This window comes from Macaca nemestrina, chromosome Y (assembly GCF_043159975.1).
Source record: "Macaca nemestrina isolate mMacNem1 chromosome Y, mMacNem.hap1, whole genome shotgun sequence".
Lineage (NCBI taxonomy): Eukaryota > Metazoa > Chordata > Mammalia > Primates > Cercopithecidae > Macaca > Macaca nemestrina.
The window spans coordinates 10,972,156-11,044,244 of NC_092146.1; the positions used below are offsets into that span (position 1 = coordinate 10,972,156).

Genomic DNA, 72,089 nt, shown 5'->3' on the forward strand with positions numbered 1-72,089 from the left:
ATTAAGATAGCACAGGATAATGGAAATGTTAACGTTATCTTTCGTGTCGAATTCACAGCTTATTTTTCTTTAAAGGCGAATGCGTAATCTTTTTCTGGGACAATCAGCCTCTCAGGACTTCTCACACACCAACGTGAGAAGAAATGAGCACATAAGGTATATGGAAGCCTTATGGGAAAGGTTTCAGAGGCATATGAGAAGACATTCAGGATACGCACTTTTTTTTTTTTTTTTTTCTGGCGTAGGTGACTAAGGCAAAACACAAACATGCAGAAGTGAGGGGAAAGGTGGTGGATTTGTGGAATATAAGATTGCCTGAGGATCCATGCCTGGACTGTCTGTCACTTGATGACCCAGAATATGGACGATGTTGTTGATGTTTACATCTTTAGCTGGGTTAAGCTTTTCTCCAAGATGCTTCTTTAGGTGAGGAGGCGAAAATGTACGTAGCTAACACCAATGCGAGTGCATTTTGTGCATTTTTTTCTTTACGATTTTCCTTAAAGTTTTATTAAAGCAATGACCTGGTCTATTAAATATAATACTATAATGTACAAATCAAACCTGGACACTTACCATAACTCTGATATGTAAGAAATTCCTCTTGGATGGTCAGAATGATCTCTACCACGTCCCCCAACGTTGCCGTCACGGTCACTACATTTACGACAGGTTTGCTACGGTCAGCAGGAACATCTTCAGAAAACTATTTGACAGAACCGGAAACTATTATAGTACCTATATCCTCCAGAGGAATGTTCATCCCGACTAGAATAACCATAATCATGGTATCCATAACCTCTAGGTGGTGGACCATCATCCCTGGTGTCTCAGGAACTCGTATGAATTCTGCTTCCGTAAGTTAAAGCAACAAATTCTAAATTATCAACTTCTCGTATCCCAAACATAACTAACTTACAACTTAAACACAATAAAGGACCAAACACACGAATAGTTGTTTCTCCAAATACTATATGCAAATGCTCAAAAGGCACATGGAAGAAATCATCATAATTAGTTATTCAGAAAATGCATTTCAAAACCAAAATGAGATAGCATACTTCACACACACTGGAATGGGAATACATTTTAAAAAGCAGGAAATATCAAGTGTTTGAGAGGACGTAGATAATTTGGAACCCTGACACAATGCTAGCTGGAATGGAAAATGATGCAGCTACTATGAAGAAATGTGGTGGTTCCCCAAGAAAATAAACACAATTATCACAGGACCAAGCAATTCCATTCGCACATACTGAGAAATGAATAAGGGTGCCCAGACAAATAGGTATGTAGAAATACAGTGGTGGAAACAACCCAAATAAAATAATGGGTCAGCAGCTTGTGTAAGGAAAGAAGTGCTACAATGTAAACGATCCCTCAGGGCATCGTGCAAAGGAAAGGAGACAGTTATAAAAAGTCCTGTATTGTTTGAGCCCACCAACATGAAATACCCGGAACAGGTACCTTCAGAGGCAGAAAACAGATTGCTGTTTGTTAGGGGCTGAGGGAAGGGAGAAAACGAAAGGAACTGCTTAACTGGTAGTAGTTAAGGGTTGTAGTTTGGAGTGATGAAAATGTTCTGGAACTAGATGGAGGTGGCTGTTGCACAACACGGCTTGTATTAAACGCCACTTAACTATTTACCTTAAAATGTTTAATTTTGTTTTGTGAATTTCATCACCACAACAAAAGTCAACAATTTTTCCATTTTTCCTTTGCCTATCCTTTGTTGCGTGTAACCCTCATCTCTTGGTGACACATGGTCGTTCTCTGGGAAGAGCCTGGCTCTCTGCGTGAAGGACCTCCGTAATTCTCTCATCCACATGACGTGGGACATTTAATGTTAAAATGATTTCATATTATGTAAAGAACACAGATTCTGAAACACAATATTTTTCTTGTCTAAAACCACTTTTTACAATTATTTCTTGTATGACTCTGTCCTTCTTTCCCTAAATTCCTAGACTTCCGTGACAACTAAAACATTTCTCCCGGCTTTGGATAATCCCATGGCTCCACAAGGCCTGTTCTACCAACGAGCTGAAGGCAGACATTAATTCTTAAGTCAAAGTTCATTTTTAATTGTTAGTAACCAGTTAGTTATTATTTTTCTCAGATTACTATACATAAGATTTTTTCCATACCTACAAGACCAAGCAACTTTCAGTTTCCACTAAAACTTAAAATATAAAAGTATAACCGTGAACAAAAAATGGACTTTCTGCTATGTACCAGGAAGTGTGCTAGACGTAAGAGAAATAAAAGCAACAAGGAAAACTTAAATATGTACTTAAGTCAATTTAACGATCAACACATTAATACATGGTACAGTGAGGACAAAACACCCACAATTTACAGTGAAGGAAAACATGTAAAATGTAAGCTGTTTTTGAAGCATAAATGGCTATTTGTGAGACACACGCTGGGAAGATCAACTCTCAAGAAGTCCAGCAAAGCACGTTGGTGATAGCATAAAGAGTAACGGGAACTAACAGGAGATTGGGGTGATGCTGTAAAACAGAACAACTTGAAAGTGTCCAGAATGCAATGATTTTGATGGTAATGTAACGGGATTCCGTACGTAATAGAAGGACACAACTCTTTAAAGCTGCGATAAACACACAATCCCCAGAATTTAAGATTCAATAAGACAGAGACCATTGGTTGGATCAAAATAAGTCCTCAAACACACTGGGAAAAAGGAGTCATTAGGTATTCATGTTACAACAAATCACTGCGTTAACAGGATAACAATATTTGTAGGAGAGAAAGAGCAAGGATGGGGCAAAAATGCCAGTTAGTCATTCTGTTACCCAATTTCAATCTTCTCATGTTCGTTTCTACTTTCAAGTACTTAACACTTCCTTAAATGTAAAAATCTGGTTGAAATATACTTTCTCAAGAATGTATTTTCAGAAAATGTGAAAGAATCTTTTCTTCTTGTGAGTCTGTCTTGGTGTCTCTCTGTAGACATTTTCCACCTTGTAAGTTTGTCTAGCTGTCTATCCATAGCTTGTCTATGCTATAGATGTATTTCCATGAATTGGAACTAAATCCATTAATAGCTTTTAGGAAATACTGACTGATTTCTCTCCTTTCTGTGAGAGTTCCTTCTAAGTTTTAATGCTGCTTGAAAGCTTTGAAGATCTATTTACACTTGTAGTGGAATACTAACATACAAACAGGACTGCCATACGTTCATTTACGTAACGTTTATTCCAATATCCTTCCAACTACACTTGCACTTCCTCAGGCAAAAAGAAGAGGATATCTAAAGCATTTCAGATCACATGACATTACGCCACCTTCAAAAGTTTAGTAATACCAAAAAGATCCTGAAATGCTGTTAAGTGAAAAGCAGTTTGGAGATTAAGAATAAGGGACGGTTACATCTCCATTCATATCCTCGACAGCATTTTTAGCATCTGCAGCGTTCTCAAAATACATGCAAAGCATTTGAGCTTGCTGATTTCCCCTTCATTTCACAGAAGAACTAAATTATGTGAAAATATCTTACATTTATATAATGGACTCAACGGAGTACTAAGAAACCAAAAACGAAATTGCATTTCACATCATTACTGTGATTCTTACTACTATGTCATCTCAATCGTCAGCCTATTTTATTCCAATTTGCTCTCCACCTCCACAACACACTTACTTTTGCTCATTTTCCTTTCTCAGCAACAGGTGACCTTTACCACAGACCCTTCACCTGCTGCCATGAGAATTTTCCCAATATGAAATATAAACTTGAAAATTACAGTTTAATAACAAATAACTATTTCAACTTATGTCTTCAGTAAACATATTAACTATACATTTACTTTGGAAAAGTAGAGATAAATAGCACCGACATATTAATGTGTATGTATATGCATATATACACACGTATACATACATACACACATATATACACACACACATACATACAACACACATAAACACACACACACACACACACACACACACATAAACAAACATATGTATAACAGTTGCCTGCCAATATGGGAACATATTTCCCAAATATTGCCTTAAGCGTCTTTTCATTGGTTTCTAAATGGAGGCCACCAATGTTAAGCTTGGCAGGCCGATCTGCTTCCGTCAGTTTGCTGTAAATGGTAAAAAAAAAAAAAAAAAAAGTCTATATTTAGGTAATCATAAATAAGCCAAAAAGATAAAATTTTGTTACACACTCTGTTGAAAACTCAAGTGAGATTCCCTTACAGAGGCTGACAGCTTTCTAGTAATTCTTCTTTTTTTTTTTTCATGAAATGATCGTGACTTTTACAATGCAAAACTGGAGATGTTTACTGAGCACATGCATTAAGGGATCAAACACGAATTCCATTATTCAAATTCTGTGAAAAGTTTTCCAGGATTAAAAATAACACCTCAGAATAAATTAACCCACCACACACTCTGTAGGATAATGTAGCCCAGCTCTGTCTTACAATTTATAGCCCTTTTCATCTTTGTATTCACATCATTCATTTATTTGTTTCAGTGTCCCAAGTTATATGAAAGAATGTGTCATCTAAAAAAATAACATTCTTTGTTCAAAGTGACCTGCCACATCACTTGTTATGAATTGTTTCTTGCTTGTTCTGCTAACACTTACATAAAACGTCCAAGCTACTTGGGAGGCTCAGGCAAGAAAATCACTTGTATCTGGCGGGGGGTAGAGATTGTACTGACTGAGATTGCACTACTGTACTCCAGCCAGGATGATAAAAACTCCATCACCATCATCGTCATCCTCGTCGTCATCCAATAAAATATAAAATAAAATAAATCCTTATGGAGCAAATTAACCCGTCACATTTCTACCCTACAGTGCATTGTACTGGTGTTCTCTATTATGCCCTGAACACATAAATCATTCTCTTGTAAAGTCACATTCGCACTTACGTTTACCGAGGCATTGTTCACAATAGCAAAGACATGGAACCAACTCACATGCCTACCAGTGATACCCTGGAAAAAGACAATGAGGCACATACACACCATGGAATAGTAAGCATAACCATACAAACGATGCGTTTCTGTCCTTTGCAGGGACATGGGTGATGCTGGAAAGCATCATTCTCAGCAAAATAACACCAGAACAAAAAGGAAAACACTGCATGTTCTCGCTCTTAAGTTGGGTGTGAACAATGAAAACACATGGATACAGGAAGGGGAACATCACACACTGGGGCCTGTCGGTTGGTGGAGGGCTAGTGGAGGGATAGCATTAGGAGAAATACCTAATGTATGTGACGGTTGATGGGTGCAGCAAACCACCATAGCACGTGTATACCTAGGTAACAGAACTGCACATTCTGCACGTGTACCCCAGAGCTTAAAGTATTTTAAAAAAAGAAATACATATAGACAGACATATACTCTACGTGTATTAAAATATAAACAATGCATAAATTTCATCTCTATGCAAATACATATATAAATACAGATACATGTATTGTATATGTTTACGAATACTTATATTTTTAAATCCATCATATAGATTACATGGTTTATACATACATTAAATTATAAGATATGAACTTCAAAGTGTAAGTTATACTTTTCTATGACATGTAAATTCCATATTACTTGATGGACAGTAAAACATTTTACATGGCATATATTTCATGAGTTCCATGTAACACTGAGGCATAAATAATGGGAACTCTGGTGAAAAGAGTGAAATCAAATAGTAGAGGGAATTTAGAGGAAAGCTCTAAACAAAAACCGCCTACATACTCAGGATCATTACCTGAATATTCCTTATGCCCTCAACCAAGTAACTTTAGGCAAGCACGACTTATACAGTCACATGAAAGGAGTGAGTGTATCGTCTCCTCTGCCATTCCGTTTGTTGAAGCGTCATCATTTGTTTGGTCTCTCTGCTTGATTCTGATACTCACTTGCAGCTTACAGTTTGTTCTCCCAGTAGCCAGAATTACACTCAGAGTAAAACCAAAAGGATAGGTCTTTGATCTCACTCAAGCATTTTCCTTCATTCTTGTCTTGCCACATGATGGGAGTATGACTCCTTGCTTCATTCTAGTCTCAGAATTATTTCAGTGGTTATTATCTCTGCCTAGAATTATCTTCCCCCATCTATGTTCCTAGATTACTTCCCTAATAATAATTACTGCCGCCCTGAGACTTTGGTAGCCTAGTGACTCTAACTAGTGATACTACCGTCTTGGCAGGCTATGATAAAACACCAGAGGAAAAGAAAAACAAAAATTTTGGCTTCAGCCTTCTCAAATATCTCTGAATATACTTTCAGCCTTCTCAAATATCTCTGAATATACCTCCAATAAATACAGTTTTTCTACATAACAACCGCTTTCTACTTAATTCCTGAAGTAATTCTTGGTGTTGGATTCATTTCATTCTTCACATTGATTCAAAGCGTATATGTAACGTGAAGGCGAATTCAGAATTTCATGTGTCAGCAAATAAAATGTTCAAAATGATGCAAAATACAAATGTGAAATTGTATTTGTGAACTTCACTATTCTTTCAAATTATATTTAAATACCTACCCACTCAGACAATTTTTTTTAACTATCTGCATGTTCTCCTCAGGTGGGAAAAAAGGTATCAGAGTTCTTGAATAATTTATGAAAGACAAAATGACAATACTATACAAGGTTTAACCTATTCACAATACTGTATTCAGCAAATGGGAAGTAAACAAAATATATGATTTTAGTAATTCTAAAATATGTGTACAGGAAGAACATAGAAGAGGCCTTAACATACATAAACGAACAATTGAGGCTAGGCACGATGGCTCGCCCCTGGAAGCCCAGCATTTTGGGAGGCCAATGCGTTTGGATCGCTTGAGGTCAGGAGTGCAAGGCCAGCCTGAAGAGCAGGGTGAAACCCAGTCTTGACTAAAAATACAAAAATTAGCTGGACATTGTGGCGTGTGCCTACAATACCAGCTCCTCGGAAGGCTGAGGCAAGGGAATCGCTTAAAGCTGGGAGGCAGCGGTTGCAGCGGGCCAAGATCGTGCCACTTCACTCCGGCCTGGGTGAGAGAAGGAGACTCCATCTCAAAAGAAACACACACACACACACACACACACACACACACACACACATCCCAAAAACTAATGAAGCAAATAAAGTGTGTTTTAGAAAAAATGCTCACAGGAAACTCACATATCCAACAGAAAAAAAAAAAAAAAAAAATCCTTTAAAACAAAAGTTCCAGGAGGGGCACATAAGAAAAAAAATTTAACACTTTGCATATACAGTGCAAATAGCAACCTGAAAAGAACCACGGGGGAAGAAACTCAAAATTTACAACTAAGTGCTCTAAAAGAAGTTGAAAGTCCCTCTCCACGTCCATGTATTGCAAACTTGATCCTAAAAACTGACAGGAGCAGAACAATAAAAATATATCTGAAAAGTGGTAAAACACTTCGGGTCTCATATAAGAATTGTAATGGAAAATGCATCAGTCTGCAGTTTTTCCATACATTTATGAACAAATTACATGTTTTCATACGTAAATTTGCTTTTCAGTATTCCAGGAAATTAAGTTTTATATTAATAGTAAGCAATGTTAACTAAGCAGGTGTTTACGAAGGTAACTGACACTGGGTGTCCACAACATCATTCAGGTGGGCCTTAATTCCCAGCCAGTTTCCCTCCCTGGTCACATATTGAGGTTTCCCAGCCATTCTGCAATCTCTAATTGCAAAATGAAAGGAGGCAGTTACAAAACGTCCTGCAGTGCTTCAGCCCATTAACATGAAATACCCAGGACGGGTAAGGTGGGAGGCAGAAACCAGATTGCTGTTTGCTAGGTGCTGAGAGAAGGGAGAAAATGAAAGGAACTGCTTAACTGGTAGTGCAGTTGTAGTGTGGAGTGATGAAAATGTTCTGGAAGTAGATGGAGAGAGTTGTTGCACAGCACAGATTGTGTTACGTGCCAGGTAACGATTTCCATTAAAATGTTTAATTTTGTTACGTGAAATTCATCACCACAACAAAAGTCAACTATTTTTCCATTTTTCCTCTACCTATCCTTCGTGGCGTAACCCTCATCTCTTGGTGACACACGGTCATTTCTCTGGGAAGAGCCTGGCTCTCTGCGTGAAGGACCTCCTTCCTTTTAATTTTCTCATCCAGGTGACATGGGACATGTAACGTTAAAATGATTTAATATTGTGTAAAGATCTCAAAATCTGAAACACAATTTTTTCTTGTCTAAAACAACTTTTCCAAAATTATTTCTGGTATGATTCTGTCCTTCTTTCCCTTAATTGCTAGACATTCATGACAACTTAAATATTTCTTCCGGCTTTGGATAATCCCATGGCTCCACAAGGCCAGTTCTACTAATGAAGCTGAAGGCAGACATTAATTCGTAAGAAAAAGTTCATTTTTAATTGTTATTTATTAGTTACTTAAGGTTTTTCTTTTCATATGAATTACTGATGACTACTAATGATGTAGGGAAAACAGGTAAAACCATGAAAGTCTTCGCTGAATATAAAGTTTACATACGTCGTCCTTTCTCAGCTGAAGAAGGTAAATTTTCCCATGTTCTTCAATCCGTCTCACACACACAAAGATTGCTGCCTTTGAATGACTGCACGCTAAAATTTTACATGAAAGCGCTCCCTCATCTCTAAGCGATTGGCTCTAGCTTAAATGTTGGCAAATTAACATGTACTAGTGCAGCTCTTCTCATGGTGACCAATATTTATTTTTACTGCAATTAGCAATACACTTAAAGGGGTCATTACAATGATGTACCTGTTTCAAAAATAGAAAACCTCCTCCTTTAACATACTCTTCACACGCTAATTCCTAGAGGTCAGTCTTTCACCTATGATGTGATCGCTGGCTAGTCTTCTGATGGAAATGTGCTAGCTTGTGTATTCTGAAATCAATAAATATTTAACTTCATCGATACTCTACACGTGAAGTGTAAAATCGAAAATGTCAGGCTTCAGTTTCCTCCATATGATGATGGAGTCCTTGGTGAGAATTTTAATTTGTTCTGTTTAAATTTCTTTGCTTAGAACTGTTACTTTATTGTCTTACATTCTTCTGTTGAGGCGGCAATCTTACCCTTGGCATTCTCAGCAATGTGACTTCTTTTTCAATTCTGCGTTTCACCTCGTGCTGCTTAGAACTAAATTCCCTCCTCAAATAATTTCAAATTCTACACTAAGGATGTAGTGTTAAGATTTCAACATCCCTGTACAATCTGAATGATCGCACACATCCCATATATTTACACCCCCCACATATTTCTATACACCATATCTTACTTTACACCCCCCATATGTTTCACAACTCTGCACTTTTGTGGGATGCACTTAACTTAAAAATGCTGGCCTCCTTCAAGTCTACCTTTCAAGCATTAATTTTATTAATCAATATTATTTAATATCAGGGATTGCTTATTCGCAAAATGCTCTTTTACTTCTTAGTATCCTCGCATAACCAATGAGAATGCCTTGCACGCAAGTATTACTGAGGTCTCAGAAACTGGATGGCCAGGCACAGTGGCTCACACTGTGAGTCAGTGTGGAAGACTGAGGCAGCTGGACTGCGTGAGCCCAGGGCTTTAATGGCGGCTATGGCAATGTAATGAGATCCTGTCTCTACAAAAATAAGAAACAAGAAAAACAGATTTAGCTATGTGTGGTGGTGCATGCCTGCAGTCACAGCAACGCAGCAAGAGCTTGAACCCAGGAATTTGAGAGCGTAGGGAGCTATCATTGCACCAGCGCACTCTGGGCTGGTGAGAGCAAGACTCCAACCCACAAAGAAACGGAACCAACAATTTTTAGATTGGTATGCCGGGGGAACACTACCAAGGGACCAAGGAGATGGAAGAATTCCTTAAATTAAGAAGCCTTCTATCAAACAATACCGCTAGGAATTTTAGGAGAAATTAAGAGGAATTCTCCAGCAAACACGAGATTAAAACTAATGTTTTCTCACAATGTGAACCCCGGCACTTGGGGAGACAGAGGTGGGTGGATCACGTCGTCAAGAGATCCAGACCATCCCTGGCAACATGGTGAAACCGCATCTCTACCAAAAATACACAAATTAACTGGGCCGGGTGGCATGCGACTGTAGTCCCAGCTACTCGGGAGATTGAGGCAGGAGAATCGCTGGAACCTGGGAGGCAGAGGTTGCAGTGAGCTGAGACGACCCCACTGCCCTCCAGTCTAGCGACAGAAGAAACCCTGAAACATAACACAAGAATCATTTTATTGGTGTGAGAGAGAGATGTGGGATAAATGCAGAGTGAAGAGAGAGCAGAATTTGATCAGTTAAACAGGTAAATACAATCTAGATAAGGACAAAAATATATTAGGAGAAAAATGATAAATTACTGTTCCTATAATTCTGCTATGAGGAAAGCTGTATCGAAACATATGATTAGGGTCCACGAAATTCCATTCAAAGAAACTTAAATATTTACAAATCAAAAAATGACACTTCAGAAAAGTATGTTATCTTTAAAATTTGTATCATAACATACAATTCTTACAAATCCATTATGAAATATTAATTTTAAGAGTAGGCTATGTTCAATTTTAATAATCTTTAAGAATGGCCCATTTAACAACATGAAAATTTTCATATAGCTACAAAAAAGGTAGACATATTCTAATGCCTTGGTGTTGTCACAGGTAAGGAAATGCATATTCTCATATATGGCAGAGTAGTAGTAATCTGCCCACTCCAGATCAATAGAGAAAAAAGTTACCACGTAATTATGTGCCTTAGAATGGAGCTACTCAGGAGGCTGAGGGAGGAGAATGGCATGAACCCGGGAGGCGGACATTGCAGAGAGCCGAGATGGCGCCACTGCACTCCAGTCTGGGTTACAGAGCGGGACTCCGTCTCAAAAAAGAAAGAAGAAGAGTGGAGCAGACAATGCAACTTCAACTTTAGAAAACATATCTGATCAATTCCACATGTGGTTGTTAAAACTCAAATGTTAGATTTTTGAAGGTGGGTTGCTAGAAAATACAATTGAGATACAGAACCAGGACTCAAAGGCCTCCAAATTCCCAGCCCCAGGCTGCTTGCCTGGCCTCCTCTCTGTTCCCTCTCTAATGCCGTCCCTCCCTCCCTGGAGTAGAACTGCAATGGATTGAGCCATAGGCCCTGGCTGATGATCTGGGGGACTGCAGAAGGGGGTCCACCGTAGGTCAGGTCACAGTTCAGAGCCCATTCCCCAGAGGCCAAGGAATGACCAGGGAGGTCCTTTCCCATGATGCACCTGCCGCGGAACCCTCCTCAGCAACCTTGCCAAAACCCAGGCAGTCATTTTTAGCCCAGCAGCTGAACGAGCTCAGGTAGGCGATGTTCTGCCTGCAGCTGGAGGCTCTATCTTTATGATCCCGGAACCACCGGACTGAAGTGCAATGAGACACCCCGTTCCCTGGGGGGAGAGGAGCCAGGAAGTTTCATGCCACACAGACCCTCCCACACACCAGCTCCCCTACTATGCTGGGAGGCACTCCGTACCAAGGATGCCAAAGCAATAGTCCTTCAGGATGACTTTCACTGTGGAAGTTAAAGTTGTGACAAAAGGAAATCTTCATTCAGCCGCCAGTAACTGGGGATGACTGAGTTCCTCCACCTGCCTGGCCAACAAGGAGAAACGGGATGGACTCGAAGCGACCATTTCATCTAGCTGGACTGAGGTGGCCTGCTAGCTGGAGTGAAGCATGAGTTTCCCATTCCCAGCTCTGCCACTGAGACACCGCGGGCCCCAGGGAGGCCTCAAACGGACTCAGACACTGGACCCCTCCCGCAGACCCAGGCTCCCCAGCCTGACCTGCACATCCATCGTGCAGCAAAGCAGGACTTCACCATGGTTTCTGACCCAGGACAACAACTGAGTGTGCCAAACAATTTACCTCTGGTCAAGGAGCCTCCAGACGACTCGTTGAGCAAGTCTCGTGACACCCTGCAATTTTCAAGAGCACAGAGAATCTGGAGCATCTGGCCTGTCGCCCTCGCTTGTTGCTTCTCTGTCGCTGTCTGTCGAGGAGGCAACCTCACAACTGTGGTGGTTTTTGGGGTGGGGAGAGCCAGGCCAAGAAACCTGCACTAACTAGGGAAAGGAGACAGAGGAAGTGGTTGCGGCCGAGGGCGGGGGGCGGGGTGATGTAAGGCGGCTGCTTCCTCAGGGTTCAGGAGCCGCAGGAGGCCCTTGTGTGCTGGATGTTGGACACGCTCTGCTGACGTCCAGGTGTGTGGTGTCCTCTCGTCCTGGGCTTCCTGACGGGTGGGCCTGTCCACCTGAGGGAAGCCCTGTAGGTAGAAGGGGCTGCAGGGTCGTGCCTGGCGCTCCCTATGGGAATGGCTTGGGTGCAAAGGAGGTTATGTATGCTCAGGGCCTACACCCCTTTGGGTCCAGCGCCAGCAGCGGGGAGACAGGCGCTTCAGCGCTATGGGAGCCTCTGGGTCGGCAAGGCAGCGCACAGCGGTGTGCACGCTGGCTGTCCATGGCCAGCCCTGGAGGCTGGCCTCCGGTACGTCTAGGGCATAGGACGGGAGCCCCTTTGGAATGCTCCTTTCCTTTCCGTACAGCACCCTCCGGGAGGAAGCCTGCTACGCGGAGTCTGTATTGTCATAGACCTGCCAGAGGGCGTGCCGGCCTTCTGGCCTCTGGAGCAGACGAATTCCACCTCAGCCTAACCAAGAGACTTTCCTCCCACGCGCCCGCCCAGACCCACTTTCCCCAGGCCGCCTCGGCTGCCCTCGCCCCAGCAGCCAGAGAGACTTCTCCTCTGGATCTGCAGTATTCCATTCCATCTACCTGGCCTGCCCAGTGAAGTGAGATGTTTCATACGTGCCGTGTGGGTCAATGGCTTGCCACACTCAGGATGTCAGTGAGGGCACAGGGCTTCCATGCCCAAGATTCCAAAGGCCACGCAGCCCGCGTGTGCCTGGATGCAGCGCTACCTGGCGCAAGCCCCGAGGGCTTCTCAGAGGAGGCATAGCTCGGGAGGTTGGGACTGCAGGCCAGCCTAGGTTGCTGCTGCCCGGGGAGACGCCCACCGCCCTCGCACTGACTGGCCGCCAGGGGAGAACCGCGGTCTTGGAGGGGCTCCTGGGGCCCTTCGGTCTCCATGTCTTCCCGCGGCTCCCTGCGCCCTTTGCCTGCAGTCCCTTAGGGGGCGCCTGCTAGCCCGGCGCATGCGCCCTGAGGGCCCGCCGTCCCACCGGCTGCGGTGAAGGGCAGCGGCAGGGTTCCTGCGGTGAGGGTCCGGCAGCACAGGCGGTGGTCAGTGGGAGTCCGAAGGGGGGCACCGTCTTCAGGATGGAGTCTCTACAGGAGGGGGAGGCCGGGGCGCAGAGCCAGCAGGGAGCTTTGGGGGAGGAGGCGGTGCTGGGAGCGGATGACATAATGGCGGAGGTGGAGGTGGTGGCCCACCAGGAAGCCGACGAGAAGCGGCAGGAGCAGGTCCAGCGGGCACAGCCTGGCCCTGGGCCCATGAGCCCAGAGTCTGCACTGGAGGAGCTGCTGGCCGTTCAGGTGGAGCTGGAGCCGGTTAATGCCCGAGCCAGGAAGGCCTTTTCTCAGCAGAGGGAAAAGATGGAGCGGAGGCGCAAGCCCCACCTGGACCGCAGAGGCGCCATCATCCAGAGCATGCCTGGCTTCTGGGCCAATGTTGTATCCTTTGCAGTGTTTCTTCTGCTTTTCCAGTTGAGCGGTGCTCTTGGGAAGTGTAAGGAACTTACGGGCGGCTCGGCGTCGATGTGACCATTTGGGGAACACGGGTGAGTTTCCACAGACAAATGTGGCTGAAGAAAGCCAGAGCAGACACGGGTACTATTTTCCTGCGTGCGTGAGAGAAACGCTTCATGGTGCCAAGCAGCAGACGTTTGGGGCATCTTTCTGAAGAGCAGAAGCGAGTTCTCAGCAGAACACGTGTTGCTGTGAATCAAGCTATCGTTTTAAGGGACTGTGACTGCTCCGCCTTGCCAGTCCGATCTGGGACTGGGCTTCTTCGGGTATGAGCAGATTCTGCCAGGCCTCAGACACCGGCAGTTCTCTGCATGTCGCCCCTCCCCGTGTCAGTGCGGTCAGCCTCACAATGATACACCCTCGGTGAAACCCGAGAGGTCTGAATTCAGGGGGAGGGAGAGGAGAAAGGGAGGTCATTCATGGATGCAGATCTGAAAAAATCCCCTAGCCGCCCCTCTGGGTGCTCTTAGGCCTTCCCCGTTGCTTCTAGCTTTTCTTTCCGTTGCATCTCGAGGCTCTTTGACCTCAATCAGATTGCAAACCACCCTCAGATGTCGGCCCTGATCACTGACCAAGATGAAGACATGCTGAGCTACATGATCAACTTGGAGGTGAGGCCGGGAAGACTAAGGCTGGAGGGTTGAGTGGGGGAGGCTGAGGGAGATAATTTATTCCTGCAAGCAACAGTGGGCACCTCAGCCAAAAAGGTGTTTAAGCTTTCTCCACCTTGTCCGGACAGGTGAAAGAAGCGAAGCATCCCGTTCATCTCTGCCAGATCATGTTGTTCTTTCGGAGTAACCCCTACTTCCAGAATAAAGTGATTACCAAGGAATATCTCGTGAACGTCACAGGTGACAGGTGGCTCCCAGGATGGGTAGTGGAAGGAGGAAGGTGGGTGGATCAGTGCCAACGTGTTCCAGCCCCCTTACCAAAACATCCTCTGTCTGTAGAATACAGGGCTTCTCATTCCACTCCAATTCAGTGGTGTCAGGATTATGAAGTTGAGGCCTATCGCCGCAGACACAACAACAGCGGTCTTAACTTCTTCAACTGGTTTTCTGACCACAACTTCGCAGGATCCAATAGGATTGCTGAGGTGGGTCCTTGCTGGGAAACATGAGGAATGACCCCGGTGTGTTCCCAGCTGCTTGGGTCACCAGTCTGAGCTCTCATGAGGCCTTTTCCGGTTGATTCCCCTGACAGATCCTATGTAAGGACCTGTGGCGCGATCCCCTGCAATACTACAGGAGGATGAAGCCACCTGAAGAGGAAACAGAGATTTCAGGTGAGCCGTACAGTGGGAACTGGAGCTGTCTGATACCCAGGATAAGGGTGTTGACACACCTCTCTATTCAGGGAGCCTGGAGGCTCATTTCAGAAATGTAGAACCTGGGGGTCCGTCTTATCCATGCCGAAATTCCTTGAGAGGAAGACACAGCATGACAGAATCCAGGACATTCATGGCATTGGGCTGAAAAAGGCACATGAGACACTGCACTGCAAAGCAGGTTATAACTGTGGAGTCTTAAGCCCGGGGACGCATAGTGCGTGTCCACACTCACTGAGAAGTAAAGCCGAGTTCTTACCTTCAATCTGTGGCACTTGGTTCCGTGGCCGACAACCCGACGGGGAGTCATCTTACCAACCCCTAAAGCTTGGGCTCCCGGAATGTGCCTGGTTGTCCTCCTTGCCACAGACCACAAAGGACTGTTTAGATCGATGGATTTCCTTAAGCTATTACCCCATCGGATTTCCGTGTGCTTTTAGTGTACAACGCGTCTTGTTAGCTGACTCCTGTCACAGAGAATACTGGAAATGGGGCAGGTATTGCAGAGAATAGTTTGTAACACATGCACGGTAGGAGGAAGTTGAAGAGATCACAAAAGGGGAAGGGGTAGTCTTTTCTCAGCAGGCCGTAAAATTAAAACATTTTAAATGGTGGCTCAGAGGAGATGCATTTTGACATGTGTTTGTGTTTCTCTAGGGAACGCGCAGATGTTGGGTTGAATATGATGGAGCATCGGACACAGGTGCTGTGTTCACCTAACACGGCAGAACTCCTGAAAACTTACTACAGTATGCAGGATGTCAGTACTGAGCATGGTCTTGTGCACAGGAACTGAAGGACAAGCAGATCCAGTCACAGCAAATGAAGACAGGAAGCGGGGTGGGGGAATTGAATTGTATGGAATAAAAAATAAACAGTATTAAGGATGTGTGGCTCTGTGTGTGTGTGTGTGTGTGTGTGTGTGTGTCTGTGTGTTTGTGTGTCTGTGTGTGTGTGTGTCGGTTGATCCCCTGGATTCCGCTGTCATAATGAATTGATCAATCTATATGTTTGATTCTCTTCATGAAAATGACCAGTCTGTGTGGGAGCTGGGCCTCTGAATTTGTAGAGTGAATTGGTGTGAAATGTTTTGGGATTCTTTCTATAGGACAGAGTTGGGGAGGTACAAGAAACAGAAGACAGTTAAGTTGACAGCTTACTTCATCCTATGGAAGCAGAGATAGTTCAATGACATTGGGTGATGGACACTGAGCTATCCAGGGCCCAGTTTGCTGGGGTAAGGTACCTGCAAAATCCTTCATTTTGGGTATCATCAGACACATTAAGATAGCACAGGATAATGGAAATGTTAACGTTATCTTTCGTGTCGAATTCACAGCTTATTTTTCTTTAAAGGCGAATGCGTAATCTTTTTCTGGGACAATCAGCCTCTCAGGACTTCTCACACACCAACGTGAGAAGAAATGAGCACATAAGGTATATGGAAGCCTTATGGGAAAGGTTTCAGAGGCATATGAGAAGACATTCAGGATACGCACTTTTTTTTTTTTTTTTTTTCTGGCGTAGGTGACTAAGGCAAAACACAAACATGCAGAAGTGAGGGGAAAGGTGGTGGATTTGTGGAATATAAGATTGCCTGAGGATCCATGCCTGGACTGTCTGTCACTTGATGACCCAGAATATGGACGATGTTGTTGATGTTTACATCTTTAGCTGGGTTAAGCTTTTCTCCAAGATGCTTCTTTAGGTGAGGAGGCGAAAATGTACGTAGCTAACACCAATGCGAGTGCATTTTGTGCATTTTTTTCTTTACGATTTTCCTTAAAGTTTTATTAAAGCAATGACCTGGTCTATTAAATATAATACTATAATGTACAAATCAAACCTGGACACTTACCATAACTCTGATATGTAAGAAATTCCTCTTGGATGGTCAGAATGATCTCTACCACGTCCCCCAACGTTGCCGTCACGGTCACTACATTTACGACAGGTTTGCTACGGTCAGCAGGAACATCTTCAGAAAACTATTTGACAGAACCGGAAACTATTATAGTACCTATATCCTCCAGAGGAATGTTCATCCCGACTAGAATAACCATAATCATGGTATCCATAACCTCTAGGTGGTGGACCATCATCCCTGGTGTCTCAGGAACTCGTATGAATTCTGCTTCCGTAAGTTAAAGCAACAAATTCTAAATTATCAACTTCTCGTATCCCAAACATAACTAACTTACAACTTAAACACAATAAAGGACCAAACACACGAATAGTTGTTTCTCCAAATACTATATGCAAATGCTCAAAAGGCACATGGAAGAAATCATCATAATTAGTTATTCAGAAAATGCATTTCAAAACCAAAATGAGATAGCATACTTCACACACACTGGAATGGGAATACATTTTAAAAAGCAGGAAATATCAAGTGTTTGAGAGGACGTAGATAATTTGGAACCCTGACACAATGCTAGCTGGAATGGAAAATGATGCAGCTACTATGAAGAAATGTGGTGGTTCCCCAAGAAAATAAACACAATTATCACAGGACCAAGCAATTCCATTCGCACATACTGAGAAATGAATAAGGGTGCCCAGACAAATAGGTATGTAGAAATACAGTGGTGGAAACAACCCAAATAAAATAATGGGTCAGCAGCTTGTGTAAGGAAAGAAGTGCTACAATGTAAACGATCCCTCAGGGCATCGTGCAAAGGAAAGGAGACAGTTATAAAAAGTCCTGTATTGTTTGAGCCCACCAACATGAAATACCCGGAACAGGTACCTTCAGAGGCAGAAAACAGATTGCTGTTTGTTAGGGGCTGAGGGAAGGGAGAAAACGAAAGGAACTGCTTAACTGGTAGTAGTTAAGGGTTGTAGTTTGGAGTGATGAAAATGTTCTGGAACTAGATGGAGGTGGCTGTTGCACAACACGGCTTGTATTAAACGCCACTTAACTATTTACCTTAAAATGTTTAATTTTGTTTTGTGAATTTCATCACCACAACAAAAGTCAACAATTTTTCCATTTTTCCTTTGCCTATCCTTTGTTGCGTGTAACCCTCATCTCTTGGTGACACATGGTCGTTCTCTGGGAAGAGCCTGGCTCTCTGCGTGAAGGACCTCCGTAATTCTCTCATCCACATGACGTGGGACATTTAATGTTAAAATGATTTCATATTATGTAAAGAACACAGATTCTGAAACACAATATTTTTCTTGTCTAAAACCACTTTTTACAATTATTTCTTGTATGACTCTGTCCTTCTTTCCCTAAATTCCTAGACTTCCGTGACAACTAAAACATTTCTCCCGGCTTTGGATAATCCCATGGCTCCACAAGGCCTGTTCTACCAACGAGCTGAAGGCAGACATTAATTCTTAAGTCAAAGTTCATTTTTAATTGTTAGTAACCAGTTAGTTATTATTTTTCTCAGATTACTATACATAAGATTTTTTCCATACCTACAAGACCAAGCAACTTTCAGTTTCCACTAAAACTTAAAATATAAAAGTATAACCGTGAACAAAAAATGGACTTTCTGCTATGTACCAGGAAGTGTGCTAGACGTAAGAGAAATAAAAGCAACAAGGAAAACTTAAATATGTACTTAAGTCAATTTAACGATCAACACATTAATACATGGTACAGTGAGGACAAAACACCCACAATTTACAGTGAAGGAAAACATGTAAAATGTAAGCTGTTTTTGAAGCATAAATGGCTATTTGTGAGACACACGCTGGGAAGATCAACTCTCAAGAAGTCCAGCAAAGCACGTTGGTGATAGCATAAAGAGTAACGGGAACTAACAGGAGATTGGGGTGATGCTGTAAAACAGAACAACTTGAAAGTGTCCAGAATGCAATGATTTTGATGGTAATGTAACGGGATTCCGTACGTAATAGAAGGACACAACTCTTTAAAGCTGCGATAAACACACAATCCCCAGAATTTAAGATTCAATAAGACAGAGACCATTGGTTGGATCAAAATAAGTCCTCAAACACACTGGGAAAAAGGAGTCATTAGGTATTCATGTTACAACAAATCACTGCGTTAACAGGATAACAATATTTGTAGGAGAGAAAGAGCAAGGATGGGGCAAAAATGCCAGTTAGTCATTCTGTTACCCAATTTCAATCTTCTCATGTTCGTTTCTACTTTCAAGTACTTAACACTTCCTTAAATGTAAAAATCTGGTTGAAATATACTTTCTCAAGAATGTATTTTCAGAAAATGTGAAAGAATCTTTTCTTCTTGTGAGTCTGTCTTGGTGTCTCTCTGTAGACATTTTCCACCTTGTAAGTTTGTCTAGCTGTCTATCCATAGCTTGTCTATGCTATAGATGTATTTCCATGAATTGGAACTAAATCCATTAATAGCTTTTAGGAAATACTGACTGATTTCTCTCCTTTCTGTGAGAGTTCCTTCTAAGTTTTAATGCTGCTTGAAAGCTTTGAAGATCTATTTACACTTGTAGTGGAATACTAACATACAAACAGGACTGCCATACGTTCATTTACGTAACGTTTATTCCAATATCCTTCCAACTACACTTGCACTTCCTCAGGCAAAAAGAAGAGGATATCTAAAGCATTTCAGATCACATGACATTACGCCACCTTCAAAAGTTTAGTAATACCAAAAAGATCCTGAAATGCTGTTAAGTGAAAAGCAGTTTGGAGATTAAGAATAAGGGACGGTTACATCTCCATTCATATCCTCGACAGCATTTTTAGCATCTGCAGCGTTCTCAAAATACATGCAAAGCATTTGAGCTTGCTGATTTCCCCTTCATTTCACAGAAGAACTAAATTATGTGAAAATATCTTACATTTATATAATGGACTCAACGGAGTACTAAGAAACCAAAAACGAAATTGCATTTCACATCATTACTGTGATTCTTACTACTATGTCATCTCAATCGTCAGCCTATTTTATTCCAATTTGCTCTCCACCTCCACAACACACTTACTTTTGCTCATTTTCCTTTCTCAGCAACAGGTGACCTTTACCACAGACCCTTCACCTGCTGCCATGAGAATTTTCCCAATATGAAATATAAACTTGAAAATTACAGTTTAATAACAAATAACTATTTCAACTTATGTCTTCAGTAAACATATTAACTATACATTTACTTTGGAAAAGTAGAGATAAATAGCACCGACATATTAATGTGTATGTATATGCATATATACACACGTATACATACATACACACATATATACACACACACATACATACAACACACATAAACACACACACACACACACACACACACACACATAAACAAACATATGTATAACAGTTGCCTGCCAATATGGGAACATATTTCCCAAATATTGCCTTAAGCGTCTTTTCATTGGTTTCTAAATGGAGGCCACCAATGTTAAGCTTGGCAGGCCGATCTGCTTCCGTCAGTTTGCTGTAAATGGTAAAAAAAAAAAAAAAAAAAAAAAAAAAAAAAAAAAGTCTATATTTAGGTAATCATAAATAAGCCAAAAAGATAAAATTTTGTTACACACTCTGTTGAAAACTCAAGTGAGATTCCCTTACAGAGGCTGACAGCTTTCTAGTAATTCTTCTTTTTTTTTTTTCATGAAATGACCGTGACTTTTACAATGCAAAACTGGAGATGTTTACTGAGCACATGCATTAAGGGATCAAACACGAATTCCATTATTCAAATTCTGTGAAAAGTTTTCCAGGATTAAAAATAACACCTCAGAATAAATTAACCCACCACACACTCTGTAGGATAATGTAGCCCAGCTCTGTCTTACAATTTATAGCCCTTTTCATCTTTGTATTCACATCATTCATTTATTTGTTTCAGTGTCCCAAGTTATATGAAAGAATGTGTCATCTAAAAAAATAACATTCTTTGTTCAAAGTGACCTGCCACATCACTTGTTATGAATTGTTTCTTGCTTGTTCTGCTAACACTTACATAAAACGTCCAAGCTACTTGGGAGGCTCAGGCAAGAAAATCACTTGTATCTGGCGGGGGGTAGAGATTGTACTGACTGAGATTGCACTACTGTACTCCAGCCAGGATGATAAAAACTCCATCACCATCATCGTCATCCTCGTCGTCATCCAATAAAATATAAAATAAAATAAATCCTTATGGAGCAAATTAACCCGTCACATTTCTACCCTACAGTGCATTGTACTGGTGTTCTCTATTATGCCCTGAACACATAAATCATTCTCTTGTAAAGTCACATTCGCACTTACGTTTACCGAGGCATTGTTCACAATAGCAAAGACATGGAACCAACTCACATGCCTACCAGTGATACCCTGGAAAAAGACAATGAGGCACATACACACCATGGAATAGTAAGCATAACCATACAAACGATGCGTTTCTGTCCTTTGCAGGGACATGGGTGATGCTGGAAAGCATCATTCTCAGCAAAATAACACCAGAACAAAAAGGAAAACACTGCATGTTCTCGCTCTTAAGTTGGGTGTGAACAATGAAAACACATGGATACAGGAAGGGGAACATCACACACTGGGGCCTGTCGGTTGGTGGAGGGCTAGTGGAGGGATAGCATTAGGAGAAATACCTAATGTATGTGACGGTTGATGGGTGCAGCAAACCACCATAGCACGTGTATACCTAGGTAACAGAACTGCACATTCTGCACGTGTACCCCAGAGCTTAAAGTATTTTAAAAAAAGAAATACATATAGACAGACATATACTCTACGTGTATTAAAATATAAACAATGCATAAATTTCATCTCTATGCAAATACATATATAAATACAGATACATGTATTGTATATGTTTACGAATACTTATATTTTTAAATCCATCATATAGATTACATGGTTTATACATACATTAAATTATAAGATATGAACTTCAAAGTGTAAGTTATACTTTTCTATGACATGTAAATTCCATATTACTTGATGGACAGTAAAACATTTTACATGGCATATATTTCATGAGTTCCATGTAACACTGAGGCATAAATAATGGGAACTCTGGTGAAAAGAGTGAAATCAAATAGTAGAGGGAATTTAGAGGAAAGCTCTAAACAAAAACCGCCTACATACTCAGGATCATTACCTGAATATTCCTTATGCCCTCAACCAAGTAACTTTAGGCAAGCACAACTTATACAGTCACATGAAAGGAGTGAGTGTATCGTCTCCTCTGCCATTCCGTTTGTTGAAGCGTCATCATTTGTTTGGTCTCTCTGCTTGATTCTGATACTCACTTGCAGCTTACAGTTTGTTCTCCCAGTAGCCAGAATTACACTCAGAGTAAAACCAAAAGGATAGGTCTTTGATCTCACTCAAGCATTTTCCTTCATTCTTGTCTTGCCACATGATGGGAGTATGACTCCTTGCTTCATTCTAGTCTCAGAATTATTTCAGTGGTTATTATCTCTGCCTAGAATTATCTTCCCCCATCTATGTTCCTAGATTACTTCCCTAATAATAATTACTGCCGCCCTGAGACTTTGGTAGCCTAGTGACTCTAACTAGTGATACTACCGTCTTGGCAGGCTATGATAAAACACCAGAGGAAAAGAAAAACAAAAATTTTGGCTTCAGCCTTCTCAAATATCTCTGAATATACTTTCAGCCTTCTCAAATATCTCTGAATATACCTCCAATAAATACAGTTTTTCTACATAACAACCGCTTTCTACTTAATTCCTGAAGTAATTCTTGGTGTTGGATTCATTTCATTCTTCACATTGATTCAAAGCGTATATGTAACGTGAAGGCGAATTCAGAATTTCATGTGTCAGCAAATAAAATGTTCAAAATGATGCAAAATACAAATGTGAAATTGTATTTGTGAACTTCACTATTCTTTCAAATTATATTTAAATACCTACCCACTCAGACAATTTTTTTTAACTATCTGCATGTTCTCCTCAGGTGGGAAAAAAGGTATCAGAGTTCTTGAATAATTTATGAAAGACAAAATGACAATACTATACAAGGTTTAACCTATTCACAATACTGTATTCAGCAAATGGGAAGTAAACAAAATATATGATTTTAGTAATTCTAAAATATGTGTACAGGAAGAACATAGAAGAGGCCTTAACATACATAAACGAACAATTGAGGCTAGGCACGATGGCTCGCCCCTGGAAGCCCAGCATTTTGGGAGGCCAATGCGTTTGGATCGCTTGAGGTCAGGAGTGCAAGGCCAGCCTGAAGAGCAGGGTGAAACCCAGTCTTGACTAAAAATACAAAAATTAGCTGGACATTGTGGCGTGTGCCTACAATACCAGCTCCTCGGAAGGCTGAGGCAAGGGAATCGCTTAAAGCTGGGAGGCAGCGGTTGCAGCGGGCCAAGATCGTGCCACTTCACTCCGGCCTGGGTGAGAGAAGGAGACTCCATCTCAAAAGAAACACACACACACACACACACACACACACACACACACACACACACATCCCAAAAACTAATGAAGCAAATAAAGTGTGTTTTAGAAAAAATGCTCACAGGAAACTCACATATCCAACAGAAAAAAAAAAAAAAAAATCCTTTAAAACAAAAGTTCCAGGAGGGGCACATAAGAAAAAAAATTTAACACTTTGCATATACAGTGCAAATAGTAACCTGAAAAGAACCACGGGGGAAGAAACTCAAAATTTACAACTAAGTGCTCTAAAAGAAGTTGAAAGTCCCTCTCCACGTCCATGTATTGCAAACTTGATCCTAAAAACTGACAGGAGCAGAACAATAAAAATATATCTGAAAAGTGGTAAAACACTTCGGGTCTCATATAAGAATTGTAATGGAAAATGCATCAGTCTGCAGTTTTTCCATACATTTATGAACAAATTACATGTTTTCATACGTAAATTTGCTTTTCAGTATTCCAGGAAATTAAGTTTTATATTAATAGTAAGCAATGTTAACTAAGCAGGTGTTTACGAAGGTAACTGACACTGGGTGTCCACAACATCATTCAGGTGGGCCTTAATTCCCAGCCAGTTTCCCTCCCTGGTCACATATTGAGGTTTCCCAGCCATTCTGCAATCTCTAATTGCAAAATGAAAGGAGGCAGTTACAAAACGTCCTGCAGTGCTTCAGCCCATTAACATGAAATACCCAGGACGGGTAAGGTGGGAGGCAGAAACCAGATTGCTGTTTGCTAGGTGCTGAGAGAAGGGAGAAAATGAAAGGAACTGCTTAACTGGTAGTGCAGTTGTAGTGTGGAGTGATGAAAATGTTCTGGAAGTAGATGGAGAGAGTTGTTGCACAGCACAGATTGTGTTACGTGCCAGGTAACGATTTCCATTAAAATGTTTAATTTTGTTACGTGAAATTCATCACCACAACAAAAGTCAACTATTTTTCCATTTTTCCTCTACCTATCCTTCGTTGCGTAACCCTCATCTCTTGGTGACACACGGTCATTTCTCTGGGAAGAGCCTGGCTCTCTGCGTGAAGGACCTCCTTCCTTTTAATTTTCTCATCCAGGTGACATGGGACATGTAACGTTAAAATGATTTAATATTGTGTAAAGATCTCAAAATCTGAAACACAATTTTTTCTTGTCTAAAACAACTTTTCCAAAATTATTTCTGGTATGATTCTGTCCTTCTTTCCCTTAATTGCTAGACATTCATGACAACTTAAATATTTCTTCCGGCTTTGGATAATCCCATGGCTCCACAAGGCCAGTTCTACTAATGAAGCTGAAGGCAGACATTAATTCGTAAGAAAAAGTTCATTTTTAATTGTTATTTATTAGTTACTTAAGGTTTTTCTTTTCATATGAATTACTGATGACTACTAATGATGTAGGGAAAACAGGTAAAACCATGAAAGTCTTCGCTGAATATAAAGTTTACATACGTCGTCCTTTCTCAGCTGAAGAAGGTAAATTTTCCCATGTTCTTCAATCCGTCTCACACACACAAAGATTGCTGCCTTTGAATGACTGCACGCTAAAATTTTACATGAAAGCGCTCCCTCATCTCTAAGCGATTGGCTCTAGCTTAAATGTTGGCAAATTAACATGTACTAGTGCAGCTCTTCTCATGGTGACCAATATTTATTTTTACTGCAATTAGCAATACACTTAAAGGGGTCATTACAATGATGTACCTGTTTCAAAAATAGAAAACCTCCTCCTTTAACATACTCTTCACACGCTAATTCCTAGAGGTCAGTCTTTCACCTATGATGTGATCGCTGGCTAGTCTTCTGATGGAAATGTGCTAGCTTGTGTATTCTGAAATCAATAAATATTTAACTTCATCGATACTCTACACGTGAAGTGTAAAATCGAAAATGTCAGGCTTCAGTTTCCTCCATATGATGATGGAGTCCTTGGTGAGAATTTTAATTTGTTCTGTTTAAATTTCTTTGCTTAGAACTGTTACTTTATTGTCTTACATTCTTCTGTTGAGGCGGCAATCTTACCCTTGGCATTCTCAGCAATGTGACTTCTTTTTCAATTCTGCGTTTCACCTCGTGCTGCTTAGAACTAAATTCCCTCCTCAAATAATTTCAAATTCTACACTAAGGATGTAGTGTTAAGATTTCAACATCCCTGTACAATCTGAATGATCGCACACATCCCATATATTTACACCCCCCACATATTTCTATACACCATATCTTACTTTACACCCCCCATATGTTTCACAACTCTGCACTTTTGTGGGATGCACTTAACTTAAAAATGCTGGCCTCCTTCAAGTCTACCTTTCAAGCATTAATTTTATTAATCAATATTATTTAATATCAGGGATTGCTTATTCGCAAAATGCTCTTTTACTTCTTAGTATCCTCGCATAACCAATGAGAATGCCTTGCACGCAAGTATTACTGAGGTCTCAGAAACTGGATGGCCAGGCACAGTGGCTCACACTGTGAGTCAGTGTGGAAGACTGAGGCAGCTGGACTGCGTGAGCCCAGGGCTTTAATGGCGGCTATGGCAATGTAATGAGATCCTGTCTCTACAAAAATAAGAAACAAGAAAAACAGATTTAGCTATGTGTGGTGGTGCATGCCTGCAGTCACAGCAACGCAGCAAGAGCTTGAACCCAGGAATTTGAGAGCGTAGGGAGCTATCATTGCACCAGCGCACTCTGGGCTGGTGAGAGCAAGACTCCAACCCACAAAGAAACGGAACCAACAATTTTTAGATTGGTATGCCGGGGGAACACTACCAAGGGACCAAGGAGATGGAAGAATTCCTTAAATTAAGAAGCCTTCTATCAAACAATACCGCTAGGAATTTTAGGAGAAATTAAGAGGAATTCTCCAGCAAACACGAGATTAAAACTAATGTTTTCTCACAATGTGAACCCCGGCACTTGGGGAGACAGAGGTGGGTGGATCACGTCGTCAAGAGATCCAGACCATCCCTGGCAACATGGTGAAACCGCATCTCTACCAAAAATACACAAATTAACTGGGCCGGGTGGCATGCGACTGTAGTCCCAGCTACTCGGGAGATTGAGGCAGGAGAATCGCTGGAACCTGGGAGGCAGAGGTTGCAGTGAGCTGAGACGACCCCACTGCCCTCCAGTCTAGCGACAGAAGAAACCCTGAAACATAACACAAGAATCATTTTATTGGTGTGAGAGAGAGATGTGGGATAAATGCAGAGTGAAGAGAGAGCAGAATTTGATCAGTTAAACAGGTAAATACAATCTAGATAAGGACAAAAATATATTAGGAGAAAAATGATAAATTACTGTTCCTATAATTCTGCTATGAGGAAAGCTGTATCGAAACATATGATTAGGGTCCACGAAATTCCATTCAAAGAAACTTAAATATTTACAAATCAAAAAATGACACTTCAGAAAAGTATGTTATCTTTAAAATTTGTATCATAACATACAATTCTTACAAATCCATTATGAAATATTAATTTTAAGAGTAGGCTATGTTCAATTTTAATAATCTTTAAGAATGGCCCATTTAACAACATGAAAATTTTCATATAGCTACAAAAAAGGTAGACATATTCTAATGCCTTGGTGTTGTCACAGGTAAGGAAATGCATATTCTCATATATGGCAGAGTAGTAGTAATCTGCCCACTCCAGATCAATAGAGAAAAAAGTTACCACGTAATTATGTGCCTTAGAATGGAGCTACTCAGGAGGCTGAGGGAGGAGAATGGCATGAACCCGGGAGGCGGACATTGCAGAGAGCCGAGATGGCGCCACTGCACTCCAGTCTGGGTTACAGAGCGGGACTCCGTCTCAAAAAAGAAAGAAGAAGAGTGGAGCAGACAATGCAACTTCAACTTTAGAAAACATATCTGATCAATTCCACATGTGGTTGTTAAAACTCAAATGTTAGATTTTTGAAGGTGGGTTGCTAGAAAATACAATTGAGATACAGAACCAGGACTCAAAGGCCTCCAAATTCCCAGCCCCAGGCTGCTTGCCTGGCCTCCTCTCTGTTCCCTCTCTAATGCCGTCCCTCCCTCCCTGGAGTAGAACTGCAATGGATTGAGCCATAGGCCCTGGCTGATGATCTGGGGGACTGCAGAAGGGGGTCCACCGTAGGTCAGGTCACAGTTCAGAGCCCATTCCCCAGAGGCCAAGGAATGACCAGGGAGGTCCTTTCCCATGATGCACCTGCCGCGGAACCCTCCTCAGCAACCTTGCCAAAACCCAGGCAGTCATTTTTAGCCCAGCAGCTGAACGAGCTCAGGTAGGCGATGTTCTGCCTGCAGCTGGAGGCTCTATCTTTATGATCCCGGAACCACCGGACTGAAGTGCAATGAGACACCCCGTTCCCTGGGGGGAGAGGAGCCAGGAAGTTTCATGCCACACAGACCCTCCCACACACCAGCTCCCCTACTATGCTGGGAGGCACTCCATACCAAGGATGCCAAAGCAATAGTCCTTCAGGATGACTTTCACTGTGGAAGTTAAAGTTGTGACAAAAGGAAATCTTCATTCAGCCGCCAGTAACTGGGGATGACTGAGTTCCTCCACCTGCCTGGCCAACAAGGAGAAACGGGATGGACTCGAAGCGACCATTTCATCTAGCTGGACTGAGGTGGCCTGCTAGCTGGAGTGAAGCATGAGTTTCCCATTCCCAGCTCTGCCGCTGAGACACCGCGGGCCCCAGGGAGGCCTCAAACGGACTCAGACACTGGACCCCTCCCGCAGACCCAGGCTCCCCAGCCTGACCTGCACATCCATCGTGCAGCAAAGCAGGACTTCACCATGGTTTCTGACCCAGGACAACAACTGAGTGTGCCAAACAATTTACCTCTGGTCAAGGAGCCTCCAGACGACTCGTTGAGCAAGTCTCGTGACACCCTGCAATTTTCAAGAGCACAGAGAATCTGGAGCATCTGGCCTGTCGCCCTCGCTTGTTGCTTCTCTGTCGCTGTCTGTCGAGGAGGCAACCTCACAACTGTGGTGGTTTTTGGGGTGGGGAGAGCCAGGCCAAGAAACCTGCACTAACTAGGGAAAGGAGACAGAGGAAGTGGTTGCGGCCGAGGGCGGGGGGCGGGGTGATGTAAGGCGGCTGCTTCCTCAGGGTTCAGGAGCCGCAGGAGGCCCTTGTGTGCTGGATGTTGGACACGCTCTGCTGACGTCCAGGTGTGTGGTGTCCTCTCGTCCTGGGCTTCCTGACGGGTGGGCCTGTCCACCTGAGGGAAGCCCTGTAGGTAGAAGGGGCTGCAGGGTCGTGCCTGGCGCTCCCTATGGGAATGGCTTGGGTGCAAAGGAGGTTATGTATGCTCAGGGCCTACACCCCTTTGGGTCCAGCGCCAGCAGCGGGGAGACAGGCGCTTCAGCGCTATGGGAGCCTCTGGGTCGGCAAGGCAGCGCACAGCGGTGTGCACGCTGGCTGTCCATGGCCAGCCCTGGAGGCTGGCCTCCGGTACGTCTAGGGCATAGGACGGGAGCCCCTTTGGAATGCTCCTTTCCTTTCCGTACAGCACCCTCCGGGAGGAAGCCTGCTACGCGGAGTCTGTATTGTCATAGACCTGCCAGAGGGCGTGCCGGCCTTCTGGCCTCTGGAGCAGACGAATTCCACCTCAGCCTAACCAAGAGACTTTCCTCCCACGCGCCCGCCCAGACCCACTTTCCCCAGGCCGCCTCGGCTGCCCTCGCCCCAGCAGCCAGAGAGACTTCTCCTCTGGATCTGCAGTATTCCATTCCATCTACCTGGCCTGCCCAGTGAAGTGAGATGTTTCATACGTGCCGTGTGGGTCAATGGCTTGCCACACTCAGGATGTCAGTGAGGGCACAGGGCTTCCATGCCCAAGATTCCAAAGGCCACGCAGCCCGCGTGTGCCTGGATGCAGCGCTACCTGGCGCAAGCCCCGAGGGCTTCTCAGAGGAGGCATAGCTCGGGAGGTTGGGACTGCAGGCCAGCCTAGGTTGCTGCTGCCCGGGGAGACGCCCACCGCCCTCGCACTGACTGGCCGCCAGGGGAGAACCGCGGTCTTGGAGGGGCTCCTGGGGCCCTTCGGTCTCCATGTCTTCCCGCGGCTCCCTGCGCCCTTTGCCTGCAGTCCCTTAGGGGGCGCCTGCTAGCCCGGCGCATGCGCCCTGAGGGCCCGCCGTCCCACCGGCTGCGGTGAAGGGCAGCGGCAGGGTTCCTGCGGTGAGGGTCCGGCAGCACAGGCGGTGGTCAGTGGGAGTCCGAAGGGGGGCACCGTCTTCAGGATGGAGTCTCTACAGGAGGGGGAGGCCGGGGCGCAGAGCCAGCAGGGAGCTTTGGGGGAGGAGGCGGTGCTGGGAGCGGATGACATAATGGCGGAGGTGGAGGTGGTGGCCCACCAGGAAGCCGACGAGAAGCGGCAGGAGCAGGTCCAGCGGGCACAGCCTGGCCCTGGGCCCATGAGCCCAGAGTCTGCACTGGAGGAGCTGCTGGCCGTTCAGGTGGAGCTGGAGCCGGTTAATGCCCGAGCCAGGAAGGCCTTTTCTCAGCAGAGGGAAAAGATGGAGCGGAGGCGCAAGCCCCACCTGGACCGCAGAGGCGCCATCATCCAGAGCATGCCTGGCTTCTGGGCCAATGTTGTATCCTTTGCAGTGTTTCTTCTGCTTTTCCAGTTGAGCGGTGCTCTTGGGAAGTGTAAGGAACTTACGGGCGGCTCGGCGTCGATGTGACCATTTGGGGAACACGGGTGAGTTTCCACAGACAAATGTGGCTGAAGAAAGCCAGAGCAGACACGGGTACTATTTTCCTGCGTGCGTGAGAGAAACGCTTCATGGTGCCAAGCAGCAGACGTTTGGGGCATCTTTCTGAAGAGCAGAAGCGAGTTCTCAGCAGAACACGTGTTGCTGTGAATCAAGCTATCGTTTTAAGGGACTGTGACTGCTCCGCCTTGCCAGTCCGATCTGGGACTGGGCTTCTTCGGGTATGAGCAGATTCTGCCAGGCCTCAGACACCGGCAGTTCTCTGCATGTCGCCCCTCCCCGTGTCAGTGCGGTCAGCCTCACAATGATACACCCTCGGTGAAACCCGAGAGGTCTGAATTCAGGGGGAGGGAGAGGAGAAAGGGAGGTCATTCATGGATGCAGATCTGAAAAAATCCCCTAGCCGCCCCTCTGGGTGCTCTTAGGCCTTCCCCGTTGCTTCTAGCTTTTCTTTCCGTTGCATCTCGAGGCTCTTTGACCTCAATCAGATTGCAAACCACCCTCAGATGTCGGCCCTGATCACTGACCAAGATGAAGACATGCTGAGCTACATGATCAACTTGGAGGTGAGGCCGGGAAGACTAAGGCTGGAGGGTTGAGTGGGGGAGGCTGAGGGAGATAATTTATTCCTGCAAGCAACAGTGGGCACCTCAGCCAAAAAGGTGTTTAAGCTTTCTCCACCTTGTCCGGACAGGTGAAAGAAGCGAAGCATCCCGTTCATCTCTGCCAGATCATGTTGTTCTTTCGGAGTAACCCCTACTTCCAGAATAAAGTGATTACCAAGGAATATCTCGTGAACGTCACAGGTGACAGGTGGCTCCCAGGATGGGTAGTGGAAGGAGGAAGGTGGGTGGATCAGTGCCAACGTGTTCCAGCCCCCTTACCAAAACATCCTCTGTCTGTAGAATACAGGGCTTCTCATTCCACTCCAATTCAGTGGTGTCAGGATTATGAAGTTGAGGCCTATCGCCGCAGACACAACAACAGCGGTCTTAACTTCTTCAACTGGTTTTCTGACCACAACTTCGCAGGATCCAATAGGATTGCTGAGGTGGGTCCTTGCTGGGAAACATGAGGAATGACCCCGGTGTGTTCCCAGCTGCTTGGGTCACCAGTCTGAGCTCTCATGAGGCCTTTTCCGGTTGATTCCCCTGACAGATCCTATGTAAGGACCTGTGGCGCGATCCCCTGCAATACTACAGGAGGATGAAGCCACCTGAAGAGGAAACAGAGATTTCAGGTGAGCCGTACAGTGGGAACTGGAGCTGTCTGATACCCAGGATAAGGGTGTTGACACACCTCTCTATTCAGGGAGCCTGGAGGCTCATTTCAGAAATGTAGAACCTGGGGGTCCGTCTTATCCATGCCGAAATTCCTTGAGAGGAAGACACAGCATGACAGAATCCAGGACATTCATGGCATTGGGCTGAAAAAGGCACATGAGACACTGCACTGCAAAGCAGGTTATAACTGTGGAGTCTTAAGCCCGGGGAAGCATAGTGCGTGTCCACACTCACTGAGAAGTAAAGCCGAGTTCTTACCTTCAATCTGTGGCACTTGGTTCCGTGGCCGACAACCCGACGGGGAGTCATCTTACCAACCCCTAAAGCTTGGGCTCCCGGAATGTGCCTGGTTGTCCTCCTTGCCACAGACCACAAAGGACTGTTTAGATCGATGGATTTCCTTAAGCTATTACCCCATCGGATTTCCGTGTGCTTTTAGTGTACAACGCGTCTTGTTAGCTGACTCCTGTCACAGAGAATACTGGAAATGGGGCAGGTATTGCAGAGAATAGTTTGTAACACATGCACGGTAGGAGGAAGTTGAAGAGATCACAAAAGGGGAAGGGGTAGTCTTTTCTCAGCAGGCCGTAAAATTAAAACATTTTAAATGGTGGCTCAGAGGAGATGCATTTTGACATGTGTTTGTGTTTCTCTAGGGAACGCGCAGATGTTGGGTTGAATATGATGGAGCATCGGACACAGGTGCTGTGTTCACCTAACACGGCAGAACTCCTGAAAACTTACTACAGTATGCAGGATGTCAGTACTGAGCATGGTCTTGTGCACAGGAACTGAAGGACAAGCAGATCCAGTCACAGCAAATGAAGACAGGAAGCGGGGTGGGGGAATTGAATTGTATGGAATAAAAAATAAACAGTATTAAGGATGTGTGGCTCTGTGTGTGTGTGTGTGTGTGTGTGTGTGTGTCTGTGTGTTTGTGTGTCTGTGTGTGTGTGTGTCGGTTGATCCCCTGGATTCCGCTGTCATAATGAATTGATCAATCTATATGTTTGATTCTCTTCATGAAAATGACCAGTCTGTGTGGGAGCTGGGCCTCTGAATTTGTAGAGTGAATTGGTGTGAAATGTTTTGGGATTCTTTCTATAGGACAGAGTTGGGGAGGTACAAGAAACAGAAGACAGTTAAGTTGACAGCTTACTTCATCCTATGGAAGCAGAGATAGTTCAATGACATTGGGTGATGGACACTGAGCTATCCAGGGCCCAGTTTGCTGGGGTAAGGTACCTGCAAAATCCTTCATTTTGGGTATCATCAGACACATTAAGATAGCACAGGATAATGGAAATGTTAACGTTATCTTTCGTGTCGAATTCACAGCTTATTTTTCTTTAAAGGCGAATGCGTAATCTTTTTCTGGGACAATCAGCCTCTCAGGACTTCTCACACACCAACGTGAGAAGAAATGAGCACATAAGGTATATGGAAGCCTTATGGGAAAGGTTTCAGAGGCATATGAGAAGACATTCAGGATACGCACTTTTTTTTTTTTTTTTTTTCTGGCGTAGGTGACTAAGGCAAAACACAAACATGCAGAAGTGAGGGGAAAGGTGGTGGATTTGTGGAATATAAGATTGCCTGAGGATCCATGCCTGGACTGTCTGTCACTTGATGACCCAGAATATGGACGATGTTGTTGATGTTTACATCTTTAGCTGGGTTAAGCTTTTCTCCAAGATGCTTCTTTAGGTGAGGAGGCGAAAATGTACGTAGCTAACACCAATGCGAGTGCATTTTGTGCATTTTTTTCTTTACGATTTTCCTTAAAGTTTTATTAAAGCAATGACCTGGTCTATTAAATATAATACTATAATGTACAAATCAAACCTGGACACTTACCATAACTCTGATATGTAAGAAATTCCTCTTGGATGGTCAGAATGATCTCTACCACGTCCCCCAACGTTGCCGTCACGGTCACTACATTTACGACAGGTTTGCTACGGTCAGCAGGAACATCTTCAGAAAACTATTTGACAGAACCGGAAACTATTATAGTACCTATATCCTCCAGAGGAATGTTCATCCCGACTAGAATAACCATAATCATGGTATCCATAACCTCTAGGTGGTGGACCATCATCCCTGGTGTCTCAGGAACTCGTATGAATTCTGCTTCCGTAAGTTAAAGCAACAAATTCTAAATTATCAACTTCTCGTATCCCAAACATAACTAACTTACAACTTAAACACAATAAAGGACCAAACACACGAATAGTTGTTTCTCCAAATACTATATGCAAATGCTCAAAAGGCACATGGAAGAAATCATCATAATTAGTTATTCAGAAAATGCATTTCAAAACCAAAATGAGATAGCATACTTCACACACACTGGAATGGGAATACATTTTAAAAAGCAGGAAATATCAAGTGTTTGAGAGGACGTAGATAATTTGGAACCCTGACACAATGCTAGCTGGAATGGAAAATGATGCAGCTACTATGAAGAAATGTGGTGGTTCCCCAAGAAAATAAACACAATTATCACAGGACCAAGCAATTCCATTCGCACATACTGAGAAATGAATAAGGGTGCCCAGACAAATAGGTATGTAGAAATACAGTGGTGGAAACAACCCAAATAAAATAATGGGTCAGCAGCTTGTGTAAGGAAAGAAGTGCTACAATGTAAACGATCCCTCAGGGCATCGTGCAAAGGAAAGGAGACAGTTATAAAAAGTCCTGTATTGTTTGAGCCCACCAACATGAAATACCCGGAACAGGTACCTTCAGAGGCAGAAAACAGATTGCTGTTTGTTAGGGGCTGAGGGAAGGGAGAAAACGAAAGGAACTGCTTAACTGGTAGTAGTTAAGGGTTGTAGTTTGGAGTGATGAAAATGTTCTGGAACTAGATGGAGGTGGCTGTTGCACAACACGGCTTGTATTAAACGCCACTTAACTATTTACCTTAAAATGTTTAATTTTGTTTTGTGAATTTCATCACCACAACAAAAGTCAACAATTTTTCCATTTTTCCTTTGCCTATCCTTTGTTGCGTGTAACCCTCATCTCTTGGTGACACATGGTCGTTCTCTGGGAAGAGCCTGGCTCTCTGCGTGAAGGACCTCCGTAATTCTCTCATCCACATGACGTGGGACATTTAATGTTAAAATGATTTCATATTATGTAAAGAACACAGATTCTGAAACACAATATTTTTCTTGTCTAAAACCACTTTTTACAATTATTTCTTGTATGACTCTGTCCTTCTTTCCCTAAATTCCTAGACTTCCGTGACAACTAAAACATTTCTCCCGGCTTTGGATAATCCCATGGCTCCACAAGGCCTGTTCTACCAACGAGCTGAAGGCAGACATTAATTCTTAAGTCAAAGTTCATTTTTAATTGTTAGTAACCAGTTAGTTATTATTTTTCTCAGATTACTATACATAAGATTTTTTCCATACCTACAAGACCAAGCAACTTTCAGTTTCTACTAAAACTTAAAATATAAAAGTATAACCGTGAACAAAAAATGGACTTTCTGCTATGTACCAGGAAGTGTGCTAGACGTAAGAGAAATAAAAGCAACAAGGAAAACTTAAATATGTACTTAAGTCAATTTAACGATCAACACATTAATACATGGTACAGTGAGGACAAAACACCCACAATTTACAGTGAAGGAAAACATGTAAAATGTAAGCTGTTTTTGAAGCATAAATGGCTATTTGTGAGACACACGCTGGGAAGATCAACTCTCAAGAAGTCCAGCAAAGCACGTTGGTGATAGCATAAAGAGTAACGGGAACTAACAGGAGATTGGGGTGATGCTGTAAAACAGAACAACTTGAAAGTGTCCAGAATGCAATGATTTTGATGGTAATGTAACGGGATTCCGTACGTAATAGAAGGACACAACTCTTTAAAGCTGCGATAAACACACAATCCCCAGAATTTAAGATTCAATAAGACAGAGACCATTGGTTGGATCAAAATAAGTCCTCAAACACACTGGGAAAAAGGAGTCATTAGGTATTCATGTTACAACAAATCACTGCGTTAACAGGATAACAATATTTGTAGGAGAGAAAGAGCAAGGATGGGGCAAAAATGCCAGTTAGTCATTCTGTTACCCAATTTCAATCTTCTCATGTTCGTTTCTACTTTCAAGTACTTAACACTTCCTTAAATGTAAAAATCTGGTTGAAATATACTTTCTCAAGAATGTATTTTCAGAAAATGTGAAAGAATCTTTTCTTCTTGTGAGTCTGTCTTGGTGTCTCTCTGTAGACATTTTCCACCTTGTAAGTTTGTCTAGCTGTCTATCCATAGCTTGTCTATGCTATAGATGTATTTCCATGAATTGGAACTAAATCCATTAATAGCTTTTAGGAAATACTGACTGATTTCTCTCCTTTCTGTGAGAGTTCCTTCTAAGTTTTAATGCTGCTTGAAAGCTTTGAAGATCTATTTACACTTGTAGTGGAATACTAACATACAAACAGGACTGCCATACGTTCATTTACGTAACGTTTATTCCAATATCCTTCCAACTACACTTGCACTTCCTCAGGCAAAAAGAAGAGGATATCTAAAGCATTTCAGATCACATGACATTACGCCACCTTCAAAAGTTTAGTAATACCAAAAAGATCCTGAAATGCTGTTAAGTGAAAAGCAGTTTGGAGATTAAGAATAAGGGACGGTTACATCTCCATTCATATCCTCGACAGCATTTTTAGCATCTGCAGCGTTCTCAAAATACATGCAAAGCATTTGAGCTTGCTGATTTCCCCTTCATTTCACAGAAGAACTAAATTATGTGAAAATATCTTACATTTATATAATGGACTCAACGGAGTACTAAGAAACCAAAAACGAAATTGCATTTCACATCATTACTGTGATTCTTACTACTATGTCATCTCAATCGTCAGCCTATTTTATTCCAATTTGCTCTCCACCTCCACAACACACTTACTTTTGCTCATTTTCCTTTCTCAGCAACAGGTGACCTTTACCACAGACCCTTCACCTGCTGCCATGAGAATTTTCCCAATATGAAATATAAACTTGAAAATTACAGTTTAATAACAAATAACTATTTCAACTTATGTCTTCAGTAAACATATTAACTATACATTTACTTTGGAAAAGTAGAGATAAATAGCACCGACATATTAATGTGTATGTATATGCATATATACACACGTATACATACATACACACATATATACACACACACATACATACAACACACATAAACACACACACACACACACACACACACACATAAACAAACATATGTATAACAGTTGCCTGCCAATATGGGAACATATTTCCCAAATATTGCCTTAAGCGTCTTTTCATTGGTTTCTAAATGGAGGCCACCAATGTTAAGCTTGGCAGGCCGATCTGCTTCCGTCAGTTTGCTGTAAATGGTAAAAAAAAAAAAAAAAAAAGTCTATATTTAGGTAATCATAAATAAGCCAAAAAGATAAAATTTTGTTACACACTCTGTTGAAAACTCAAGTGAGATTCCCTTACAGAGGCTGACAGCTTTCTAGTAATTCTTCTTTTTTTTTTTTCATGAAATGATCGTGACTTTTACAATGCAAAACTGGAGATGTTTACTGAGCACATGCATTAAGGGATCAAACACGAATTCCATTATTCAAATTCTGTGAAAAGTTTTCCAGGATTAAAAATAACACCTCAGAATAAATTAACCCACCACACACTCTGTAGGATAATGTAGCCCAGCTCTGTCTTACAATTTATAGCCCTTTTCATCTTTGTATTCACATCATTCATTTATTTGTTTCAGTGTCCCAAGTTATATGAAAGAATGTGTCATCTAAAAAAATAACATTCTTTGTTCAAAGTGACCTGCCACATCACTTGTTATGAATTGTTTCTTGCTTGTTCTGCTAACACTTACATAAAACGTCCAAGCTACTTGGGAGGCTCAGGCAAGAAAATCACTTGTATCTGGCGGGGGGTAGAGATTGTACTGACTGAGATTGCACTACTGTACTCCAGCCAGGATGATAAAAACTCCATCACCATCATCGTCATCCTCGTCGTCATCCAATAAAATATAAAATAAAATAAATCCTTATGGAGCAAATTAACCCGTCACATTTCTACCCTACAGTGCATTGTACTGGTGTTCTCTATTATGCCCTGAACACATAAATCATTCTCTTGTAAAGTCACATTCGCACTTACGTTTACCGAGGCATTGTTCACAATAGCAAAGACATGGAACCAACTCACATGCCTACCAGTGATACCCTGGAAAAAGACAATGAGGCACATACACACCATGGAATAGTAAGCATAACCATACAAACGATGCGTTTCTGTCCTTTGCAGGGACATGGGTGATGCTGGAAAGCATCATTCTCAGCAAAATAACACCAGAACAAAAAGGAAAACACTGCATGTTCTCGCTCTTAAGTTGGGTGTGAACAATGAAAACACATGGATACAGGAAGGGGAACATCACACACTGGGGCCTGTCGGTTGGTGGAGGGCTAGTGGAGGGATAGCATTAGGAGAAATACCTAATGTATGTGACGGTTGATGGGTGCAGCAAACCACCATAGCACGTGTATACCTAGGTAACAGAACTGCACATTCTGCACGTGTACCCCAGAGCTTAAAGTATTTTAAAAAAAGAAATACATATAGACAGACATATACTCTACGTGTATTAAAATATAAACAATGCATAAATTTCATCTCTATGCAAATACATATATAAATACAGATACATGTATTGTATATGTTTACGAATACTTATATTTTTAAATCCATCATATAGATTACATGGTTTATACATACATTAAATTATAAGATATGAACTTCAAAGTGTAAGTTATACTTTTCTATGACATGTAAATTCCATATTACTTGATGGACAGTAAAACATTTTACATGGCATATATTTCATGAGTTCCATGTAACACTGAGGCATAAATAATGGGAACTCTGGTGAAAAGAGTGAAATCAAATAGTAGAGGGAATTTAGAGGAAAGCTCTAAACAAAAACCGCCTACATACTCAGGATCATTACCTGAATATTCCTTATGCCCTCAACCAAGTAACTTTAGGCAAGCACGACTTATACAGTCACATGAAAGGAGTGAGTGTATCGTCTCCTCTGCCATTCCGTTTGTTGAAGCGTCATCATTTGTTTGGTCTCTCTGCTTGATTCTGATACTCACTTGCAGCTTACAGTTTGTTCTCCCAGTAGCCAGAATTACACTCAGAGTAAAACCAAAAGGATAGGTCTTTGATCTCACTCAAGCATTTTCCTTCATTCTTGTCTTGCCACATGATGGGAGTATGACTCCTTGCTTCATTCTAGTCTCAGAATTATTTCAGTGGTTATTATCTCTGCCTAGAATTATCTTCCCCCATCTATGTTCCTAGATTACTTCCCTAATAATAATTACTGCCGCCCTGAGACTTTGGTAGCCTAGTGACTCTAACTAGTGATACTACCGTCTTGGCAGGCTATGATAAAACACCAGAGGAAAAGAAAAACAAAAATTTTGGCTTCAGCCTTCTCAAATATCTCTGAATATACTTTCAGCCTTCTCAAATATCTCTGAATATACCTCCAATAAATACAGTTTTTCTACATAACAACCGCTTTCTACTTAATTCCTGAAGTAATTCTTGGTGTTGGATTCATTTCATTCTTCACATTGATTCAAAGCGTATATGTAACGTGAAGGCGAATTCAGAATTTCATGTGTCAGCAAATAAAATGTTCAAAATGATGCAAAATACAAATGTGAAATTGTATTTGTGAACTTCACTATTCTTTCAAATTATATTTAAATACCTACCCACTCAGACAATTTTTTTTAACTATCTGCATGTTCTCCTCAGGTGGGAAAAAAGGTATCAGAGTTCTTGAATAATTTATGAAAGACAAAATGACAATACTATACAAGGTTTAACCTATTCACAATACTGTATTCAGCAAATGGGAAGTAAACAAAATATATGATTTTAGTAATTCTAAAATATGTGTACAGGAAGAACATAGAAGAGGCCTTAACATACATAAACGAACAATTGAGGCTAGGCACGATGGCTCGCCCCTGGAAGCCCAGCATTTTGGGAGGCCAATGCGTTTGGATCGCTTGAGGTCAGGAGTGCAAGGCCAGCCTGAAGAGCAGGGTGAAACCCAGTCTTGACTAAAAATACAAAAATTAGCTGGACATTGTGGCGTGTGCCTACAATACCAGCTCCTCGGAAGGCTGAGGCAAGGGAATCGCTTAAAGCTGGGAGGCAGCGGTTGCAGCGGGCCAAGATCGTGCCACTTCACTCCGGCCTGGGTGAGAGAAGGAGACTCCATCTCAAAAGAAACACACACACACACACACACACACACACACACACACACATCCCAAAAACTAATGAAGCAAATAAAGTGTGTTTTAGAAAAAATGCTCACAGGAAACTCACATATCCAACAGAAAAAAAAAAAAAAAAAAATCCTTTAAAACAAAAGTTCCAGGAGGGGCACATAAGAAAAAAAATTTAACACTTTGCATATACAGTGCAAATAGCAACCTGAAAAGAACCACGGGGGAAGAAACTCAAAATTTACAACTAAGTGCTCTAAAAGAAGTTGAAAGTCCCTCTCCACGTCCATGTATTGCAAACTTGATCCTAAAAACTGACAGGAGCAGAACAATAAAAATATATCTGAAAAGTGGTAAAACACTTCGGGTCTCATATAAGAATTGTAATGGAAAATGCATCAGTCTGCAGTTTTTCCATACATTTATGAACAAATTACATGTTTTCATACGTAAATTTGCTTTTCAGTATTCCAGGAAATTAAGTTTTATATTAATAGTAAGCAATGTTAACTAAGCAGGTGTTTACGAAGGTAACTGACACTGGGTGTCCACAACATCATTCAGGTGGGCCTTAATTCCCAGCCAGTTTCCCTCCCTGGTCACATATTGAGGTTTCCCAGCCATTCTGCAATCTCTAATTGCAAAATGAAAGGAGGCAGTTACAAAACGTCCTGCAGTGCTTCAGCCCATTAACATGAAATACCCAGGACGGGTAAGGTGGGAGGCAGAAACCAGATTGCTGTTTGCTAGGTGCTGAGAGAAGGGAGAAAATGAAAGGAACTGCTTAACTGGTAGTGCAGTTGTAGTGTGGAGTGATGAAAATGTTCTGGAAGTAGATGGAGAGAGTTGTTGCACAGCACAGATTGTGTTACGTGCCAGGTAACGATTTCCATTAAAATGTTTAATTTTGTTACGTGAAATTCATCACCACAACAAAAGTCAACTATTTTTCCATTTTTCCTCTACCTATCCTTCGTGGCGTAACCCTCATCTCTTGGTGACACACGGTCATTTCTCTGGGAAGAGCCTGGCTCTCTGCGTGAAGGACCTCCTTCCTTTTAATTTTCTCATCCAGGTGACATGGGACATGTAACGTTAAAATGATTTAATATTGTGTAAAGATCTCAAAATCTGAAACACAATTTTTTCTTGTCTAAAACAACTTTTCCAAAATTATTTCTGGTATGATTCTGTCCTTCTTTCCCTTAATTGCTAGACATTCATGACAACTTAAATATTTCTTCCGGCTTTGGATAATCCCATGGCTCCACAAGGCCAGTTCTACTAATGAAGCTGAAGGCAGACATTAATTCGTAAGAAAAAGTTCATTTTTAATTGTTATTTATTAGTTACTTAAGGTTTTTCTTTTCATATGAATTACTGATGACTACTAATGATGTAGGGAAAACAGGTAAAACCATGAAAGTCTTCGCTGAATATAAAGTTTACATACGTCGTCCTTTCTCAGCTGAAGAAGGTAAATTTTCCCATGTTCTTCAATCCGTCTCACACACACAAAGATTGCTGCCTTTGAATGACTGCACGCTAAAATTTTACATGAAAGCGCTCCCTCATCTCTAAGCGATTGGCTCTAGCTTAAATGTTGGCAAATTAACATGTACTAGTGCAGCTCTTCTCATGGTGACCAATATTTATTTTTACTGCAATTAGCAATACACTTAAAGGGGTCATTACAATGATGTACCTGTTTCAAAAATAGAAAACCTCCTCCTTTAACATACTCTTCACACGCTAATTCCTAGAGGTCAGTCTTTCACCTATGATGTGATCGCTGGCTAGTCTTCTGATGGAAATGTGCTAGCTTGTGTATTCTGAAATCAATAAATATTTAACTTCATCGATACTCTACACGTGAAGTGTAAAATCGAAAATGTCAGGCTTCAGTTTCCTCCATATGATGATGGAGTCCTTGGTGAGAATTTTAATTTGTTCTGTTTAAATTTCTTTGCTTAGAACTGTTACTTTATTGTCTTACATTCTTCTGTTGAGGCGGCAATCTTACCCTTGGCATTCTCAGCAATGTGACTTCTTTTTCAATTCTGCGTTTCACCTCGTGCTGCTTAGAACTAAATTCCCTCCTCAAATAATTTCAAATTCTACACTAAGGATGTAGTGTTAAGATTTCAACATCCCTGTACAATCTGAATGATCGCACACATCCCATATATTTACACCCCCCACATATTTCTATACACCATATCTTACTTTACACCCCCCATATGTTTCACAACTCTGCACTTTTGTGGGATGCACTTAACTTAAAAATGCTGGCCTCCTTCAAGTCTACCTTTCAAGCATTAATTTTATTAATCAATATTATTTAATATCAGGGATTGCTTATTCGCAAAATGCTCTTTTACTTCTTAGTATCCTCGCATAACCAATGAGAATGCCTTGCACGCAAGTATTACTGAGGTCTCAGAAACTGGATGGCCAGGCACAGTGGCTCACACTGTGAGTCAGTGTGGAAGACTGAGGCAGCTGGACTGCGTGAGCCCAGGGCTTTAATGGCGGCTATGGCAATGTAATGAGATCCTGTCTCTACAAAAATAAGAAACAAGAAAAACAGATTTAGCTATGTGTGGTGGTGCATGCCTGCAGTCACAGCAACGCAGCAAGAGCTTGAACCCAGGAATTTGAGAGCGTAGGGAGCTATCATTGCACCAGCGCACTCTGGGCTGGTGAGAGCAAGACTCCAACCCACAAAGAAACGGAACCAACAATTTTTAGATTGGTATGCCGGGGGAACACTACCAAGGGACCAAGGAGATGGAAGAATTCCTTAAATTAAGAAGCCTTCTATCAAACAATACCGCTAGGAATTTTAGGAGAAATTAAGAGGAATTCTCCAGCAAACACGAGATTAAAACTAATGTTTTCTCACAATGTGAACCCCGGCACTTGGGGAGACAGAGGTGGGTGGATCACGTCGTCAAGAGATCCAGACCATCCCTGGCAACATGGTGAAACCGCATCTCTACCAAAAATACACAAATTAACTGGGCCGGGTGGCATGCGACTGTAGTCCCAGCTACTCGGGAGATTGAGGCAGGAGAATCGCTGGAACCTGGGAGGCAGAGGTTGCAGTGAGCTGAGACGACCCCACTGCCCTCCAGTCTAGCGACAGAAGAAACCCTGAAACATAACACAAGAATCATTTTATTGGTGTGAGAGAGAGATGTGGGATAAATGCAGAGTGAAGAGAGAGCAGAATTTGATCAGTTAAACAGGTAAATACAATCTAGATAAGGACAAAAATATATTAGGAGAAAAATGATAAATTACTGTTCCTATAATTCTGCTATGAGGAAAGCTGTATCGAAACATATGATTAGGGTCCACGAAATTCCATTCAAAGAAACTTAAATATTTACAAATCAAAAAATGACACTTCAGAAAAGTATGTTATCTTTAAAATTTGTATCATAACATACAATTCTTACAAATCCATTATGAAATATTAATTTTAAGAGTAGGCTATGTTCAATTTTAATAATCTTTAAGAATGGCCCATTTAACAACATGAAAATTTTCATATAGCTACAAAAAAGGTAGACATATTCTAATGCCTTGGTGTTGTCACAGGTAAGGAAATGCATATTCTCATATATGGCAGAGTAGTAGTAATCTGCCCACTCCAGATCAATAGAGAAAAAAGTTACCACGTAATTATGTGCCTTAGAATGGAGCTACTCAGGAGGCTGAGGGAGGAGAATGGCATGAACCCGGGAGGCGGACATTGCAGAGAGCCGAGATGGCGCCACTGCACTCCAGTCTGGGTTACAGAGCGGGACTCCGTCTCAAAAAAGAAAGAAGAAGAGTGGAGCAGACAATGCAACTTCAACTTTAGAAAACATATCTGATCAATTCCACATGTGGTTGTTAAAACTCAAATGTTAGATTTTTGAAGGTGGGTTGCTAGAAAATACAATTGAGATACAGAACCAGGACTCAAAGGCCTCCAAATTCCCAGCCCCAGGCTGCTTGCCTGGCCTCCTCTCTGTTCCCTCTCTAATGCCGTCCCTCCCTCCCTGGAGTAGAACTGCAATGGATTGAGCCATAGGCCCTGGCTGATGATCTGGGGGACTGCAGAAGGGGGTCCACCGTAGGTCAGGTCACAGTTCAGAGCCCATTCCCCAGAGGCCAAGGAATGACCAGGGAGGTCCTTTCCCATGATGCACCTGCCGCGGAACCCTCCTCAGCAACCTTGCCAAAACCCAGGCAGTCATTTTTAGCCCAGCAGCTGAACGAGCTCAGGTAGGCGATGTTCTGCCTGCAGCTGGAGGCTCTATCTTTATGATCCCGGAACCACCGGACTGAAGTGCAATGAGACACCCCGTTCCCTGGGGGGAGAGGAGCCAGGAAGTTTCATGCCACACAGACCCTCCCACACACCAGCTCCCCTACTATGCTGGGAGGCACTCCGTACCAAGGATGCCAAAGCAATAGTCCTTCAGGATGACTTTCACTGTGGAAGTTAAAGTTGTGACAAAAGGAAATCTTCATTCAGCCGCCAGTAACTGGGGATGACTGAGTTCCTCCACCTGCCTGGCCAACAAGGAGAAACGGGATGGACTCGAAGCGACCATTTCATCTAGCTGGACTGAGGTGGCCTGCTAGCTGGAGTGAAGCATGAGTTTCCCATTCCCAGCTCTGCCGCTGAGACACCGCGGGCCCCAGGGAGGCCTCAAACGGACTCAGACACTGGACCCCTCCCGCAGACCCAGGCTCCCCAGCCTGACCTGCACATCCATCGTGCAGCAAAGCAGGACTTCACCATGGTTTCTGACCCAGGACAACAACTGAGTGTGCCAAACAATTTACCTCTGGTCAAGGAGCCTCCAGACGACTCGTTGAGCAAGTCTCGTGACACCCTGCAATTTTCAAGAGCACAGAGAATCTGGAGCATCTGGCCTGTCGCCCTCGCTTGTTGCTTCTCTGTCGCTGTCTGTCGAGGAGGCAACCTCACAACTGTGGTGGTTTTTGGGGTGGGGAGAGCCAGGCCAAGAAACCTGCACTAACTAGGGAAAGGAGACAGAGGAAGTGGTTGCGGCCGAGGGCGGGGGGCGGGGTGATGTAAGGCGGCTGCTTCCTCAGGGTTCAGGAGCCGCAGGAGGCCCTTGTGTGCTGGATGTTGGACACGCTCTGCTGACGTCCAGGTGTGTGGTGTCCTCTCGTCCTGGGCTTCCTGACGGGTGGGCCTGTCCACCTGAGGGAAGCCCTGTAGGTAGAAGGGGCTGCAGGGTCGTGCCTGGCGCTCCCTATGGGAATGGCTTGGGTGCAAAGGAGGTTATGTATGCTCAGGGCCTACACCCCTTTGGGTCCAGCGCCAGCAGCGGGGAGACAGGCGCTTCAGCGCTATGGGAGCCTCTGGGTCGGCAAGGCAGCGCACAGCGGTGTGCACGCTGGCTGTCCATGGCCAGCCCTGGAGGCTGGCCTCCGGTACGTCTAGGGCATAGGACGGGAGCCCCTTTGGAATGCTCCTTTCCTTTCCGTACAGCACCCTCCGGGAGGAAGCCTGCTACGCGGAGTCTGTATTGTCATAGACCTGCCAGAGGGCGTGCCGGCCTTCTGGCCTCTGGAGCAGACGAATTCCACCTCAGCCTAACCAAGAGACTTTCCTCCCACGCGCCCGCCCAGACCCACTTTCCCCAGGCCGCCTCGGCTGCCCTCGCCCCAGCAGCCAGAGAGACTTCTCCTCTGGATCTGCAGTATTCCATTCCATCTACCTGGCCTGCCCAGTGAAGTGAGATGTTTCATACGTGCCGTGTGGGTCAATGGCTTGCCACACTCAGGATGTCAGTGAGGGCACAGGGCTTCCATGCCCAAGATTCCAAAGGCCACGCAGCCCGCGTGTGCCTGGATGCAGCGCTACCTGGCGCAAGCCCCGAGGGCTTCTCAGAGGAGGCATAGCTCGGGAGGTTGGGACTGCAGGCCAGCCTAGGTTGCTGCTGCCCGGGGAGACGCCCACCGCCCTCGCACTGACTGGCCGCCAGGGGAGAACCGCGGTCTTGGAGGGGCTCCTGGGGCCCTTCGGTCTCCATGTCTTCCCGCGGCTCCCTGCGCCCTTTGCCTGCAGTCCCTTAGGGGGCGCCTGCTAGCCCGGCGCATGCGCCCTGAGGGCCCGCCGTCCCACCGGCTGCGGTGAAGGGCAGCGGCAGGGTTCCTGCGGTGAGGGTCCGGCAGCACAGGCGGTGGTCAGTGGGAGTCCGAAGGGGGGCACCGTCTTCAGGATGGAGTCTCTACAGGAGGGGGAGGCCGGGGCGCAGAGCCAGCAGGGAGCTTTGGGGGAGGAGGCGGTGCTGGGAGCGGATGACATAATGGCGGAGGTGGAGGTGGTGGCCCACCAGGAAGCCGACGAGAAGCGGCAGGAGCAGGTCCAGCGGGCACAGCCTGGCCCTGGGCCCATGAGCCCAGAGTCTGCACTGGAGGAGCTGCTGGCCGTTCAGGTGGAGCTGGAGCCGGTTAATGCCCGAGCCAGGAAGGCCTTTTCTCAGCAGAGGGAAAAGATGGAGCGGAGGCGCAAGCCCCACCTGGACCGCAGAGGCGCCATCATCCAGAGCATGCCTGGCTTCTGGGCCAATGTTGTATCCTTTGCAGTGTTTCTTCTGCTTTTCCAGTTGAGCGGTGCTCTTGGGAAGTGTAAGGAACTTACGGGCGGCTCGGCGTCGATGTGACCATTTGGGGAACACGGGTGAGTTTCCACAGACAAATGTGGCTGAAGAAAGCCAGAGCAGACACGGGTACTATTTTCCTGCGTGCGTGAGAGAAACGCTTCATGGTGCCAAGCAGCAGACGTTTGGGGCATCTTTCTGAAGAGCAGAAGCGAGTTCTCAGCAGAACACGTGTTGCTGTGAATCAAGCTATCGTTTTAAGGGACTGTGACTGCTCCGCCTTGCCAGTCCGATCTGGGACTGGGCTTCTTCGGGTATGAGCAGATTCTGCCAGGCCTCAGACACCGGCAGTTCTCTGCATGTCGCCCCTCCCCGTGTCAGTGCGGTCAGCCTCACAATGATACACCCTCGGTGAAACCCGAGAGGTCTGAATTCAGGGGGAGGGAGAGGAGAAAGGGAGGTCATTCATGGATGCAGATCTGAAAAAATCCCCTAGCCGCCCCTCTGGGTGCTCTTAGGCCTTCCCCGTTGCTTCTAGCTTTTCTTTCCGTTGCATCTCGAGGCTCTTTGACCTCAATCAGATTGCAAACCACCCTCAGATGTCGGCCCTGATCACTGACCAAGATGAAGACATGCTGAGCTACATGATCAACTTGGAGGTGAGGCCGGGAAGACTAAGGCTGGAGGGTTGAGTGGGGGAGGCTGAGGGAGATAATTTATTCCTGCAAGCAACAGTGGGCACCTCAGCCAAAAAGGTGTTTAAGCTTTCTCCACCTTGTCCGGACAGGTGAAAGAAGCGAAGCATCCCGTTCATCTCTGCCAGATCATGTTGTTCTTTCGGAGTAACCCCTACTTCCAGAATAAAGTGATTACCAAGGAATATCTCGTGAACGTCACAGGTGACAGGTGGCTCCCAGGATGGGTAGTGGAAGGAGGAAGGTGGGTGGATCAGTGCCAACGTGTTCCAGCCCCCTTACCAAAACATCCTCTGTCTGTAGAATACAGGGCTTCTCATTCCACTCCAATTCAGTGGTGTCAGGATTATGAAGTTGAGGCCTATCGCCGCAGACACAACAACAGCGGTCTTAACTTCTTCAACTGGTTTTCTGACCACAACTTCGCAGGATCCAATAGGATTGCTGAGGTGGGTCCTTGCTGGGAAACATGAGGAATGACCCCGGTGTGTTCCCAGCTGCTTGGGTCACCAGTCTGAGCTCTCATGAGGCCTTTTCCGGTTGATTCCCCTGACAGATCCTATGTAAGGACCTGTGGCGCGATCCCCTGCAATACTACAGGAGGATGAAGCCACCTGAAGAGGAAACAGAGATTTCAGGTGAGCCGTACAGTGGGAACTGGAGCTGTCTGATACCCAGGATAAGGGTGTTGACACACCTCTCTATTCAGGGAGCCTGGAGGCTCATTTCAGAAATGTAGAACCTGGGGGTCCGTCTTATCCATGCCGAAATTCCTTGAGAGGAAGACACAGCATGACAGAATCCAGGACATTCATGGCATTGGGCTGAAAAAGGCACATGAGACACTGCACTGCAAAGCAGGTTATAACTGTGGAGTCTTAAGCCCGGGGACGCATAGTGCGTGTCCACACTCACTGAGAAGTAAAGCCGAGTTCTTACCTTCAATCTGTGGCACTTGGTTCCGTGGCCGACAACCCGACGGGGAGTCATCTTACCAACCCCTAAAGCTTGGGCTCCCGGAATGTGCCTGGTTGTCCTCCTTGCCACAGACCACAAAGGACTGTTTAGATCGATGGATTTCCTTAAGCTATTACCCCATCGGATTTCCGTGTGCTTTTAGTGTACAACGCGTCTTGTTAGCTGACTCCTGTCACAGAGAATACTGGAAATGGGGCAGGTATTGCAGAGAATAGTTTGTAACACATGCACGGTAGGAGGAAGTTGAAGAGATCACAAAAGGGGAAGGGGTAGTCTTTTCTCAGCAGGCCGTAAAATTAAAACATTTTAAATGGTGGCTCAGAGGAGATGCATTTTGACATGTGTTTGTGTTTCTCTAGGGAACGCGCAGATGTTGGGTTGAATATGATGGAGCATCGGACACAGGTGCTGTGTTCACCTAACACGGCAGAACTCCTGAAAACTTACTACAGTATGCAGGATGTCAGTACTGAGCATGGTCTTGTGCACAGGAACTGAAGGACAAGCAGATCCAGTCACAGCAAATGAAGACAGGAAGCGGGGTGGGGGAATTGAATTGTATGGAATAAAAAATAAACAGTATTAAGGATGTGTGGCTCTGTGTGTGTGTGTGTGTGTGTGTGTGTCTGTGTGTTTGTGTGTCTGTGTGTGTGTGTGTCGGTTGATCCCCTGGATTCCGCTGTCATAATGAATTGATCAATCTATATGTTTGATTCTCTTCATGAAAATGACCAGTCTGTGTGGGAGCTGGGCCTCTGAATTTGTAGAGTGAATTGGTGTGAAATGTTTTGGGATTCTTTCTATAGGACAGAGTTGGGGAGGTACAAGAAACAGAAGACAGTTAAGTTGACAGCTTACTTCATCCTATGGAAGCAGAGATAGTTCAATGACATTGGGTGATGGACACTGAGCTATCCAGGGCCCAGTTTGCTGGGGTAAGGTACCTGCAAAATCCTTCATTTTGGGTATCATCAGACACATTAAGATAGCACAGGATAATGGAAATGTTAACGTTATCTTTCGTGTCGAATTCACAGCTTATTTTTCTTTAAAGGCGAATGCGTAATCTTTTTCTGGGACAATCAGCCTCTCAGGACTTCTCACACACCAACGTGAGAAGAAATGAGCACATAAGGTATATGGAAGCCTTATGGGAAAGGTTTCAGAGGCATATGAGAAGACATTCAGGATACGCACTTTTTTTTTTTTTTTTTTTTCTGGCGTAGGTGACTAAGGCAAAACACAAACATGCAGAAGTGAGGGGAAAGGTGGTGGATTTGTGGAATATAAGATTGCCTGAGGATCCATGCCTGGACTGTCTGTCACTTGATGACCCAGAATATGGACGATGTTGTTGATGTTTACATCTTTAGCTGGGTTAAGCTTTTCTCCAAGATGCTTCTTTAGGTGAGGAGGCGAAAATGTACGTAGCTAACACCAATGCGAGTGCATTTTGTGCATTTTTTTCTTTACGATTTTCCTTAAAGTTTTATTAAAGCAATGACCTGGTCTATTAAATATAATACTATAATGTACAAATCAAACCTGGACACTTACCATAACTCTGATATGTAAGAAATTCCTCTTGGATGGTCAGAATGATCTCTACCACGTCCCCCAACGTTGCCGTCACGGTCACTACATTTACGACAGGTTTGCTACGGTCAGCAGGAACATCTTCAGAAAACTATTTGACAGAACCGGAAACTATTATAGTACCTATATCCTCCAGAGGAATGTTCATCCCGACTAGAATAACCATAATCATGGTATCCATAACCTCTAGGTGGTGGACCATCATCCCTGGTGTCTCAGGAACTCGTATGAATTCTGCTTCCGTAAGTTAAAGCAACAAATTCTAAATTATCAACTTCTCGTATCCCAAACATAACTAACTTACAACTTAAACACAATAAAGGACCAAACACACGAATAGTTGTTTCTCCAAATACTATATGCAAATGCTCAAAAGGCACATGGAAGAAATCATCATAATTAGTTATTCAGAAAATGCATTTCAAAACCAAAATGAGATAGCATACTTCACACACACTGGAATGGGAATACATTTTAAAAAGCAGGAAATATCAAGTGTTTGAGAGGACGTAGATAATTTGGAACCCTGACACAATGCTAGCTGGAATGGAAAATGATGCAGCTACTATGAAGAAATGTGGTGGTTCCCCAAGAAAATAAACACAATTATCACAGGACCAAGCAATTCCATTCGCACATACTGAGAAATGAATAAGGGTGCCCAGACAAATAGGTATGTAGAAATACAGTGGTGGAAACAACCCAAATAAAATAATGGGTCAGCAGCTTGTGTAAGGAAAGAAGTGCTACAATGTAAACGATCCCTCAGGGCATCGTGCAAAGGAAAGGAGACAGTTATAAAAAGTCCTGTATTGTTTGAGCCCACCAACATGAAATACCCGGAACAGGTACCTTCAGAGGCAGAAAACAGATTGCTGTTTGTTAGGGGCTGAGGGAAGGGAGAAAATGAAAGGAACTGCTTAACTGGTAGTAGTTAAGGGTTGTAGTTTGGAGTGATGAAAATGTTCTGGAACTAGATGGAGGTGGCTGTTGCACAACACGGCTTGTATTAAACGCCACTTAACTATTTACCTTAAAATGTTTAATTTTGTTTTGTGAATTTCATCACCACAACAAAAGTCAACAATTTTTCCATTTTTCCTTTGCCTATCCTTTGTTGCGTGTAACCCTCATCTCTTGGTGACACATGGTCGTTCTCTGGGAAGAGCCTGGCTCTCTGCGTGAAGGACCTCCGTAATTCTCTCATCCACATGACGTGGGACATTTAATGTTAAAATGATTTCATATTATGTAAAGAACACAGATTCTGAAACACAATATTTTTCTTGTCTAAAACCACTTTTTACAATTATTTCTTGTATGACTCTGTCCTTCTTTCCCTAAATTCCTAGACTTCCGTGACAACTAAAACATTTCTCCCGGCTTTGGATAATCCCATGGCTCCACAAGGCCTGTTCTACCAACGAGCTGAAGGCAGACATTAATTCTTAAGTCAAAGTTCATTTTTAATTGTTAGTAACCAGTTAGTTATTATTTTTCTCAGATTACTATACATAAGATTTTTTCCATACCTACAAGACCAAGCAACTTTCAGTTTCCACTAAAACTTAAAATATAAAAGTATAACCGTGAACAAAAAATGGACTTTCTGCTATGTACCAGGAAGTGTGCTAGACGTAAGAGAAATAAAAGCAACAAGGAAAACTTAAATATGTACTTAAGTCAATTTAACGATCAACACATTAATACATGGTACAGTGAGGACAAAACACCCACAATTTACAGTGAAGGAAAACATGTAAAATGTAAGCTGTTTTTGAAGCATAAATGGCTATTTGTGAGACACACGCTGGGAAGATCAACTCTCAAGAAGTCCAGCAAAGCACGTTGGTGATAGCATAAAGAGTAACGGGAACTAACAGGAGATTGGGGTGATGCTGTAAAACAGAACAACTTGAAAGTGTCCAGAATGCAATGATTTTGATGGTAATGTAACGGGATTCCGTACGTAATAGAAGGACACAACTCTTTAAAGCTGCGATAAACACACAATCCCCAGAATTTAAGATTCAATAAGACAGAGACCATTGGTTGGATCAAAATAAGTCCTCAAACACACTGGGAAAAAGGAGTCATTAGGTATTCATGTTACAACAAATCACTGCGTTAACAGGATAACAATATTTGTAGGAGAGAAAGAGCAAGGATGGGGCAAAAATGCCAGTTAGTCATTCTGTTACCCAATTTCAATCTTCTCATGTTCGTTTCTACTTTCAAGTACTTAACACTTCCTTAAATGTAAAAATCTGGTTGAAATATACTTTCTCAAGAATGTATTTTCAGAAAATGTGAAAGAATCTTTTCTTCTTGTGAGTCTGTCTTGGTGTCTCTCTGTAGACATTTTCCACCTTGTAAGTTTGTCTAGCTGTCTATCCATAGCTTGTCTATGCTATAGATGTATTTCCATGAATTGGAACTAAATCCATTAATAGCTTTTAGGAAATACTGACTGATTTCTCTCCTTTCTGTGAGAGTTCCTTCTAAGTTTTAATGCTGCTTGAAAGCTTTGAAGATCTATTTACACTTGTAGTGGAATACTAACATACAAACAGGACTGCCATACGTTCATTTACGTAACGTTTATTCCAATATCCTTCCAACTACACTTGCACTTCCTCAGGCAAAAAGAAGAGGATATCTAAAGCATTTCAGATCACATGACATTACGCCACCTTCAAAAGTTTAGTAATACCAAAAAGATCCTGAAATGCTGTTAAGTGAAAAGCAGTTTGGAGATTAAGAATAAGGGACGGTTACATCTCCATTCATATCCTCGACAGCATTTTTAGCATCTGCAGCGTTCTCAAAATACATGCAAAGCATTTGAGCTTGCTGATTTCCCCTTCATTTCACAGAAGAACTAAATTATGTGAAAATATCTTACATTTATATAATGGACTCAACGGAGTACTAAGAAACCAAAAACGAAATTGCATTTCACATCATTACTGTGATTCTTACTACTATGTCATCTCAATCGTCAGCCTATTTTATTCCAATTTGCTCTCCACCTCCACAACACACTTACTTTTGCTCATTTTCCTTTCTCAGCAACAGGTGACCTTTACCACAGACCCTTCACCTGCTGCCATGAGAATTTTCCCAATATGAAATATAAACTTGAAAATTACAGTTTAATAACAAATAACTATTTCAACTTATGTCTTCAGTAAACATATTAACTATACATTTACTTTGGAAAAGTAGAGATAAATAGCACCGACATATTAATGTGTATGTATATGCATATATACACACGTATACATACATACACACATATATACACACACACATACATACAACACACATAAACACACACACACACACACACACACATAAACAAACATATGTATAACAGTTGCCTGCCAATATGGGAACATATTTCCCAAATATTGCCTTAAGCGTCTTTTCATTGGTTTCTAAATGGAGGCCACCAATGTTAAGCTTGGCAGGCCGATCTGCTTCCGTCAGTTTGCTGTAAATGGTAAAAAAAAAAAAAAAAAAAAAAAAAAAAAAAAAAAAAGTCTATATTTAGGTAATCATAAATAAGCCAAAAAGATAAAATTTTGTTACACACTCTGTTGAAAACTCAAGTGAGATTCCCTTACAGAGGCTGACAGCTTTCTAGTAATTCTTCTTTTTTTTTTTTCATGAAATGACCGTGACTTTTACAATGCAAAACTGGAGATGTTTACTGAGCACATGCATTAAGGGATCAAACACGAATTCCATTATTCAAATTCTGTGAAAAGTTTTCCAGGATTAAAAATAACACCTCAGAATAAATTAACCCACCACACACTCTGTAGGATAATGTAGCCCAGCTCTGTCTTACAATTTATAGCCCTTTTCATCTTTGTATTCACATCATTCATTTATTTGTTTCAGTGTCCCAAGTTATATGAAAGAATGTGTCATCTAAAAAAATAACATTCTTTGTTCAAAGTGACCTGCCACATCACTTGTTATGAATTGTTTCTTGCTTGTTCTGCTAACACTTACATAAAACGTCCAAGCTACTTGGGAGGCTCAGGCAAGAAAATCACTTGTATCTGGCGGGGGGTAGAGATTGTACTGACTGAGATTGCACTACTGTACTCCAGCCAGGATGATAAAAACTCCATCACCATCATCGTCATCCTCGTCGTCATCCAATAAAATATAAAATAAAATAAATCCTTATGGAGCAAATTAACCCGTCACATTTCTACCCTACAGTGCATTGTACTGGTGTTCTCTATTATGCCCTGAACACATAAATCATTCTCTTGTAAAGTCACATTCGCACTTACGTTTACCGAGGCATTGTTCACAATAGCAAAGACATGGAACCAACTCACATGCCTACCAGTGATACCCTGGAAAAAGACAATGAGGCACATACACACCATGGAATAGTAAGCATAACCATACAAACGATGCGTTTCTGTCCTTTGCAGGGACATGGGTGATGCTGGAAAGCATCATTCTCAGCAAAATAACACCAGAACAAAAAGGAAAACACTGCATGTTCTCGCTCTTAAGTTGGGTGTGAACAATGAAAACACATGGATACAGGAAGGGGAACATCACACACTGGGGCCTGTCGGTTGGTGGAGGGCTAGTGGAGGGATAGCATTAGGAGAAATACCTAATGTATGTGACGGTTGATGGGTGCAGCAAACCACCATAGCACGTGTATACCTAGGTAACAGAACTGCACATTCTGCACGTGTACCCCAGAGCTTAAAGTATTTTAAAAAAAGAAATACATATAGACAGACATATACTCTACCTGTATTAAAATATAAACAATGCATAAATTTCATCTCTATGCAAATACATATATAAATACAGATACATGTATTGTATATGTTTACGAATACTTATATTTTTAAATCCATCATATAGATTACATGGTTTATACATACATTAAATTATAAGATATGAACTTCAAAGTGTAAGTTATACTTTTCTATGACATGTAAATTCCATATTACTTGATGGACAGTAAAACATTTTACATGGCATATATTTCATGAGTTCCATGTAACACTGAGGCATAAATAATGGGAACTCTGGTGAAAAGAGTGAAATCAAATAGTAGAGGGAATTTAGAGGAAAGCTCTAAACAAAAACCGCCTACATACTCAGGATCATTACCTGAATATTCCTTATGCCCTCAACCAAGTAACTTTAGGCAAGCACGACTTATACAGTCACATGAAAGGAGTGAGTGTATCGTCTCCTCTGCCATTCCGTTTGTTGAAGCGTCATCATTTGTTTGGTCTCTCTGCTTGATTCTGATACTCACTTGCAGCTTACAGTTTGTTCTCCCAGTAGCCAGAATTACACTCAGAGTAAAACCAAAAGGATAGGTCTTTGATCTCACTCAAGCATTTTCCTTCATTCTTGTCTTGCCACATGATGGGAGTATGACTCCTTGCTTCATTCTAGTCTCAGAATTATTTCAGTGGTTATTATCTCTGCCTAGAATTATCTTCCCCCATCTATGTTCCTAGATTACTTCCCTAATAATAATTACTGCCGCCCTGAGACTTTGGTAGCCTAGTGACTCTAACTAGTGATACTACCGTCTTGGCAGGCTATGATAAAACACCAGAGGAAAAGAAAAACAAAAATTTTGGCTTCAGCCTTCTCAAATATCTCTGAATATACTTTCAGCCTTCTCAAATATCTCTGAATATACCTCCAATAAATACAGTTTTTCTACATAACAACCGCTTTCTACTTAATTCCTGAAGTAATTCTTGGTGTTGGATTCATTTCATTCTTCACATTGATTCAAAGCGTATATGTAACGTGAAGGCGAATTCAGAATTTCATGTGTCAGCAAATAAAATGTTCAAAATGATGCAAAATACAAATGTGAAATTGTATTTGTGAACTTCACTATTCTTTCAAATTATATTTAAATACCTACCCACTCAGACAATTTTTTTTAACTATCTGCATGTTCTCCTCAGGTGGGAAAAAAGGTATCAGAGTTCTTGAATAATTTATGAAAGACAAAATGACAATACTATACAAGGTTTAACCTATTCACAATACTGTATTCAGCAAATGGGAAGTAAACAAAATATATGATTTTAGTAATTCTAAAATATGTGTACAGGAAGAACATAGAAGAGGCCTTAACATACATAAACGAACAATTGAGGCTAGGCACGATGGCTCGCCCCTGGAAGCCCAGCATTTTGGGAGGCCAATGCGTTTGGATCGCTTGAGGTCAGGAGTGCAAGGCCAGCCTGAAGAGCAGGGTGAAACCCAGTCTTGACTAAAAATACAAAAATTAGCTGGACATTGTGGCGTGTGCCTACAATACCAGCTCCTCGGAAGGCTGAGGCAAGGGAATCGCTTAAAGCTGGGAGGCAGCGGTTGCAGCGGGCCAAGATCGTGCCACTTCACTCCGGCCTGGGTGAGAGAAGGAGACTCCATCTCAAAAGAAACACACACACACACACACACACACACACACACACACACACATCCCAAAAACTAATGAAGCAAATAAAGTGTGTTTTAGAAAAAATGCTCACAGGAAACTCACATATCCAACAGAAAAAAAAAAAAAAAAATCCTTTAAAACAAAAGTTCCAGGAGGGGCACATAAGAAAAAAAATTTAACACTTTGCATATACAGTGCAAATAGTAACCTGAAAAGAACCACGGGGGAAGAAACTCAAAATTTACAACTAAGTGCTCTAAAAGAAGTTGAAAGTCCCTCTCCACGTCCATGTATTGCAAACTTGATCCTAAAAACTGACAGGAGCAGAACAATAAAAATATATCTGAAAAGTGGTAAAACACTTCGGGTCTCATATAAGAATTGTAATGGAAAATGCATCAGTCTGCAGTTTTTCCATACATTTATGAACAAATTACATGTTTTCATACGTAAATTTGCTTTTCAGTATTCCAGGAAATTAAGTTTTATATTAATAGTAAGCAATGTTAACTAAGCAGGTGTTTACGAAGGTAACTGACACTGGGTGTCCACAACATCATTCAGGTGGGCCTTAATTCCCAGCCAGTTTCCCTCCCTGGTCACATATTGAGGTTTCCCAGCCATTCTGCAATCTCTAATTGCAAAATGAAAGGAGGCAGTTACAAAACGTCCTGCAGTGCTTCAGCCCATTAACATGAAATACCCAGGACGGGTAAGGTGGGAGGCAGAAACCAGATTGCTGTTTGCTAGGTGCTGAGAGAAGGGAGAAAATGAAAGGAACTGCTTAACTGGTAGTGCAGTTGTAGTGTGGAGTGATGAAAATGTTCTGGAAGTAGATGGAGAGAGTTGTTGCACAGCACAGATTGTGTTACGTGCCAGGTAACGATTTCCATTAAAATGTTTAATTTTGTTACGTGAAATTCATCACCACAACAAAAGTCAACTATTTTTCCATTTTTCCTCTACCTATCCTTCGTTGCGTAACCCTCATCTCTTGGTGACACACGGTCATTTCTCTGGGAAGAGCCTGGCTCTCTGCGTGAAGGACCTCCTTCCTTTTAATTTTCTCATCCAGGTGACATGGGACATGTAACGTTAAAATGATTTAATATTGTGTAAAGATCTCAAAATCTGAAACACAATTTTTTCTTGTCTAAAACAACTTTTCCAAAATTATTTCTGGTATGATTCTGTCCTTCTTTCCCTTAATTGCTAGACATTCATGACAACTTAAATATTTCTTCCGGCTTTGGATAATCCCATGGCTCCACAAGGCCAGTTCTACTAATGAAGCTGAAGGCAGACATTAATTCGTAAGAAAAAGTTCATTTTTAATTGTTATTTATTAGTTACTTAAGGTTTTTCTTTTCATATGAATTACTGATGACTACTAATGATGTAGGGAAAACAGGTAAAACCATGAAAGTCTTCGCTGAATATAAAGTTTACATACGTCGTCCTTTCTCAGCTGAAGAAGGTAAATTTTCCCATGTTCTTCAATCCGTCTCACACACACAAAGATTGCTGCCTTTGAATGACTGCACGCTAAAATTTTACATGAAAGCGCTCCCTCATCTCTAAGCGATTGGCTCTAGCTTAAATGTTGGCAAATTAACATGTACTAGTGCAGCTCTTCTCATGGTGACCAATATTTATTTTTACTGCAATTAGCAATACACTTAAAGGGGTCATTACAATGATGTACCTGTTTCAAAAATAGAAAACCTCCTCCTTTAACATACTCTTCACACGCTAATTCCTAGAGGTCAGTCTTTCACCTATGATGTGATCGCTGGCTAGTCTTCTGATGGAAATGTGCTAGCTTGTGTATTCTGAAATCAATAAATATTTAACTTCATCGATACTCTACACGTGAAGTGTAAAATCGAAAATGTCAGGCTTCAGTTTCCTCCATATGATGATGGAGTCCTTGGTGAGAATTTTAATTTGTTCTGTTTAAATTTCTTTGCTTAGAACTGTTACTTTATTGTCTTACATTCTTCTGTTGAGGCGGCAATCTTACCCTTGGCATTCTCAGCAATGTGACTTCTTTTTCAATTCTGCGTTTCACCTCGTGCTGCTTAGAACTAAATTCCCTCCTCAAATAATTTCAAATTCTACACTAAGGATGTAGTGTTAAGATTTCAACATCCCTGTACAATCTGAATGATCGCACACATCCCATATATTTACACCCCCCACATATTTCTATACACCATATCTTACTTTACACCCCCCATATGTTTCACAACTCTGCACTTTTGTGGGATGCACTTAACTTAAAAATGCTGGCCTCCTTCAAGTCTACCTTTCAAGCATTAATTTTATTAATCAATATTATTTAATATCAGGGATTGCTTATTCGCAAAATGCTCTTTTACTTCTTAGTATCCTCGCATAACCAATGAGAATGCCTTGCACGCAAGTATTACTGAGGTCTCAGAAACTGGATGGCCAGGCACAGTGGCTCACACTGTGAGTCAGTGTGGAAGACTGAGGCAGCTGGACTGCGTGAGCCCAGGGCTTTAATGGCGGCTATGGCAATGTAATGAGATCCTGTCTCTACAAAAATAAGAAACAAGAAAAACAGATTTAGCTATGTGTGGTGGTGCATGCCTGCAGTCACAGCAACGCAGCAAGAGCTTGAACCCAGGAATTTGAGAGCGTAGGGAGCTATCATTGCACCAGCGCACTCTGGGCTGGTGAGAGCAAGACTCCAACCCACAAAGAAACGGAACCAACAATTTTTAGATTGGTATGCCGGGGGAACACTACCAAGGGACCAAGGAGATGGAAGAATTCCTTAAATTAAGAAGCCTTCTATCAAACAATACCGCTAGGAATTTTAGGAGAAATTAAGAGGAATTCTCCAGCAAACACGAGATTAAAACTAATGTTTTCTCACAATGTGAACCCCGGCACTTGGGGAGACAGAGGTGGGTGGATCACGTCGTCAAGAGATCCAGACCATCCCTGGCAACATGGTGAAACCGCATCTCTACCAAAAATACACAAATTAACTGGGCCGGGTGGCATGCGACTGTAGTCCCAGCTACTCGGGAGATTGAGGCAGGAGAATCGCTGGAACCTGGGAGGCAGAGGTTGCAGTGAGCTGAGACGACCCCACTGCCCTCCAGTCTAGCGACAGAAGAAACCCTGAAACATAACACAAGAATCATTTTATTGGTGTGAGAGAGAGATGTGGGATAAATGCAGAGTGAAGAGAGAGCAGAATTTGATCAGTTAAACAGGTAAATACAATCTAGATAAGGACAAAAATATATTAGGAGAAAAATGATAAATTACTGTTCCTATAATTCTGCTATGAGGAAAGCTGTATCGAAACATATGATTAGGGTCCACGAAATTCCATTCAAAGAAACTTAAATATTTACAAATCAAAAAATGACACTTCAGAAAAGTATGTTATCTTTAAAATTTGTATCATAACATACAATTCTTACAAATCCATTATGAAATATTAATTTTAAGAGTAGGCTATGTTCAATTTTAATAATCTTTAAGAATGGCCCATTTAACAACATGAAAATTTTCATATAGCTACAAAAAAGGTAGACATATTCTAATGCCTTGGTGTTGTCACAGGTAAGGAAATGCATATTCTCATATATGGCAGAGTAGTAGTAATCTGCCCACTCCAGATCAATAGAGAAAAAAGTTACCACGTAATTATGTGCCTTAGAATGGAGCTACTCAGGAGGCTGAGGGAGGAGAATGGCATGAACCCGGGAGGCGGACATTGCAGAGAGCCGAGATGGCGCCACTGCACTCCAGTCTGGGTTACAGAGCGGGACTCCGTCTCAAAAAAGAAAGAAGAAGAGTGGAGCAGACAATGCAACTTCAACTTTAGAAAACATATCTGATCAATTCCACATGTGGTTGTTAAAACTCAAATGTTAGATTTTTGAAGGTGGGTTGCTAGAAAATACAATTGAGATACAGAACCAGGACTCAAAGGCCTCCAAATTCCCAGCCCCAGGCTGCTTGCCTGGCCTCCTCTCTGTTCCCTCTCTAATGCCGTCCCTCCCTCCCTGGAGTAGAACTGCAATGGATTGAGCCATAGGCCCTGGCTGATGATCTGGGGGACTGCAGAAGGGGGTCCACCGTAGGTCAGGTCACAGTTCAGAGCCCATTCCCCAGAGGCCAAGGAATGACCAGGGAGGTCCTTTCCCATGATGCACCTGCCGCGGAACCCTCCTCAGCAACCTTGCCAAAACCCAGGCAGTCATTTTTAGCCCAGCAGCTGAACGAGCTCAGGTAGGCGATGTTCTGCCTGCAGCTGGAGGCTCTATCTTTATGATCCCGGAACCACCGGACTGAAGTGCAATGAGACACCCCGTTCCCTGGGGGGAGAGGAGCCAGGAAGTTTCATGCCACACAGACCCTCCCACACACCAGCTCCCCTACTATGCTGGGAGGCACTCCATACCAAGGATGCCAAAGCAATAGTCCTTCAGGATGACTTTCACTGTGGAAGTTAAAGTTGTGACAAAAGGAAATCTTCATTCAGCCGCCAGTAACTGGGGATGACTGAGTTCCTCCACCTGCCTGGCCAACAAGGAGAAACGGGATGGACTCGAAGCGACCATTTCATCTAGCTGGACTGAGGTGGCCTGCTAGCTGGAGTGAAGCATGAGTTTCCCATTCCCAGCTCTGCCGCTGAGACACCGCGGGCCCCAGGGAGGCCTCAAACGGACTCAGACACTGGACCCCTCCCGCAGACCCAGGCTCCCCAGCCTGACCTGCACATCCATCGTGCAGCAAAGCAGGACTTCACCATGGTTTCTGACCCAGGACAACAACTGAGTGTGCCAAACAATTTACCTCTGGTCAAGGAGCCTCCAGACGACTCGTTGAGCAAGTCTCGTGACACCCTGCAATTTTCAAGAGCACAGAGAATCTGGAGCATCTGGCCTGTCGCCCTCGCTTGTTGCTTCTCTGTCGCTGTCTGTCGAGGAGGCAACCTCACAACTGTGGTGGTTTTTGGGGTGGGGAGAGCCAGGCCAAGAAACCTGCACTAACTAGGGAAAGGAGACAGAGGAAGTGGTTGCGGCCGAGGGCGGGGGGCGGGGTGATGTAAGGCGGCTGCTTCCTCAGGGTTCAGGAGCCGCAGGAGGCCCTTGTGTGCTGGATGTTGGACACGCTCTGCTGACGTCCAGGTGTGTGGTGTCCTCTCGTCCTGGGCTTCCTGACGGGTGGGCCTGTCCACCTGAGGGAAGCCCTGTAGGTAGAAGGGGCTGCAGGGTCGTGCCTGGCGCTCCCTATGGGAATGGCTTGGGTGCAAAGGAGGTTATGTATGCTCAGGGCCTACACCCCTTTGGGTCCAGCGCCAGCAGCGGGGAGACAGGCGCTTCAGCGCTATGGGAGCCTCTGGGTCGGCAAGGCAGCGCACAGCGGTGTGCACGCTGGCTGTCCATGGCCAGCCCTGGAGGCTGGCCTCCGGTACGTCTAGGGCATAGGACGGGAGCCCCTTTGGAATGCTCCTTTCCTTTCCGTACAGCACCCTCCGGGAGGAAGCCTGCTACGCGGAGTCTGTATTGTCATAGACCTGCCAGAGGGCGTGCCGGCCTTCTGGCCTCTGGAGCAGACGAATTCCACCTCAGCCTAACCAAGAGACTTTCCTCCCACGCGCCCGCCCAGACCCACTTTCCCCAGGCCGCCTCGGCTGCCCTCGCCCCAGCAGCCAGAGAGACTTCTCCTCTGGATCTGCAGTATTCCATTCCATCTACCTGGCCTGCCCAGTGAAGTGAGATGTTTCATACGTGCCGTGTGGGTCAATGGCTTGCCACACTCAGGATGTCAGTGAGGGCACAGGGCTTCCATGCCCAAGATTCCAAAGGCCACGCAGCCCGCGTGTGCCTGGATGCAGCGCTACCTGGCGCAAGCCCCGAGGGCTTCTCAGAGGAGGCATAGCTCGGGAGGTTGGGACTGCAGGCCAGCCTAGGTTGCTGCTGCCCGGGGAGACGCCCACCGCCCTCGCACTGACTGGCCGCCAGGGGAGAACCGCGGTCTTGGAGGGGCTCCTGGGGCCCTTCGGTCTCCATGTCTTCCCGCGGCTCCCTGCGCCCTTTGCCTGCAGTCCCTTAGGGGGCGCCTGCTAGCCCGGCGCATGCGCCCTGAGGGCCCGCCGTCCCACCGGCTGCGGTGAAGGGCAGCGGCAGGGTTCCTGCGGTGAGGGTCCGGCAGCACAGGCGGTGGTCAGTGGGAGTCCGAAGGGGGGCACCGTCTTCAGGATGGAGTCTCTACAGGAGGGGGAGGCCGGGGCGCAGAGCCAGCAGGGAGCTTTGGGGGAGGAGGCGGTGCTGGGAGCGGATGACATAATGGCGGAGGTGGAGGTGGTGGCCCACCAGGAAGCCGACGAGAAGCGGCAGGAGCAGGTCCAGCGGGCACAGCCTGGCCCTGGGCCCATGAGCCCAGAGTCTGCACTGGAGGAGCTGCTGGCCGTTCAGGTGGAGCTGGAGCCGGTTAATGCCCGAGCCAGGAAGGCCTTTTCTCAGCAGAGGGAAAAGATGGAGCGGAGGCGCAAGCCCCACCTGGACCGCAGAGGCGCCATCATCCAGAGCATGCCTGGCTTCTGGGCCAATGTTGTATCCTTTGCAGTGTTTCTTCTGCTTTTCCAGTTGAGCGGTGCTCTTGGGAAGTGTAAGGAACTTACGGGCGGCTCGGCGTCGATGTGACCATTTGGGGAACACGGGTGAGTTTCCACAGACAAATGTGGCTGAAGAAAGCCAGAGCAGACACGGGTACTATTTTCCTGCGTGCGTGAGAGAAACGCTTCATGGTGCCAAGCAGCAGACGTTTGGGGCATCTTTCTGAAGAGCAGAAGCGAGTTCTCAGCAGAACACGTGTTGCTGTGAATCAAGCTATCGTTTTAAGGGACTGTGACTGCTCCGCCTTGCCAGTCCGATCTGGGACTGGGCTTCTTCGGGTATGAGCAGATTCTGCCAGGCCTCAGACACCGGCAGTTCTCTGCATGTCGCCCCTCCCCGTGTCAGTGCGGTCAGCCTCACAATGATACACCCTCGGTGAAACCCGAGAGGTCTGAATTCAGGGGGAGGGAGAGGAGAAAGGGAGGTCATTCATGGATGCAGATCTGAAAAAATCCCCTAGCCGCCCCTCTGGGTGCTCTTAGGCCTTCCCCGTTGCTTCTAGCTTTTCTTTCCGTTGCATCTCGAGGCTCTTTGACCTCAATCAGATTGCAAACCACCCTCAGATGTCGGCCCTGATCACTGACCAAGATGAAGACATGCTGAGCTACATGATCAACTTGGAGGTGAGGCCGGGAAGACTAAGGCTGGAGGGTTGAGTGGGGGAGGCTGAGGGAGATAATTTATTCCTGCAAGCAACAGTGGGCACCTCAGCCAAAAAGGTGTTTAAGCTTTCTCCACCTTGTCCGGACAGGTGAAAGAAGCGAAGCATCCCGTTCATCTCTGCCAGATCATGTTGTTCTTTCGGAGTAACCCCTACTTCCAGAATAAAGTGATTACCAAGGAATATCTCGTGAACGTCACAGGTGACAGGTGGCTCCCAGGATGGGTAGTGGAAGGAGGAAGGTGGGTGGATCAGTGCCAACGTGTTCCAGCCCCCTTACCAAAACATCCTCTGTCTGTAGAATACAGGGCTTCTCATTCCACTCCAATTCAGTGGTGTCAGGATTATGAAGTTGAGGCCTATCGCCGCAGACACAACAACAGCGGTCTTAACTTCTTCAACTGGTTTTCTGACCACAACTTCGCAGGATCCAATAGGATTGCTGAGGTGGGTCCTTGCTGGGAAACATGAGGAATGACCCCGGTGTGTTCCCAGCTGCTTGGGTCACCAGTCTGAGCTCTCATGAGGCCTTTTCCGGTTGATTCCCCTGACAGATCCTATGTAAGGACCTGTGGCGCGATCCCCTGCAATACTACAGGAGGATGAAGCCACCTGAAGAGGAAACAGAGATTTCAGGTGAGCCGTACAGTGGGAACTGGAGCTGTCTGATACCCAGGATAAGGGTGTTGACACACCTCTCTATTCAGGGAGCCTGGAGGCTCATTTCAGAAATGTAGAACCTGGGGGTCCGTCTTATCCATGCCGAAATTCCTTGAGAGGAAGACACAGCATGACAGAATCCAGGACATTCATGGCATTGGGCTGAAAAAGGCACATGAGACACTGCACTGCAAAGCAGGTTATAACTGTGGAGTCTTAAGCCCGGGGAAGCATAGTGCGTGTCCACACTCACTGAGAAGTAAAGCCGAGTTCTTACCTTCAATCTGTGGCACTTGGTTCCGTGGCCGACAACCCGACGGGGAGTCATCTTACCAACCCCTAAAGCTTGGGCTCCCGGAATGTGCCTGGTTGTCCTCCTTGCCACAGACCACAAAGGACTGTTTAGATCGATGGATTTCCTTAAGCTATTACCCCATCGGATTTCCGTGTGCTTTTAGTGTACAACGCGTCTTGTTAGCTGACTCCTGTCACAGAGAATACTGGAAATGGGGCAGGTATTGCAGAGAATAGTTTGTAACACATGCACGGTAGGAGGAAGTTGAAGAGATCACAAAAGGGGAAGGGGTAGTCTTTTCTCAGCAGGCCGTAAAATTAAAACATTTTAAATGGTGGCTCAGAGGAGATGCATTTTGACATGTGTTTGTGTTTCTCTAGGGAACGCGCAGATGTTGGGTTGAATATGATGGAGCATCGGACACAGGTGCTGTGTTCACCTAACACGGCAGAACTCCTGAAAACTTACTACAGTATGCAGGATGTCAGTACTGAGCATGGTCTTGTGCACAGGAACTGAAGGACAAGCAGATCCAGTCACAGCAAATGAAGACAGGAAGCGGGGTGGGGGAATTGAATTGTATGGAATAAAAAATAAACAGTATTAAGGATGTGTGGCTCTGTGTGTGTGTGTGTGTGTGTGTGTGTGTGTCTGTGTGTTTGTGTGTCTGTGTGTGTGTGTGTCGGTTGATCCCCTGGATTCCGCTGTCATAATGAATTGATCAATCTATATGTTTGATTCTCTTCATGAAAATGACCAGTCTGTGTGGGAGCTGGGCCTCTGAATTTGTAGAGTGAATTGGTGTGAAATGTTTTGGGATTCTTTCTATAGGACAGAGTTGGGGAGGTACAAGAAACAGAAGACAGTTAAGTTGACAGCTTACTTCATCCTATGGAAGCAGAGATAGTTCAATGACATTGGGTGATGGACACTGAGCTATCCAGGGCCCAGTTTGCTGGGGTAAGGTACCTGCAAAATCCTTCATTTTGGGTATCATCAGACACATTAAGATAGCACAGGATAATGGAAATGTTAACGTTATCTTTCGTGTCGAATTCACAGCTTATTTTTCTTTAAAGGCGAATGCGTAATCTTTTTCTGGGACAATCAGCCTCTCAGGACTTCTCACACACCAACGTGAGAAGAAATGAGCACATAAGGTATATGGAAGCCTTATGGGAAAGGTTTCAGAGGCATATGAGAAGACATTCAGGATACGCACTTTTTTTTTTTTTTTTTTCTGGCGTAGGTGACTAAGGCAAAACACAAACATGCAGAAGTGAGGGGAAAGGTGGTGGATTTGTGGAATATAAGATTGCCTGAGGATCCATGCCTGGACTGTCTGTCACTTGATGACCCAGAATATGGACGATGTTGTTGATGTTTACATCTTTAGCTGGGTTAAGCTTTTCTCCAAGATGCTTCTTTAGGTGAGGAGGCGAAAATGTACGTAGCTAACACCAATGCGAGTGCATTTTGTGCATTTTTTTCTTTACGATTTTCCTTAAAGTTTTATTAAAGCAATGACCTGGTCTATTAAATATAATACTATAATGTACAAATCAAACCTGGACACTTACCATAACTCTGATATGTAAGAAAATCCTCTTGGATGGTCAGAATGATCTCTACCACGTCCCCCAACGTTGCCGTCACGGTCACTACATTTACGACAGGTTTGCTACGGTCAGCAGGAACATCTTCAGAAAACTATTTGACAGAACCGGAAACTATTATAGTACCTATATCCTCCAGAGGAATGTTCATCCCGACTAGAATAACCATAATCATGGTATCCATAACCTCTAGGTGGTGGACCATCATCCCTGGTGTCTCAGGAACTCGTATGAATTCTGCTTCCGTAAGTTAAAGCAACAAATTCTAAATTATCAACTTCTCGTATCCCAAACATAACTAACTTACAACTTAAACACAATAAAGGACCAAACACACGAATAGTTGTTTCTCCAAATACTATATGCAAATGCTCAAAAGGCACATGGAAGAAATCATCATAATTAGTTATTCAGAAAATGCATTTCAAAACCAAAATGAGATAGCATACTTCACACACACTGGAATGGGAATACATTTTAAAAAGCAGGAAATATCAAGTGTTTGAGAGGACGTAGATAATTTGGAACCCTGACACAATGCTAGCTGGAATGGAAAATGATGCAGCTACTATGAAGAAATGTGGTGGTTCCCCAAGAAAATAAACACAATTATCACAGGACCAAGCAATTCCATTCGCACATACTGAGAAATGAATAAGGGTGCCCAGACAAATAGGTATGTAGAAATACAGTGGTGGAAACAACCCAAATAAAATAATGGGTCAGCAGCTTGTGTAAGGAAAGAAGTGCTACAATGTAAACGATCCCTCAGGGCATCGTGCAAAGGAAAGGAGACAGTTATAAAAAGTCCTGTATTGTTTGAGCCCACCAACATGAAATACCCGGAACAGGTACCTTCAGAGGCAGAAAACAGATTGCTGTTTGTTAGGGGCTGAGGGAAGGGAGAAAACGAAAGGAACTGCTTAACTGGTAGTAGTTAAGGGTTGTAGTTTGGAGTGATGAAAATGTTCTGGAACTAGATGGAGGTGGCTGTTGCACAACACGGCTTGTATTAAACGCCACTTAACTATTTACCTTAAAATGTTTAATTTTGTTTTGTGAATTTCATCACCACAACAAAAGTCAACAATTTTTCCATTTTTCCTTTGCCTATCCTTTGTTGCGTGTAACCCTCATCTCTTGGTGACACATGGTCGTTCTCTGGGAAGAGCCTGGCTCTCTGCGTGAAGGACCTCCGTAATTCTCTCATCCACATGACGTGGGACATTTAATGTTAAAATGATTTCATATTATGTAAAGAACACAGATTCTGAAACACAATATTTTTCTTGTCTAAAACCACTTTTTACAATTATTTCTTGTATGACTCTGTCCTTCTTTCCCTAAATTCCTAGACTTCCGTGACAACTAAAACATTTCTCCCGGCTTTGGATAATCCCATGGCTCCACAAGGCCTGTTCTACCAACGAGCTGAAGGCAGACATTAATTCTTAAGTCAAAGTTCATTTTTAATTGTTAGTAACCAGTTAGTTATTATTTTTCTCAGATTACTATACATAAGATTTTTTCCATACCTACAAGACCAAGCAACTTTCAGTTTCCACTAAAACTTAAAATATAAAAGTATAACCGTGAACAAAAAATGGACTTTCTGCTATGTACCAGGAAGTGTGCTAGACGTAAGAGAAATAAAAGCAACAAGGAAAACTTAAATATGTACTTAAGTCAATTTAACGATCAACACATTAATACATGGTACAGTGAGGACAAAACACCCACAATTTACAGTGAAGGAAAACATGTAAAATGTAAGCTGTTTTTGAAGCATAAATGGCTATTTGTGAGACACACGCTGGGAAGATCAACTCTCAAGAAGTCCAGCAAAGCACGTTGGTGATAGCATAAAGAGTAACGGGAACTAACAGGAGATTGGGGTGATGCTGTAAAACAGAACAACTTGAAAGTGTCCAGAATGCAATGATTTTGATGGTAATGTAACGGGATTCCGTACGTAATAGAAGGACACAACTCTTTAAAGCTGCGATAAACACACAATCCCCAGAATTTAAGATTCAATAAGACAGAGACCATTGGTTGGATCAAAATAAGTCCTCAAACACACTGGGAAAAAGGAGTCATTAGGTATTCATGTTACAACAAATCACTGCGTTAACAGGATAACAATATTTGTAGGAGAGAAAGAGCAAGGATGGGGCAAAAATGCCAGTTAGTCATTCTGTTACCCAATTTCAATCTTCTCATGTTCGTTTCTACTTTCAAGTACTTAACACTTCCTTAAATGTAAAAATCTGGTTGAAATATACTTTCTCAAGAATGTATTTTCAGAAAATGTGAAAGAATCTTTTCTTCTTGTGAGTCTGTCTTGGTGTCTCTCTGTAGACATTTTCCACCTTGTAAGTTTGTCTAGCTGTCTATCCATAGCTTGTCTATGCTATAGATGTATTTCCATGAATTGGAACTAAATCCATTAATAGCTTTTAGGAAATACTGACTGATTTCTCTCCTTTCTGTGAGAGTTCCTTCTAAGTTTTAATGCTGCTTGAAAGCTTTGAAGATCTATTTACACTTGTAGTGGAATACTAACATACAAACAGGACTGCCATACGTTCATTTACGTAACGTTTATTCCAATATCCTTCCAACTACACTTGCACTTCCTCAGGCAAAAAGAAGAGGATATCTAAAGCATTTCAGATCACATGACATTACGCCACCTTCAAAAGTTTAGTAATACCAAAAAGATCCTGAAATGCTGTTAAGTGAAAAGCAGTTTGGAGATTAAGAATAAGGGACGGTTACATCTCCATTCATATCCTCGACAGCATTTTTAGCATCTGCAGCGTTCTCAAAATACATGCAAAGCATTTGAGCTTGCTGATTTCCCCTTCATTTCACAGAAGAACTAAATTATGTGAAAATATCTTACATTTATATAATGGACTCAACGGAGTACTAAGAAACCAAAAACGAAATTGCATTTCACATCATTACTGTGATTCTTACTACTATGTCATCTCAATCGTCAGCCTATTTTATTCCAATTTGCTCTCCACCTCCACAACACACTTACTTTTGCTCATTTTCCTTTCTCAGCAACAGGTGACCTTTACCACAGACCCTTCACCTGCTGCCATGAGAATTTTCCCAATATGAAATATAAACTTGAAAATTACAGTTTAATAACAAATAACTATTTCAACTTATGTCTTCAGTAAACATATTAACTATACATTTACTTTGGAAAAGTAGAGATAAATAGCACCGACATATTAATGTGTATGTATATGCATATATACACACGTATACATACATACACACATATATACACACACACATACATACAACACACATAAACACACACACACACACACACACACACACACATAAACAAACATATGTATAACAGTTGCCTGCCAATATGGGAACATATTTCCCAAATATTGCCTTAAGCGTCTTTTCATTGGTTTCTAAATGGAGGCCACCAATGTTAAGCTTGGCAGGCCGATCTGCTTCCGTCAGTTTGCTGTAAATGGTAAAAAAAAAAAAAAAAAAAAAAAAAAAAAAAAAGTCTATATTTAGGTAATCATAAATAAGCCAAAAAGATAAAATTTTGTTACACACTCTGTTGAAAACTCAAGTGAGATTCCCTTACAGAGGCTGACAGCTTTCTAGTAATTCTTCTTTTTTTTTTTTCATGAAATGACCGTGACTTTTACAATGCAAAACTGGAGATGTTTACTGAGCACATGCATTAAGGGATCAAACACGAATTCCATTATTCAAATTCTGTGAAAAGTTTTCCAGGATTAAAAATAACACCTCAGAATAAATTAACCCACCACACACTCTGTAGGATAATGTAGCCCAGCTCTGTCTTACAATTTATAGCCCTTTTCATCTTTGTATTCACATCATTCATTTATTTGTTTCAGTGTCCCAAGTTATATGAAAGAATGTGTCATCTAAAAAAATAACATTCTTTGTTCAAAGTGACCTGCCACATCACTTGTTATGAATTGTTTCTTGCTTGTTCTGCTAACACTTACATAAAACGTCCAAGCTACTTGGGAGGCTCAGGCAAGAAAATCACTTGTATCTGGCGGGGGGTAGAGATTGTACTGACTGAGATTGCACTACTGTACTCCAGCCAGGATGATAAAAACTCCATCACCATCATCGTCATCCTCGTCGTCATCCAATAAAATATAAAATAAAATAAATCCTTATGGAGCAAATTAACCCGTCACATTTCTACCCTACAGTGCATTGTACTGGTGTTCTCTATTATGCCCTGAACACATAAATCATTCTCTTGTAAAGTCACATTCGCACTTACGTTTACCGAGGCATTGTTCACAATAGCAAAGACATGGAACCAACTCACATGCCTACCAGTGATACCCTGGAAAAAGACAATGAGGCACATACACACCATGGAATAGTAAGCATAACCATACAAACGATGCGTTTCTGTCCTTTGCAGGGACATGGGTGATGCTGGAAAGCATCATTCTCAGCAAAATAACACCAGAACAAAAAGGAAAACACTGCATGTTCTCGCTCTTAAGTTGGGTGTGAACAATGAAAACACATGGATACAGGAAGGGGAACATCACACACTGGGGCCTGTCGGTTGGTGGAGGGCTAGTGGAGGGATAGCATTAGGAGAAATACCTAATGTATGTGACGGTTGATGGGTGCAGCAAACCACCATAGCACGTGTATACCTAGGTAACAGAACTGCACATTCTGCACGTGTACCCCAGAGCTTAAAGTATTTTAAAAAAAGAAATACATATAGACAGACATATACTCTACGTGTATTAAAATATAAACAATGCATAAATTTCATCTCTATGCAAATACATATATAAATACAGATACATGTATTGTATATGTTTACGAATACTTATATTTTTAAATCCATCATATAGATTACATGGTTTATACATACATTAAATTATAAGATATGAACTTCAAAGTGTAAGTTATACTTTTCTATGACATGTAAATTCCATATTACTTGATGGACAGTAAAACATTTTACATGGCATATATTTCATGAGTTCCATGTAACACTGAGGCATAAATAATGGGAACTCTGGTGAAAAGAGTGAAATCAAATAGTAGAGGGAATTTAGAGGAAAGCTCTAAACAAAAACCGCCTACATACTCAGGATCATTACCTGAATATTCCTTATGCCCTCAACCAAGTAACTTTAGGCAAGCACAACTTATACAGTCACATGAAAGGAGTGAGTGTATCGTCTCCTCTGCCATTCCGTTTGTTGAAGCGTCATCATTTGTTTGGTCTCTCTGCTTGATTCTGATACTCACTTGCAGCTTACAGTTTGTTCTCCCAGTAGCCAGAATTACACTCAGAGTAAAACCAAAAGGATAGGTCTTTGATCTCACTCAAGCATTTTCCTTCATTCTTGTCTTGCCACATGATGGGAGTATGACTCCTTGCTTCATTCTAGTCTCAGAATTATTTCAGTGGTTATTATCTCTGCCTAGAATTATCTTCCCCCATCTATGTTCCTAGATTACTTCCCTAATAATAATTACTGCCGCCCTGAGACTTTGGTAGCCTAGTGACTCTAACTAGTGATACTACCGTCTTGGCAGGCTATGATAAAACACCAGAGGAAAAGAAAAACAAAAATTTTGGCTTCAGCCTTCTCAAATATCTCTGAATATACTTTCAGCCTTCTCAAATATCTCTGAATATACCTCCAATAAATACAGTTTTTCTACATAACAACCGCTTTCTACTTAATTCCTGAAGTAATTCTTGGTGTTGGATTCATTTCATTCTTCACATTGATTCAAAGCGTATATGTAACGTGAAGGCGAATTCAGAATTTCATGTGTCAGCAAATAAAATGTTCAAAATGATGCAAAATACAAATGTGAAATTGTATTTGTGAACTTCACTATTCTTTCAAATTATATTTAAATACCTACCCACTCAGACAATTTTTTTTAACTATCTGCATGTTCTCCTCAGGTGGG

At 43.0% G+C, this 72,089-nt stretch overlaps 2 long non-coding RNA genes and 4 pseudogenes across 2 annotated transcripts; 4 read left to right on the forward strand and 2 right to left on the reverse strand.

The window, feature by feature from the left end:
- Nucleotides 1-10,685: 10,685 nt before the first annotated feature.
- LOC139360977 (uncharacterized) lies at nucleotides 10,686-13,047 on the reverse strand. The gene is made up of 3 exons (XR_011618544.1): nucleotides 12,821-13,047; nucleotides 11,916-11,965; nucleotides 10,686-11,635 (listed from the first exon to the last, which is right to left on the reverse strand). It is a non-coding gene; the product is annotated as an uncharacterized lncRNA (long non-coding RNA).
- Nucleotides 13,048-13,185: 138 nt separating this feature from the next.
- Nucleotides 13,186-15,961, forward strand: LOC139360966 (testis-specific Y-encoded protein 2-like; annotated as a pseudogene).
- Nucleotides 15,962-29,569: 13,608 nt separating this feature from the next.
- On the forward strand, nucleotides 29,570-32,345 carry LOC139360969 (testis-specific Y-encoded protein 2-like; annotated as a pseudogene).
- Nucleotides 32,346-43,431: 11,086 nt separating this feature from the next.
- LOC139360978 (uncharacterized) lies at nucleotides 43,432-45,793 on the reverse strand. The gene is made up of 3 exons (XR_011618545.1): nucleotides 45,567-45,793; nucleotides 44,662-44,711; nucleotides 43,432-44,381 (listed from the first exon to the last, which is right to left on the reverse strand). It is a non-coding gene; the product is annotated as an uncharacterized lncRNA (long non-coding RNA).
- A 138-nt stretch (nucleotides 45,794-45,931) lies between these two features.
- LOC139360967 (testis-specific Y-encoded protein 2-like) lies at nucleotides 45,932-48,707 on the forward strand (annotated as a pseudogene).
- A 13,597-nt stretch (nucleotides 48,708-62,304) lies between these two features.
- LOC139360970 (testis-specific Y-encoded protein 2-like) lies at nucleotides 62,305-65,080 on the forward strand (annotated as a pseudogene).
- The last annotated feature ends 7,009 nt before the right edge of the window (nucleotides 65,081-72,089 follow it).